We start from the raw sequence: 72,089 nt of genomic DNA, 5'->3' as shown, positions 1-72,089 counted from the left end.
CTTTTGATTCAATAAAATGCTTCTATACAGATATTTTTGAGTTGGATTTATCTAGCGAAATTTTAAGGAGCGCTTCAAATAACTTGATTACAGCCAAAAGGTTCACGTTATATTATTTTTGTGTTAAATTTTTTTCTATCCTCATTTTTTTTTAGTTAAAGGTATGTATTCATATTCTGTAATAATTATTTAGTAGTTACTCGCTTTTGATTCAATAAAATGCTTCGATACAGATATTTTTGAGTTGGATTTATCTAGCGAAATTTTAAGGAGCGCTTCAAATAACTTGATTACAGCCAAAAGGTTCACGTTATATTATTTTTGTGATTTTTTAATTGTTAAGAAGACACTTGTGTTTTATTTTAACTTACCGTTACTATTATATTGCATTCTATAACCTAGAAAACATTAATAGTTTACATTTGTCCCAGAATACGGGGAAGTGTAAACCAATGGACTTATATTCGATTTGTTTTATTACAAAAATAATACGCTTAATGTTATTTTCATAACTTACATATATGTATTATGATTTAATTACAGATCCTGTTTGTAAAAAAAGAAAATCGATTCATTTAAAATTTTAATCTACGCTTTACTTTTACGCTATGTAGAGAAATTATATGTCACATTTACCCCGGTTCACCTTAATTAAAATAATGTTTATATCACTGAATAGAAAACTTTTCTTGATATGAAATAGCATATAGAAAATGAATTTATTTCATAATTTTACCTCTCACTGTATGCTGATTGCTGATACCTTGGAACAGCTCGCTATATTATAAAAAGTATTTAAACCTATTATGTAAAGACATAGTTTAAATATCTATATTTTTTTTCAAAAAAGAAATTTTAAAATTTAGCAATTCCAGAGATCAGAAGTCAAATACCGATTATATCGTGACCGACAGAAATATGTAAACCACTCAAGTAATTAACGTAAGAACATTAAACTGCTAACATTGTAGTGAGATCATCTAGCATTTGACAAAATAACAAACTACCAATGTAAGCATAAAAAATTATTTTTTTATTCCGAGAAAAAATTGTTCTGTAAAATTCATAAGCTGAATGATGGTGATGATGGACACAAAGAATCGATCTTCAAATTGCATATATATTAATTCTTAGTCATAGGCAAATAAACAATTACATTAAAGTTAAAAAACATTTATTACTTTAATTAACTATAAACAACAAAAAACCATTTATATGCTAACATAACAGCAAAGAAACCAAAGACATCTTAGACATTTCTTTCTATTACCTATGTTAATATCTAGCTAAAGGTTAAATCTGTAGGAGTAGTTGACTTGGTTACATCAGACATGTCATTTTGGTAGTAATAACATATTTTGCAAAGGATTTACAAACATTGAAAAAGTGAATGACGTTTAATAATATTATTTACCGCATAGTAGGTGTTTAACCACAATGGAATGAAATCGGTAATACTTTAAAAAGATGATTAACACGTTTTTTAAAGAAACACGAATAACAGATACTTAAGCGCAAATAACTATTTCGATTTATTAGCAAATAAACCTTCAGCAGATCCATAGAATATAATATTTATTATATGAGCCGTTGAAAACCAGAGTGGTCTAAGTCAGAAATGTTGAAATTCGAGAAACAACGACTTAAAGTTAACATGTTGGCGTTAAATGGGAACATAAAAACTGACTTTGATCAGAATGATTTTCAATAAAAAAAGCTTAAACTTAAGTAATTCCAGCGGGACAATCAGCCAGCAGTCGAAATTTTTTATATTTTTTGTTAATATTTTGACTTAGACCACTCTGGCTTTCAATAGGTTCATTATTTTGGAGTAAAGCAAAAAAGTTAGACTTACAAACGATCGTGTATTTTTGTGTATTATATTATTACAAATTAAATTTTTATTCATAAAAAACATCGTCGTCTCCATTCGCTACCAAAATATCTTCCAGTGGACCTACTTCTGCAGTGTTGTTTCCATTTACGGATAAATTTTTGAAAAAGTCGTGATGAATGGGCGGTATAAACGCCAAAAGATCTTTCATATCCTTTTTTTTCTTAATCGTAACTGGTATTGGAGCTTCATACAGTTTTGAAAATTCAATATTTTGAAAATTGGCGATACGTCCTTTTCGTACAGGTTGCAAGTTTATGACATCAAAAGGAAACTCCTCATCTAATGTTTCTTTATAAAATATTTTATAGGGATCACTCTTTCTAAATTGTAGCCATTGAATTTTAAGCCACGATACTGGCGCGTTATCTTCATTTTTCTTTCTGCTGGTAACAGCTGCTTCCAGGTTTTGTGACGATACAAAATTATTTCCGTTCATCTTGCAAACACGATACGGTTTTTTTGTGCGGCACTTCTCAAACACACTGTACCAGTCGTCCGGCACATACTTCACTCTATTCTTTGCGTATTGTTCGATTACACCAAAATCACGATCATTCGGGAGAAAGGAATGTCCGGATACCATAAACTTATGGTCTACCATTTCCAAATTATCGGAATCTGCAATGAGTTTCAACCAAAACAAACACTGTTTAAAGTTCCTATTCTGCCCCCCACAGGCATCACTAAATGCAATGATGTGTCTTGCGTCCTTTGCATTTTCTAGAACATGCTTTCGAATACAAGATCCTATTTCTTGTGCTCCTCGAGAGGCTATAGTTTCATCCCAGGCATACAGGAACACCTTGTCTTCGTCGCTAAACTCGTGAATACCCAAATTGTACACATACATGTTTCTTTTATAGTAGGCTACAGAGCAAGTCAAAGTTGGAAACGGTAAGGCCTTTTCTAAATCAAACGTGAATGCACACACTCTCCCTTTTTCACGTATGCTTGTAATTTTAGCGTCTTTTGAAGCAGCTCTGGCCTTTTCACTGCGCCGTAAATGCAGCTCGTGTTGTGATTGAAGCACTTTCTTCGTATTCTCGTCCTTTTCCTGGGTCACCTGATTTTTGTATTTGTCACACTTAACACATGTATCTTTTAATGGTACGTGAAAGTGAAGATTGAAATCGCGATGGAAAATTTGTCTGTATAAACTTTCTGACACAGGATCTTCTACACATTTCTCTTTGTACAGGGTATACATTGTACGTACATTGAGCTCTGGATCTAAAAACTTTCTATTAGGATTATGAGCTCGTGTATAATGAGATTCATAAGAAGGAAAGCTGTTTATGTGATCGCGTACTAACTGTATATTTCCTTTAGGAGTTTTATTGCTAGGTGCGTGTTTGCCCCGTAAATCTTCACCAGAAAATGATATCTCCCCCTTTTTTAATTTTTAATGCACGCATTAACCTACCATTGCTTGTTGCAAAGGTTTCCAAAAAGTACATTTTGCACACTTTATGAGACTCTTTCGGGGTATTTAGGACATAAGTGTAGGATACTGCTTTTTTCTGCCTTTTACCATTTCTTGGACGGTGAGTGGCTGGTTTAGACAATTTTACAATACCAACTAGAAAAGCATTTTGTGCTGAAAAATTAGCTATGTTCCAGAAATTTGTAAAGATAGCTTTCCTTTCTTCCTGAGAAATTTTTTGAATGCATTTGCCCTTGCACGTACACTCCCTGTTATGAAATTCTTTCGCTTTTACCACCTTATTAGATGTAGACACATATTGTTCCCCACAGTTTCTTTTTTCTTTTCGAACATTCTTGATGTGTTTACTTGGCTCTCTATTTCGTTTTCTGCCGACGTGCTTGGTAGTTGATCCCAATTTTAACTTCGAACTTTCGTCAACTGAAACAAACGTGCAAATAAAATACTGCTATTCACACATTTGAGGTTATGAAAGGAAATAACAAAATAAACTTACCTCTATCAGAATCAGATTCTGTTGAATCGTCATTGTTTCCTGGCTTGTACTCGCCCAATTTTAACTTCGAACGTTTGTCAGCTGAAACAAACGTGCAAATAAAATACTGCTATTCACACATTTGAGGTTATAAAAGGAAATAAAAAAAATAAACTTACCGCTATCAGAATCAGATTCTGTTGAATCGTCATTGTTTTCTGGCTCGTACTCGCTATCACTAGCACTAAACGGTTCATTTACATATTCACTAGAACTCATTTTACTACAAGCAAACGTGACACTTATAAAAAATTCGTGACAGAATTTCTGGCAGAATGGTCCAAGTCAGACTTAGACCATTTTGCCTTAAAACGGCAACCTTCATAGCATTTGACATATATTACAGTAGTGTCATCTGTGAGTGAACGGATGCACTAATATTTTTCAAATTTTGTAGCAAAATAGAACACTGTTAAACAGAATTATATACCGAGAAAACGCGAAACATGAAATTCTTGACTTAGACCACTCTGGTTTTCAACGGCTCATATAGAACACGAAAATAAATGCCTGATATTTGAAAAAATGATTCCTTTTTTATAACTGGCAATGTAGGTCAAATACAAACACTTCCTTTTTTATACGTTGGGTCTATAATATGTATTTAATGGGTCTAATTTGGGGTAATATTTGTGATTTCAAAGACTAGCTAAATTGTCAAGTCTTTGGTGGCTTTCCTGAGAGAATTCGTTCATTTTACTTTCCATCTCATACATTTCTTTTGTCTCATTCTCGTTACATGTTGACTAGAAGTTCTCCTTTTTGTTCTTCCACTGTAACTACGCTTAAAATTTTTTCTCAAATATAGACTTTGAGTTGAGACTTGTCTCAATCATCGTCGCATCCATATATCTTTGTTGTGGCATTTTTTGCAAAAACTTAGTAAAATCTAATGTCCAAGCGGGATAGCGTTTGATGTTACATGGCAAGCTGCCTAAATTTTATTAATCTAACCTTTAGTGGGGTCAATAACAGTGTAAATTTAAAATCGCTTATTTCATTCATTCATGTTTGCTCAATATTTCCGCCATTTTTAACTTTTAGGCAAAAAAAGTCAAGACTGAAATTGTTGCAAATGAAAATCCCACCATTTCTCTTTTACAAATATTTTGTCCGGTAGATATTTTCCGAGTTAAGGGGGAAATGGTGAAAGAGGAGTCGAAAGCATAATTATTTAATTATCCCTTTATTAATAACATCACGACTTGAATGTCGTTAAAATCTTAACATATCACCAATAATTCCTCATTATTTTGGTTGGAATAATTAATAAAACACGAAAATATATTCTATTTAGTTTCGATATATCTCAGCTTAAATAAAATGAGTTTTTTGTCTCTTAGTTTTTCGTTGAAAGCCTGCTAAAGCAAGTCGTTTCTCTTGGTATCTAAACACGCTTCGATATTATGTTACTGCCAATTCTCCTTTTCTTAATATAAAAAGTTATCATTTTTATTTTTACGACCACAACTGGTCATAAATGTTTTTTTCATAGTACCAATCGCTTCGCTAATTCACAAGGAAACATTTTTAGTCTTCCTAGAACTGGGTCAATAATGTTTACTTGTTTTCGGAACTCATAAAAGGGCGATACATCTTTTAGTTTTATTGTTTTATTATTAGGAAGTATGCTTAAATATATAAAAAAGTGGCTTTTTACTGTTGGGCCGTATAATGTTTGTTAAAGACGGTTGAATTTGGCGGGTCCATATTTCCTATAAAATGTTGGATTGAAGCAGCATTAAAAGACTCCGTTTTCGGTCCCCGCACCTGACAGTAGATACATCTCGACCTCTCAAGATTTGTGTAAAAAGACACTACGTAAATTTTTATTTGAATATAGCAGAAAAATAAAAAGTTTTAGTTTTAGTTAGAGACGCTTGAATATAAATATCTTTTGTAACAGTACAACGTAAAATAAAGTACTCTTAAGTTCATCAAGCATTATTATTACCATTTCGACTTAAAACAATTTTTTGGCAAAGGATTATTTGATCCAAGTCTACATACTTAGCCAGTTCCAACGTCTGGACCACTACTTGTGTTGTAGCGGTCAAGAGACAAATGTGGAAAATGTCAAAAAAAAGGAGACAAATCACAACAAATGTACTACTACTACTAAGGATTTCCACAGTTTTCACTGTCTTCCTTCACTCAACCGTTTTCTCCAATTTTCCCTGTCATTCCAGTCTCCATCTCGCAGGGTTCTTTTCTCCATAGCCTCGTCGATTTCATCTCTGAATGACCTTCGGGGTCTTCCTCTCTTTCTTCTTCCAATCGGGCTCCATTCTGTGATTTTGTTTATCCAGCGTCCTCTGTCCGCTCTTCTGACGTGGCCGTACCAGGATAGTCTCTTCTCCTCTATATAGTCGATTATGTCTGATTGCACTCCCATTCTCCGCTTAATCTCTGCGTTTTCAATTCTGTCTCTTTTTGTAAGTCTACAGCTTCTCCTCAGGAACTCCATTTCTACTGCTCTTATTCTACCTCTATTTCTCTTGTTTATTGTCCAGTTTTCGGACCCATATGTCAGGATACTTCTTGTCAGGGTGTTATATATTCTCTTTTTTGTCTTTATCGTAATGTTCTTATCCCACAACACTGAGTTTAGTTGTCTTATACAGTTTCTTGTTTGTCTCAGTCTGTTGTTTATATCTTCTTCTGTTGTTCCCTGGTTCGATATTATGGTTCCTAAATACTTGAATTTATCTGTTCCATTTATTTGTCTTCCCTCGTCTATCTCTAGGTTTCTCATATCCTTGTTTTCTGTTGTTAGGTATTCGGTTTTCTCTAAGTTTATTTCCATTCCGTTGTTTTTATATTCTTCTTCTAGTTTTCTGAGCATAAAGCTGAGATCTTCTTCATCTTGTGCGATGACTACTTGATCGTCGGCAAAACTTAAGGTGTATAGGTATTCGTCTCTTACTGGTATGCCCATTCCTTCGCACTTTCTCCTCCATGGTTTAAGTGTCTTTTCCAAGAATATTTTAAACAGAGTAGGGGACGTAGCACAGCCTTGTAGAAGTCCTTTTGTCGTCTTAAATGGATTGTAGGCTTTATTTCCACATTTAATAGCTACTTTGTTTTCTTTGTATAGTGCTTTAACTGCTTTTATTAGTGTTTGTCGGATTCCGAGATCATTCATTGCTTCCCATAATTTGACTCTAGGTATTGAGTCATATGCTTTCTTTAGATCAACAAAGGCCAGATGGACCGGTCTACCTTTTGCCATTTTCTTCTCTATCAGTTGTTCTAATGTGTACGTATGATCTAGGCATGATTTTCCTACTGTGAACCCTGCTTGGTCTTCTCCAATTTTTCCTATTATTTCAGTTTCTAGTTTTTCTTTAATAATTTTCCCGTAAAGTCTACCTACCGACGATATTATACTAATTCCTCTGTAGTTTTCACATTTTTTCCTGTTTCCTTTCTTATGTATGGATGTGATGTATGCTTGTCTCCATTACGCAGGTATTTCTTCTCCATTTAGTCCTCTTTCGAACATTCTATGTAGCATGCGGAATAACTTTTCCGTTCCGTTTTTAATTAGTTCGTTTGGTATTCCTCCGGGTCCTTTGGCTTTTTTGTTCTTCAATGTGGATAAGCAAAATTGAATTATATTTTATATAACTTTAATTTTTTTGCCAAAATCAATATTTGAGATCGTAGGTTCGTTCCTGTTTATGGCTTGCTGCTGATGACGTCACCGTCTAGGTTTGGTTAGACTTAGGACATTAAATGTTATTGTAGCATAAAAAATCAAAATTTTATAAAATATACTTCCCTCCATTTTTGTTCATGTACATGTATGTCGTTAAGTTAATAATAAACGAGATAATTTAATATACAAATATACATAGTCCTTACTTTTTGTCTTAACTCGGAACTGCAGGAACAAATTTGCAAAGAATAAATTGTAGAAAATTGCAATTGCAACAATTTGAGTCCTTACGATTTTGTGAAAAAGCTGAAAATGCCCAAGATTTTGAATAAAAATATTCCTATAAAATCAATCCCTCTAAGGTCTTACGCACCTTTACGCATACATAAGACCGTAAATATTGATTTCAGCAAAAAATTAAGAATATCGAAGTTGTATTTGTGTTAGTGTTGTAAAATATAATTTTCTCCATTTTGGTTTCTCCCCCTTTCACTGTTTCCCCCATAACTTGAAAAATATTGACCCCGCCAAAAAATTTATAAAGAAGAAATTGTAAAACATCGGAATTAAAATTAAAGTTCATATCATTTTGTCGCAAGTTATAAAAAGGCAAAGATATTGAACAACACCAGTTCCTATATAACCAATCCTCACAAGGTTCTCAGCTGGCGCTTTTACCGCATACGTTCGACCTCAAATATTGATTTTAGCAAAAAATGAAAGAGATCAATATTGTATAAAAAAATATTGTTTTTTTTATATACATTCATGGCATAATGCCTACCAAAACAACAAAATGGAAGTCAGAATAGATGGACAACTTACAGAACCTATAGAAATAGGCGGTGGAATATGGCTCATTGAGCCCTATGCAATTCATTTTAATCATGGATGAAATTGTGGCCTGTTTGCGAAAAGCAAGGTAGTCTGGGCACACTTTAAACTGTTTTATTGATTTATTAACAATAAACTACATACTAAAAACAAGTAAGAAAACTGTAAGAGTTCTTTTCGTTGTTACCTCGTGGTGTGATCGTGTTCTGACAGTCATCAGCTGGCTCTGATCTCCTCTTCTTTTTTCCGTCGACGTTCCCTCACTTTGGTAGCACAGTCAACCCATGTGTGGCTGGAGGTTAACTGTCAATCGGCCACAAAATTATCAAAAGTGTTAACAACGGAAGAGGATACAAAATGAGAAACACAGAAGTAAAAATACTCCGTTGCCCAGACGACGCAATATTGATAGCCCAATATGAAGATAACTGCAAAATATGCATATGCAAAAACTGGTCCACAGATTTAATATAACAGCAAAAGAATCTAATATGATAATCTCATCCCAGAAACCTAAAACAATAGTAATCAGCAAAGAACCAACCAGATGTAAAATAGAAATTGATGGCATCAGTATTGAACAAGTAATGGAAATAAAATACCTTGGAATTACACTGTCCAGCGATGAAGACCTGGACAAAGAAGTGAGAGATCAAGTACAAAAAAGCAAATAGACTAACAGGATGCTTTAATAGTACTATATGGCGAAACACACACCAGTATAAGACCAGTAATGACAAAAGTAAAAGTTTGTCTCTGTACAAAACTGTAAGATTTTCTGTCTCTTTAGTTTTTTGTTACCGTATATGACCGTGTGCCATATATTTTCTTCTTTAGCACTACCCACTCTATCCTATTAGACATATTTAGTTATAAAATGCTTTAATAGTTTGATCTCACCTGTCGTTTGTTGGAACATAAATCTGTATTATATTTTTATTTGCATAAGTTGTTCTTAATTTCGGTAGACCTATACGATGGTTCGTGTCCCGTATGGGGTATAGTCCCCCATTGCTATATACGTTACTATAGACGATATGATTCAAAACTTCAGAAGAAAATGCAGTTTTAGACAGTATTATGCCAAAATATCCTATATATCCTATATTAAAATTTTGGGCTTTGACTGACTCGAATACATTTGATACATCGAAATTGGAGGTTTACATACCAAACCAGATGGACGGATTTTTTAAATTGGAATACAAACCGTGCTTGATGGTACTTTATAATAAACACAAATTATGTGGCTTTAATGTTTGCGACAGTATGCAAAAAGATTATACTGTTGCCAGAATTTCAAACCAGTGGCCACTGACAATGAACAAAATTGAAGCATTGGAAATGTGGGTTTATAAACGAATGCTGATACCTTGGACAGCATGGAAAACTAATGAAGAAGTACTAAGGAACGTCAACAAAGATAAAGAACTGCTAAAGACTGTTAAACATCGAAAAATGTCTTTTCAGGGACATATGGTGAGGGGAAATCGATATAAAATATTACAACTGCTCCTTAAAGGCAAAATAGAGGATCGTGGAGGTGTAGGAAGGAAACGGGTTTCTTGGTTGAGGAACATTCGAGAATGGACTTGGATATCAAATGCGGAACAAATATTCCATATTGCAGCAGATGGAGAAGCCTTTGCAATGGTGATCGCCAACGTCGGATAATTCTGATATGGCACGCGAAGAAGATAAAGAAAGAAGGCCACTGACAACGTTTTATTATAATTTAAATGTTCGTGGAATAAATGCACACATTATTTGAAAAGCAAATCATCAAAGTGAAAATACATGTTATTTACCCAGCAGAGACGACTTTATGTTTAACCTTGGTAGACACCTTTTAATCGAAAATGCAAAAACAAAATTTAAAGTGAGTTAGTTTCCTATCCTCCCAACGATGCAAGATAGACTCGCTGAAATATGAAATGTGACAACATTGCAAGAACCAGCAGCTAGATCAATATGGTGTCTGTGATATTTTCCCCAGAAGAAAAAATTTGAAGAACAACAGTCACTTGTAATACATGCCATATTCTCATTTGCAATGAACATACAGTACCAAATGCACAAAAATTGCCAGACAAGAGAGGAACTGAAATACGACTGGTCCTACGGAGAATGTATTAACTCTTTTTTTATGTAACTTAGATAATTATAAAAATATATCCACATCGTCATTAAAATATAATAATCTATAAAATTGATGTTTTTATAGCATTAAGTGATACTTTTAATAATGTCTTACAAAAGTAAAACCGATTTAAGACAGAAATAGTCATAAGTGACTTTTGAAAGAGATACATTTTGAAGAAGTTACTGATTTTATTTGCAGTTTTGGATTTTAGTTCAATTTTCCTCATCTGAATCTCCTTCGCTCTCAACTGAATCAACTTCGAGCTCGACTTTAGGAGGTGCATAACTCTTTGAATTATTATTTTTATCAAATTCATGGTACATTGTGGGTATTATACAATTTCGGTGGAAAATTGATGGTAGTGGAAAGCCTTCCTCTGCATTTTCAATGTAATTGTATGTCACAACTTTTAAAACCATCATCGGATTCATATTTAAACATTATAGAATTTTGGTGTTTATGCGAAATTTTGTCTTGAGATATTTCCGTAACAACATAAACTCTTCCTGTAATTTTAGCCATTATGGTTAATGTAACCCACTCCTGTCGCACATATACAACCGATTGCGCGTACATACTTTCACCCTCGTTCTGAGTGTGGCCTTTTTCCAGAAATCTGTGAACAATATCAAGGTGAAAATGTGCAGCAGTAAAAGCAAACATCAAAAACACAAAACGATTTCTATTTTGTCCTACACAGTTGTCTGAATACAATATTATCGTTTTAACACTATGTTTTGCATTATGATCTAAAAATTTCCAGATGCAAAGGGCAATTTCATTTGGACCTCTTTTAGCTACCTGCTTATGCCAGAGATAGCAGTAACCCTAATTATTTCCAACATCATAAACTGTAAAGTTAGATGTAGAGTATTAGCTTTTCTAGTAAAAATCACAAATGGGTAGCTAAAAACTTTTGAATGTCAAAGTAAGTCACACACAAGCTCTTATTATTTAATGGAAGCTGTTTGTCTATGTCTTTTAGGTTTCTGATAACTTCTTTGTTTTACATATGGGACTCGTATTTTTCGAGCAATATTGCTTTTTCATCATCTCCAGCCATATTAAAACAGAACAAACGGTACATTGGACCTTTTTTGGTTTAAACAAGCCAATATTGAACGGTTTATTAAAAATATCTATACCGACGTGACGTGGCAACTCTAGTAATGTTATTTTGTTATCACAATACTTGTTGTACAATTGGTACGTTTTCTAAATATTTAGCCCTTCTTTAAGGTACATCTTTGTCGTATTCTTACCCGTATAATGAAAAGGTACTACAGAAAACTAATTTATGTGACTTTTTACGTTGTCTTTAGTTCTGGTGATAGATTATGTAGTCTGTTAGTGTGTTCTCCACGTTTATCTTCCTCTATTGATCCACAATCTTTCAGTTTTCTTAATGCTGTAGTCATTCAAGTTTCTGAAAAGTTAAGGGTTTCCAAGAACATAGTTTTGCAAACACTTTTTTCTTCATTGCGGGTGTAAAAGTAATATTCTTGAGAGTAATTTCTTCGATATCATTGTTCTGCACTAATAGTTACTTGTTTTTTGGCAACCTGTCTCACATGACGAGCAATAAAATCCCACTTTCTCGTATGATTTTTGACTTTCAAAACTCATTGAAAAAAAGATCTCTATCTTCTCTAGCTATTTTGGTAGCACATTTTCGTCTACATGTGTTTGCACATCGTGCAACTACCTGACTTTCCTTAATTTTAATACCTTATCGATTTTCATGTTCAAGTCCCAGATTTAGACTAGCTTTAGATTTTTCATCCATCCACTCACCAACGTTCATAATTCTTTTTCTACTTACTCTCTCTATATTGCCTCTGTTTCTTCCCTTTCTATTTGCGGTTAAATTCTTATTAGGTTCAATACATTATTACTCCAAGAATGTATTCCTCTTTTGTCGTAATATAATCTGGGTCAGTATCAGAGTCTGCATAAAATAGTTTCTCATCGCTTTCCTACTCAATTATTTCTTTTTTATTCCCATTTACATCATCTTCTTCCAAACTTACTGAAATTAAACACAAAAGAGGTAAATACATAATATTTTTTCATGCAGAATTTAAACCTCGTTTGTCTTTTTGTATTGCAATACAAAAAGACTAATAATCCTCATTCGTCTTTTTGTATTTGATCTCTTATACAATACTTACAGCAATATGTTTACCTTTAAAAAATAAGTAGGTTTTTACTTTGTTGTTAATATTTTTAATACAGTTGATTATGAATTTACCTCAAAAGAAGATGAGAAATATCCGTTTCAGTGTTTTCATATACTTGCTCAGCTAATTCCAGTATTTCCAGTAAACACAATTCTGGAACACATTATGGCAGTTATTTTTCTTCTTCTAGTGCCATCTCTACTAATGAAGGTTGGCTATAACCATTGCAAATTCATCTCTATCTTCTTCTTTTCTTAAGAGCGTCTGTGTGTTTAACCCGGTCCAGTCGCAAATATTTTTCAGCCATGATATTTGTCATCTATCGCGACCCCCTTTTCCTTCGATTTTACCCTTCATTATCAGCTGCAACAACTCGTACTTATGTTTCTAAGTGTGTGTCCCAAATATGCTATCTTTCGCCTTTTAATGGTGGTCAACAGTTTTATGTCTCTTCCCATTCTGTGCAACACCATTTCGTTCGTAATATGATCGACCCATGGTATCTTCAAAATTCTCCTAAAAAGCCACATTTCAAAAGCTTCCAGTTTTCTCACAATAAAGTCAACATTAACAGTCCAGGGCTCGACACATAAAGAAGAATATATTGAATTTAACATTTTACCATCCGATATCGGATTTGCAGATTGAGTCTTTGGGTACTAAGAAATGTTCTCATGTTCAAAAAGGCTGCTCTTGGTTGCTCTGTTCTTGAGAGAATTTCTGATTTCGGATTCAGATCTTCCGTAATCCAGACTCCTAAGTATTTCATTTTGTTCACTTGCTTAATCCTTGTAATGACTTTGCTCCTCTTACTGATAACCATGGTTTTTGTTTTATTTATGTTTATTGTTAAATCACACTGTTCCCCAGTATCACAAATTGTGTTTAGTAACGTCTGCAGGTCTGTCTCACTTTCAGCGATAATGATTGTATTGTCAGCAAAACGGATGTTATTTATATTTTCACCATTTATCTTGATCCCTTCTGTACAGTTTTCAAGTGCTTGCGTAAATAACTCTTCGGAATATATATTAAATAGTAATGGTAAAAGTAGACAGCCCTGTCTCACTCCTCTACTTATCTGTTGCGCATCCGTGCTATTCCCATCTAATGTTACCACAGCATGTTGTTTCCAATAGAGATTTCTCACATGTTAATGGCAGTTTTAACAAAACTAAACTTTTGAACATAACCTTAAACTAGCGCCAAAAATCCTAGTAGTTAGAGAAAAGACTGGAGAGTTTTTGTGCTAGCAAATATGTATACGTAACATATCTTTTTAACATATAAGCATGCGCATCCTCTTGTACTTGGAAGGCACAAGGGGATCGTACCCGATTACCAAAATATCAACATCCATATTTGATAAGCACACGTGTCACGTGTTTTTTCACTTTTGTGGTTAAGTATATTTGTTTTGATTTTTATAAATAATATACGACCATCCAAAAAGGTGGAATTTAATCAAAAAGCGAAAGATTTTTACATTGTATATCAGACATGGTATCTAAATTAAAGCGGCCGTATAGTCGTGCAAGATGTGGAGAGAAGTGCATCTTCTATGTCTTCTTCTTGTTTATCATCAATGAAGGCACCTACATCTCCAAAATTGAAAATTTAAAAAAAAAATATTTGTTATTATTATAATTATTATTTAATTCTTCTTCTTCTTCTCTTTGGCTTTTATTCTTCTGAATAATCAGCCAGTACATTTGTTTTGTTAATTTTTGGGCCACTGTCGTGAGTCTGAGAATATCTCATGCCCTATTATCAATTATCATTGACATATAGACATTCTTTCTACATATCTACATTTTATTTATGTTTTCTATTTTCTTATAGTTGGTTTAAATGTTAATATTGGATAGGTTATTATTAAGGTTATAATTTTATATGGTTGATCTGTAGCAATCTGATAAGAATTTTGATAATTTTAGAGTTAATCTCGCATAGAAGCATTGGTGTGTTAATTGGGGATTTAATATTAATTTTGATCAGCTCCTGATAGACATCATAATCTTTTATTTTGTTTATTGGGCATTCCCAAAATATGTGTTCTAGTGTATCCATTTGCCCACATTCACAGTATGGGTTATCGCGAATGTTGATTTTATATAAATGTACTCCTGTCAGGCAATGACCACTCCTCATTCTAATAATGGTAGTAATATGCCGCCTATCTATGTATGGGATTGTGTCAAACCATGGTTTATTAGGAAAAAAAATTTGTATGTTGTTATACCACTTGCCTTTATATTGAAAAGAATTTAACCATTATATATATTTAATTTAACAATTATTTTGATGTATAGAACATATTTTATTTTTTAATAATGGCATGATATCCAAGTTACTTAATCGAATTTAGCAGGAATATTTAATTCAGCCCCAATCTTTGCCAGTTTGTCAGCTATTTCATTTCCCTTGATATCATTATGTCCAGGAATCCAACATAATCTAATATCTTTCCCATATTTATTTAAATAGTATAGTTTCTTTTTAACTTGCAAGACTCTGTAATCTTTTGTTGCAGTTATCATATTGTTATTAATGTTGTCTATAGCGCTCTTTGAGTCCGTAAATATTATAGCTTTATCAAAACTTTTTTCCTCACAAATCCTTAGACCCTTTTGAATAGCTATTATTTCTGCTGTACAGATATTAATAAGTGAAGGAATTTTTTCAGAAAAGGAATAATTTATACTAGGTATGTGTATTCCTATGCCCGTTTTGGCTTCCTCAAGGTTTTGATTTTTTTATTTTTTTGAAGCATCTGTAAATATTTGTATGTAATTATAGTAATACGAATTTACAAAATTGTAATATTCCCAAAGGTTATGGGAACTATTTTTTTTTAATAATGTTTTTATAATTGGTACATTATAAGTGTAGATATCATATTCATTTGAGTAGCAGGCTGGTATGTCACTTGTGTTCATTGATGGTAAAAACTTTTTAACTTCTGTTAGAGCGTCAATCAAATATGTTGGATTTTTTCCCTTCCAATATCCTTGTTGATAACCATGATATTTTTTTAAGTCTAGAAGCATATTTAATAATGAGTGATTTGGAGTTGTGCTAATCTTTGCTATGTATTTCGTGGCAATCCATTTAAATCTATGGTGTAGATCGATAGTTGCACTTTCTGCTAAAATGACATTAGTGGGAGTAGATTTCATCATCCCATGTGTTGTTCTCAAAGCTTGGAATTGTATTCGTTTTAATTTCATAAAATTTTGTTGAGAGAAGTTATTAATTATACTAGCGCCATAATCTAATTGTGATTGTATCAAGCCATTATATATTAATTTTAGTGTTCTTGGGTCTGATCCCCACCATACTCTACAAAGAGCACGTATTATATTAATGCCCTTTTGGGCTTTATTAATCATGTTATCTATTTGGTCTGACCAATTTAGATTGTGCTTAAATATTATACCTAAATATTTTTTCGACAGAACATTAGGGATTATATAGTCATTAATTTTTATATCTGGTGGATTACTAATAGGACGGTTCATTTTAAACCACAAAGTCTCGCATTTTGATGAGGATAGTTTAAGATTATGTGTATCAAACCATTTGGATAATTCATATAGGATAAAGTTTACCTGATTTGCTATATGGTTAAAATTACTACCTTTTGTTAAGATAATTAGATCATCTGCATATGACAGAAGTACACAATTTTCAGGCATTATTGTGTATATATTTTTAAGATAAATATTGAATAATATTGGGCTTAAAGGTGAGCCTTGTATTAGACCTTGTGTAGTATGCGATGGTCCAACCATTTCGTGATAATGATTCTTAACAGATAGAGTCCTATTGTTTAAGAATTGAAATATAAGGTTATTGATGTCTACTGGAATATGAAGATTATTAAGAAGTCTGTATAGTATGTAAATATTCACATGATCGAAAGCTGCTTTAATATCTAAGAAAGTAGCATTTACATATTGGTTTTGTGAGAAAGCCAATTGAATATAAGTATTTAAATAATTTAAATTATCGTTAACTCCCATACCTTTTCTAAATCCTACTTGAAATTGGCTAAATGTTTTTTGATTTTCCACGATCCAATCCAGCCTATTTTTAATCATTGATTTCAGTAGTTTTACTACACATGATGAAAGTCCCAGAGCTCTATAATTTTCTGCTCTTAAATTATAATTTTGAATTTTGTTGTTCTTAGGAATACTTATAATAATCTGAGTTTTCCACTTATTGGGAATCAGTTCACCTTCTTTAACCTTGTTGTATAAATTTAGTAGCCATATTAGCCCTATTTCAGGTAAATGTTTTAACATATTAAAGTTAATATTATCAAGGCCTGGTGATGTGTTTTTCTTTAAAAATAGACTATTTTTTAATTCCGTGAGATTGAATTCACTAGACAAGTGATCAATGTTGTTCTGAAGCTATTTTCTTGTGGCATTTTAAATTAATTACTATTTAACTGGGAATAAGCCACAATTAAAGGTTAAAATACGTTTATTGACGTTTCAATTTCCACTTCGGAAATCGTTCTCAAAATACAAACATTAGTTTGTATTTTGAGAACGATTTCCGAAGTGGAAATTGAAACTACTAACTACTACTAACTACTAACGTTAGTTAGTTAATTGAAACTACTAACTAATGTTTGTATTTTGAGAACGATTTCCGAAGTGGAAATTGAAACGTCAATAAACGTATTTTAACCTTTAATTGTGGCTTATTCCCAGTTAAATAGTAATTAAGTGATCAATGGTCTGTAATTCAAAATCCGGTTGAATATTAGTTACTGAAAGGTTAGTTAATATTTCATAACTTATTTTTTCATTGGGAAGTTTATTGTTTGAAGGTTGAGAGAATGCATTTTTAAATTTTCTTATAGTTTGCCAAATAGAGCTGATGTCTACGTTTCTATTAATACTCCCACAATATTCCATAAACTTTTGCTTCTTTATTGTTTTTAGAAGTCGTTTTGATTTAGCAATTATGTGTTTTGCATTGATATAATTATTAAGATTAAAATTATTTTTAAATTCCTTTAACGCTTCTTTTCTTTTATTTATTATTTCAGTGCATTCCTGGTCCCACCAAGGTACTCTTTTTTGATATTGCAGTTTTCTTATGCCTCTGCCTTGTTTATTTGGGATAGCAATTTCTACTGCTTGGTTAATTATACTTGTGAAGTGGTCATAGGATTGATTTTCTATATTTAAATGTTTTTCTATGTATTTACTATACTTGTTCCAATCAATTTCTCTAATGTTGTTTCTAAAATTTAAGTTTTTATTGGTTGTAATGCTTTTTCCTTCACTATAGTTAATTTTCATTAGAATAATTGTAGGAAAATGATCGCTACTACCACAATCTTTCAAGACATTCCATGTACATTGTATTGCTAGAGAGTCAGATACAAATGATAGATCTACAGGGCTGGATCCCTCTAGTGGGGTATGAATTCTAGTGCTTCTTCCATCATTTAAGTATATATAATTAAACTCGTCAAAGATTTTTAATAAAAGGTTACCATTTCTATTACTTACTTGACTACCCCAACATGGGTGATGTGCATTCAAGTCTCCCATAATGAGCACATTGTTCCAATTATTATATATATATTCAAAAAAATTATATGATAATTTATTTTTTGGGTTTGAGTAAATGTTTATAATTGTATATTTATCTATTTTGATAGCTATATATCTAAAGTTAGGGCTTTGCCATTTGGAGTCTAAATTAACCCTACTGTAAATTAGATTATTTTTAATGAGTGTGGCAATACCTCCTGCTCCATTTTCTATATCTTCCCTAATTACATCATAACCTTTGATTCTACATATTTGATGAGGTTTAAGTTTGGTTTCATTTAACATAATGATATCAGGAGAATGTTCTGTTATCAAGATATTCAGGTTGTAATTATTGGATTAAAAGCCATTCATGTTCCATTACATCAAACTAATGTTTTTAAGTGACTTGTTGGTATAACTCATAATTTGTTTTATTTTTTTAATAATATTTGTCCTGATCGTCTAGATCAGGAACTGATTTGTTGAGTTCTGAATATGTTAATATTAATTCTCTAATTTTAATTTGTTCTTCTTTATTCATATTTGTAAATTTTCTGTATAAATCATCTATTGTATTACAGTAATTTTGCGATGCACTAACAGGCGTTGATTTATTAAAATTATGTTTTAAATTGTTGTTATTAATACCAGATATAGATGGAGTGTCATTAATTTGAACTGTACTATTTAGTTGAGATAATCTACCATTTTGATTTATTAATTGCGATTCATGTATAGTTTTATCATATGAAATATTTCTTTTCTTTATTGTTCCCGTTGATTTGGCTGCAAAAACGTAACTCCTTTTAGAATTTATGCACTGGCTTGCAGTAGTTCTTCTTTGATTAATATGAATACTGTTGTTTTCTGTATTTTGTTTTGGTTTTATACTTGGGAAGTTAGCCGGATGGTATTGACTATCTTCTTTTCTATAGTCTTTACTTAAATAATTTTTTGGTGCTAGTTGTGCAGCTTCATAAAATGATAAGTTTTCATATGCCATTAACTTTTTAATTTCTGTTTGTCTGGTATATTCAGGACACTTTTTATTAACTGAGTTATGCTCAGGACTCTTACAATATATACACATCGTTAGGCATTTTGCCTCTAGATGTGACTCTAATTCACCCTCTTCCACCTGTTGTCCACAATTATGACATTTTGGTTTAGTTCTGCAAAGAGTCCTGGTATGACCATATATCAAACATTTATAACATTGTGTGACTCTCGACACATATGGAATAATGTTGAATTTAAGATAACTAATTTTTATTTCTCTTGGCAATATCTTACCATCAAAAGTTATAAGTATTGTGCCTGTAGGAGCATATTCAACCGAGTTATCATCTTTAATAATTTTCCTGTTTAGTCTTTTGATGTCTATAACATCGAAGGGTGAGATTAATGATTTTTTGATTTGATCTTCGGTTAGTGACGGGTTAACATCTCTGATGATGTCCTTACATGTTATTTGATTATATGGAATATATATTTTATATTTATCTTTAAGATGGATAGGGTTATTAATAAAATTGTTAGCCGCTTCGCTGTTTGCGAAAGAAACACCAATTTTATTTATACCTTTGACTTTAACCTCCAAGATATCTTTTAAATTTAAATTGAAGAGGTCATTTGCTATTTGTAAATGAATATACTTGCCTATTTTGAATTTTTTCTCGATTCCTTCTACTACAACTAAGTATGGCCCTACAGCATTATTCTTGTATCTGTTGTCGCTTTGATTAAATTTATTTTTTTTTTCTCATTATCAGACTTATCATTTATTATTTTCATTATTCGAAATATCCATATTATCGTTTTCATTATTGATCGCTTGGAGATCAGGTGGCTTTTTCTTGCCGCCATGCGGTGACATATCAGTAGCTGATCAAAATTTTACTAATATAGAAAAAAATATGTAATGGAAAAGACTTACCAATGCTCTAGAAGTTATTTTATATATAAAGAGTCATATAAAAGTAGATTAATTATCTCTATCTCTTAAGACTCTTGTCTGAAATTTCTGAACTAGTGAACAGCATGTTCACTAGTTGTGCAAATAATAGGTTTTTAATATATATATTTTCATCCCTTCTGTAGAAGCCTTTTATAGTTGTATACAATGGTTGTATTTACTCTTTGTTTTTCAATGTTTTTTTGTAACTTTGACAACATTGACCCTTATCTGCATCTAAAATGATAATAATAAAATTTAGTTAAAAATATATCAGTAACAACTACAAAATGGAACCCATATTTAACTTTTTCTTTGTTTACTAGTTTAATAAAAAATGGTAATAATCCTTGATATTGAGAACTGTTGCAGGACTTATAGAATTCTCTCAAATGATTATATAGGTTATTTGATCAGAGAGCGAATTAACTAGAAAAAAAATTACATTATTCGGAAGATTAGAGTAATTATCTGGCATAATAAACAATGTTTATGTACTTTGTAACAATATCTATTTTTATAATAATTTAATAACGATCCCATAAAATTTATGAAATGTTAATTATGTCGTCTAATCTATAAAAAGCGAAATCCTGTCTATACCGGAAAGTTTGTTCCCAACAAAGATAATTATCCTGTTTTATACATTTTGCAGTACATATCGCAAATAAAAGAATACAACCAAGAAAGTGCTATTTTAAGATAATAAAAATTGGTTTATTGAAACCTACAATCTGCAAATTTATTATAATTTAACCTACAAATCATTGGATTGTTTCGCAAATATTCAAGACCTTTGTTTGATAGAGGATTATAATTAAACTTCATAACACTTATTGCGAAACAAAAAGGCATCTATTTTAAAAGTACCCATATGAATAGCCTCGAAAAATGCCAACATTTAAATTCGATATAATGGAATCAGCACATTCTTGCATAATTTTTATCATTAGGAATCGAGATTCACAACGTGATCATTTTTTTATCATCCATTATAATAGTCAGACACGATTTGAAATAACACAATATTTAAACGTGCTCTCTCTGAGCTACGCTTGAACTATATTGAAGGCTAAGCAGTCGCAGCTTATTTTATACATTTATATAGAATATAATGCAGCTTATTTCTTTATCAATAAAATAAAATAGATGTGAAGGAAAATTGCAGTTTTTACCGTTTTTATTGTAAAATATTATCTCATAAAAGTAAAAATCTGCAAAATAAGCTCGTAATACTCATTTTCGAATTTCAGAATGAAAAAACGGTTTAATAATAATATTCATAATGTTCTCCATTGGAAACAATTTCCCCATTACTACTAAAAATGTTGATTGCATCGTATACGTTAATAACTTATCATTAAGCCTAAATTACTAAAACATTACATAATTATATAAGGATTCGACCGTTACTTGATGGAAGTTTATTTTATCAAGCAATAAAACACTGAAAACTTTTGTATTCAACACTTCAACAAACTTTTATTATAATAAATTACAACTACAGCTTTTTCAGCAGAGTGCCTTTCTCAAGTGATCTATTTTTGTTACATCATTTTTTTGTTGTTCTTTCTGTTGGTTGTATTTTTTTTTTTATGATATTGTTGTCCTGTTTTAGGCGTGACATCCCTTCAAAACATGGTTTGTGTTGTTTGGATGTCGGTATTGCGTCGCTGGATTATGTCTCACTGGTGGTATACATAGGTGGATGTAGTCCCGCGGAGGAGGTGGTGTCCAGGGTTGTCAGAGGTGAAAGGGTTTGAGCTATGGTCCTTTTAAAAAAATATTAGTAAAAAATATATAGTTATAAATTGTGAATAAATTTGATCAATAAATGTACAAATGTTGTGAATCGCGGAAAGGGTAGCTGTGGCTGTAACCTCACAATAGACAGGTATATTTGTGCAGTGGTATCAGAAAACCACAGAAAATCGATCCCTCTCTGTCCGTACCAAAGTTCGAAGTGAGCTATTTATTAGTTACGGCGGTAACAATGTGGTGTTGCCTCCAGGATATTAATGTATTCATCAGGGAGTTTGTTGCTGGCTAGAGTCAGCAATTACATGCCTTTTTGTCTCCTTTAATTAAGGAGAGCCTCTCATTGATGAACTGAATGTTCGATAGATGATGTATGATGGCGGAGGGGTAGTCGTGCCATTTGTAGTTTACTCTACGCAGGATTCCCCGTTGCAATCCCAGCAGTTGTTGTGTACCTATATGTGTGTATATATATTTGCTCTATATTCAATCACGGGCCTAATAAATATTTTGTGTGTATCAGTGTACGTGAGTGTGTCCGTCCAAATTTACCACAGAGAGCATTGAGTAAACCGACTCTTCTCCTCATCCTGTTTATTCTTATTATGCGTTAAACACTTGATAATCTTTAACTAAATAAGTTGAGGAGTGGAGAACTGTTTTCATCAAATTGGTCATGGAGAATTATATCTGTATTTTTTAGTTTGTTAATTTCCATAGATTCCAATAAAGATAGCTTAAGGCCTGTATTTTCAATGCGAGGAATTTGACATTAGTTATTAAAAGAATGATTATGATCTAGAAAGTGAAGTGCATAAGTAAAATTTGTTTTTTTATTATTATTAAAAGCCCGTTTTTGCTCTGCCATCCGTTTGTTAAAGATTCAAACAAACAGTTCATTCCTACTCAACTTATTTAGTTAAAAGCTATAAAGTGATCGTTACAATCTAAAGTTACAAAAGTAATCGGTATGAAGGCTAAAAAAAATAGATGCTTTGACTTCAGGAGAAAAAGGTGCTCTTGTAACCATTGTTTGCTGTATGAATGCAGCTGGTTTTTGTGCCTCTTCTATTAATTTTTCCGCACAAAAACATGAGTGAGCAATTCAAGAAAGATGCACCGCTGGAGACAATATTTGCGGTGCATCCTTCTGGTTGGAAAAAATTTAATCTTTTCACCCAATGGTTTCAACATAGACTGTTGTCGTCCTATAAAGTATAGCACATATATAGTAAAAAAATAAGATCACACAAGGGCAAGGCGAACCAATACAGAGAAAATAAAGAGAAATCAAACAAAAAACATGATCGGTTAAAGAATAGTGGATGGTGGATACATGGTTATAAATTGAAGAATTAGGCAAGAAATATGACATGTTCAATATGCAGAACGAAGTAGCTGGCCTGCATAATAAGAAAAACACTAATACTCTAGTAGAGAATTCTGGAAAAAGTATTATTGATAAACGAGAAGTACTTGAAACATGGAGTTATCATACTATTTAAAATCTGAAGTTCTTTATGTAAAATCAGCCAAAAACCAAAGAAAGCAACTGCACTAGACAACTTCCTAGCTGAGCTCTTAAGAATGATACAAGAGGACTACATCAGTGCTCTAGGTAAACTTTTTAATGACGTGGATAGTAGTGATGAAACACCTAAGGAATGGCTCAAATCTATTACTATAGAAATTTCGAAGCAGCAGCAACCAGAAAGATGCGACGAATACAGTTAAATTAGTCTAATGAGCCACACATTGCAAATTATTCTGGGCATTATTGTGCGACACTGTTATATAGCCTCTAGAGACTTCAGAAGTTATTGAATTGCGTAAACAGGACAGGAAGAGAAATGGGTATAAAAATGAATGTTTCATCCTCATCATCTTTGGCTCGATAATTCTCTGTGGATCCTGTCCTGCTGAAGATTCGTCGCCATTCTGTTCGGTTTCTGGCAACTCTGTCTTACCACCTAATTTACGGTCAGCCTCTACTTCTTCTTCCTATAGGTGTTACTGTCATTGGATTTTTAGCAATCATTCGTATTATGTGTCTGGCCTATTGTATTATGACTCGTGTGTTTTAATGAACGTTACGAGATCTGGTTCATTAAAGAGTTGGTATAATTCGAAATTATATTTTTTTCTCCATTTCCCTTAATCGTTTATAGTTTCAAATATTTTGCGGAGTATCTTACGTTCGATAATTTCCAGGAGTCGTTCATCTTTCTGCGTTAGAGTCCTTGTTTCCGCCCCGTATGTGATGACCGGCCTCAGCAGTGTTTTGTTTATAATAACCAATAAGTCCATAGTATGCCCTATTTGTAATATTTATTCGTCTTTTAATTTCTTCGTTTGTTTTATTGGTGCCAAGGTACGCGAAGCTGTCAACAAGTTCAAATACATGACTTCCAAATGATGTTTCCCAGCGTATGTTAAGATTTGTATCGATCTATTGTAAAAAGTATTGCCGGGTCTATTTCGTGTGTCTCGGACTGCTTTTTTCAAGTCAATGTTAAATACGAAGCAAGCCAGGGTATCCCTTTGTCTGAGTCCATCCCTTATCTCAAAGGATCAAGAATTTTTTCCCTGTATCCTAACGCTGGCTTTTAAGTTAGACATTGTCATTCTCGTTAATTAGATAAGTTTTCTAGTGTACCGAACTCACTCATTAATTGGTATAGTACTGTTCCCTTGACACTGTCGTATGCGGCCTTGAAGACGACGAATAGGTAATGGGTTTCAATGTTAAATTCTTATCTTTTCTCGAGGATGTCTTATTAAATAAATCTGGTCAAATGTTGATTTTTCTGGAGTAAATCCGGCCTGGTATTTTCCAACTATAGCAACAGTGTAAACATGTAGCCTTTCGTAGAGAATATTTGCTAGTATTTTGTAAGCATTTTTTATGTAACAGACATACCACGTCGTGAGACCATTCACAGGGTATGGTCTTATTTTGCCAAACCAGAATTAAAAGTTTATGCAGTGCTTGTAGCAGGGCGTCGACACCATTCTTGTAGAGTTCACTACAAATTTGATCAGTTCCAGATCCTGGTGCTTTATTATTTTTAAGCTTTTTAATGGCTTGGACAACCTTTTCAGTGGTAGGTGGTCTTTTGTTTGGGTTGAATAGATTCCAATCATTTCGATCTGCTACAGTGTTGCCTGCTTGTTCGATATAATGGCCGTTAAATTTTGCGTCAAAACATTCAACCCCCCTCGGTTCAATATTAAGGCCGTATCACTAAGGATATCTCCTTCTCCATCCTTACAGCTTCCCAATCTAGGCTTAAACTCTTTACTCATTTTGTTTACATTTCTGTAGAAATTTCGAGTTTCGTTTTGTTTTTTTAGCCATTCTATATTTTCTAACCGTTTTTCTTCAAATTGCCTATTTTTCTTCTATGTAATCTTACTTCTTCTCTTATCAGGGCCCAGTGTTCGTCCTTTACTCTTCTTGCGCATCCAGCTTGATTTTTCTTTAGGTATGCTTTATTTTTGTTATCTGTTGCTTCTTGACACTCCTCGTCAAACCATTCGTTTTATCTAACTGGTTTGGTTTTCCCCAATATTTTCGAGGCCTTTTCAGTTATTACGTTTCTAAAATTTGTCCACAATTTCCCCACATTTTCCCCGCTTCCAGGATCTCTATTTCTTTATCCATTCCTCTCTGGCAACGGTTTCAATGCGCATATTATCAACATGAATTTTGTCTTCTTTCATATGTTTATCCTTCTTTAGGTTTGATATCCCTAAAAATGAATGCTTGTAGACAAAATTTATGATATTTATTTTGACAACTTCACGACCATTCTTCTCTACACATACATTAACAAAACATCGAGAAAATTACTTATTTTAAGTATCTCGCTGCAGTACATACCAAGTAGATCGAAGTAGAAAGAATAAATGCAGAATTGAAACAGCTTTCATGACGTTTCTAAAAATGAAATTATTAAGGGGACCTAATATGACACTGAAATAAGAAGAAAAAGTTATGTCATAAATTAAAAAAAAAACAAACTTTTATATAAGTCAAAAAAATGCAACCTGTCCTGGTGGTATTTCTGTGTATGACAATAATAAGCTAAGTAGGTATACCTCATCGAATCTTTATTTTAATTTATTCGTAGAACTCCCCAAATTTCCATTAATAACAAACAAAAAATGTGACCTATAAGATATCTAAAAACTAATTTATATAAATGAATATTTATATACATTTAAAGCAGTATTAAATAAATATTTATACAATAATTACCCAATAATTACTGAATATACCTTGTACGTTTGTATATTAGGTTGCATATCTCCTAGTAGCTATTAGATCAACTTTATTTTGTACCTTTTCAGTCGATGAATAAATAAATTGGGGACTAGTTATGATTGGGGAAAATTCAAACCATAACAAAAGTCAAGTAGTATATCAGAAAATCATACACATTGATATTGTCTACCCCTTTATATTATACTTTAAGGTGACTAGGCTGAGAGCAGTTTGTTCTTATCAGTTTTTGAGTTTATAATGATTTTTTACTTTTAGCTAAGCCGAAATGAATTATCTGGTGTTGTGTATGGGTAATTTTTTGGTGAAAACTTTAAATAAGGTCCCTGTAGTATAAGTTATACCATTTCTTGCTCTTAATGTCCTATTCCTAATTTTGTCAGATAGTTATGCCTTGTTCTGTTAATTATGAATTGTAGAAATGTTGTTGCTACTTTTTAATTTCCAATTCGGTACGCAAATTACCGTCCAAGTAAATGAGTCTAATGATCAGCTTTGTGCATATATATTATCAAATAACGTAGATTTCATTGTTTTTTGTTTCAGGTTTAAGTACTGGGCAAAACTAGGCAATAATTAAGACAGTATCGTTTAAAATATGATCACGAAACTAACGTTAATATCCAGAACCATTACGGCCGTGAATAAAAACGCTCTAGCCTCAACTGCTGTTAAATGATCTTGCATCAGAAATTATATTTGTAATTTTAACTATAACATTTCTTTTGAATATATGATTCAAGTTTGGTTTGAAAGTTACTAGTTTTTAACTTAAAAACTGTTGACTTTTACTTTAATTATTCACTTTACTTAGAAAAAAAAAACAGAATAGTCAATACGAAACCAAGAAAATGGCAAACTGCAACACGTCAATTTCACGGATTTCACTTTTGCTTGCTTCTTTTTTGACTGAATAGGTAAATTTAATTTTATAAAGTTAATAATAATTGGACTCTATATATTTAGGAAATCAATTTGGTCATCATGTAAATAATATTTTGTTAAACAACAACTGTGTAATCTTTAAGAAGTCTATTAGGCTCTTGAGTCGGCTTAAACAGTTAGGAAGTTCTTTTAAACTGTGGATATATTTTTGGCAATGCGAGTGACCTGGTAGTGTTGACATTCTGTGAGGATGCGCTTGACTGTAATAGCAATATCGTTCCAGTGGTAGCATAACTGTTGGTCTGTGGAAGACATAAGATAACCGAGTGTCAAATGTGTGTCCTATCTTCAATCCTCGTATTGCTATATTTTCTTTTCTATTCACAGATGCTATGGATAAATAGCTGTTAACATTTAGTTGTATTTCTCTGAGCTTGGTGTCTTTGGTGATGCAAAGTTCCTGGAACTTGCCTTGAATATTGCTTTTATATTTTGTTTGAATTTTGATGTTATACTTTTTTAAAGCTGTATGTTGTAGATGGGTAAGTTGGATGTAGATGCTTCTTTTGCAGCGCTGTCAGCCATTTCATTTCCTTGGATGCCGATATGAGAAGGCAGCCATATTATTGTCATTGAAGTCCCTCGAGAAGTGTGGAGATGGATCGATTCTAGTATTTTTTGCACTAGGTGATGTTGATTGAAAATATTTTCTAACAAATGATTTGCGGATAAGGAATCGGTGCTTAGTGCTACACTTTGATGAGTGTCAAACTTGAGTGCTTTTAAAATACTGAAAAGTTCTCCTAAAAACATGCTACATTCGTTGGATATTCGGTATTGTCCTAATACTGTATCAACTGTAGTGATAGAACAGCCAACTTCATCTGCGTTTCGGGGTGCATCGGTATAAAGCACCTTATTAGAGTGGGATGTTTTCACGATATCCTTGAAAGCTTTTCGAAAAATGATATTATTTGTTTGTTGCTTAATAAATTTAGAGAGGGAAGTGTTTATAAAAGGAGGTCTTCTACACCATCGAGGATTCTGATTTTATAGTTGCTAGGGTTTGCAATAATTTTGTGTCTTGGCACAAGGGTTGTAGAATCTGTGGGATTAAACAGAGAATTTTATTGTTTTGTTTCTGTTATCTATAAATGGTTTCGTTTAATGTTTAAAAAATTTTAAAATCTAAGTACCTCTGTAAATCCTAAACTGGTTGATGTGATGGAATGCATCTTCAACTATATCAGTTTGTGAAGTTTCTTCAGACTCTTGTTGAATTATTTAAAATAGAATAATGACTGTTAGTATTTTTTAATAGTCGAACCTTCCAGTAGTCGCGTAGTTTTTCAAAACATGCATAGTCGCACCCTTAGATTAATGAAACCGGTAGATAGAACATCGTCTGTACGTTTCTCCTTAATGTCCACTCCTTTGTCCTGCCAATTAAAAAAATAAGCAGACAGATTATGTACTTCTCGCCGGCAATAAGCTGTTCCCTGATTTAAATTGTTTACGTTAAATTGTCATTTTGTGGATTAAGGTTTTGACTATGTTAGTGATTTTATTATATAAAAAGCCAGGGTGTATAGTTAAGAACTGTATTTATCATTTAACTATGTTGTGTGAAAGACAAAAAGTCAGTTAACCTATTTAGGTAAGTTTAAAATATTCTGTCAATCATTAGTAGCCATATTTATATCAAGAGGAACTGTTCGGAGCTGTATTTTAAAACCAGACTTTTATATTTTAAAAACTGTAATTTGTTTTGACTGGTGATATTTAATTTTGCTTATATCTTTTTCGTACGTCTACGATTTATTTGATAGTGAAATAAATAAAGGTAATTATCAATACTAAAGCCCCACTGCAAGTTAAAAAATATAGGAAAACATTTAAAATAATTTCTGTAGAAAATAAGAAAAATAATAATACATGGAACTTATTTTAAGTTGTGTTATAATGTATGTAATTATGATGACAATAACAGAATTTCTGCATTAAAAAACATTACATCCTTCTCCTACAGGTTTTTTTTTTTTAATTTTCGATGGGAAAGTTGCTATCAATAATTAGTTAATTTAACTCGTTTTAGTTTCCCTGCAACTAAAGAAATTCGAGAGGCATGGATATTGTTTTGCAATATAGAGGAAAAAGAACTACCTAAACGCCCTCGTATGTGTAATTTGCATTTTACTGAAGATTTGCTGGACAGAGAAAAATCGCCTTTAAAACTGTATCTAAAGAAAAATGCTGTACTACCTAAGGTACAATAAATAATTTTTAAATCCATATGCACGCAATATAACTTATTGAAATCCTCAAACTGTGGTACATATTTTTATAATCTACCAGTTTTAAAAAATACTGCGATGTTTGAAGAACATAATGTTGAAATATAATCTAATCCAAACCAACCAAAGCCAAAAAAAACAGGTACGTTTTAGGCTAGCCGGTCTAGCTAACTGACTCTAAAGTGAATTAACTTAATTTTGTAACATTTATTCTAATATAGCATTTTTGCAGAAACTCCTATTAAGCCCACAAGAAGTTAGTGGAAGTTCTGGCATTAGTACTGACTTTTCTGAATTAGACAGCCCATATTTAATACAAACACTAAGCACTACGTAACTACGTGGTAACTACACCAATACGTTGTTCAAACTACCACCAAGACGTTTGTATATTTGGGTCTCTCCGCAAGATCAAACAGGAAACATAAAAAGGAATCAAATTGATTACATAATGGTGAACAAGAGATTCCGTAATGGACGCTTATCGGTTAAAAGTTACCCCGGTGCTGACGTATCGTCCGATCATATTCCTGTTATTGGTATATTTAGGTTTAGATTTAAAAAGGTTACAAAACAGTATAGTAACAAAAAATGTGATATGGTTAAAAAATAAGGAAGCAAAGGAGACAGTCGCACATACTCTTTCTGAAAACTTAAGTAACATGGACGAAACATATGATCCAGAAGAATTACTCCAGAATATATGTGAAACTTTTAACAAAAATAAAGAGAAGAGGAAAAGTTGGATGAATGACAATATACTGCAACTCAAACAAAGAATAAAATCGAATACCTCGGTCACATCATGAGGAACAGCGAAAGATGTGGGTTGCTGTAATTAATTCTACAAGCAAAAGTACAAGGAAAACGTGGGCCAGGAAGGCAAAGGATTTTCTTGCTAAAGAGTCTACGTACGCGGTTCAACATAACCATAAATCCTTTCAGAGCAGCAGTTTGCAAAATACACATTGCCATGATGGTCGACAACATCTGAAACGTAAGAAGAAGAAGCAGTAAAACATTATCTTTGGTACTAGTTGAAAGCTTGGATGTTCCTTCTGGATAATGTCCAATAACACTTTCACTCGTCATCTTGGTGCTACAGCCCTTAGAGGGCCTCGACCTTCTCAAGCTTTCTACGCCATTCTATTCTGTCCCTCGCTTGCATTTTCCAGTTGCCGACTCCGATCTTCTCGGCATCTTGTGTTACCCCGTCCATCCACCTTAGCTTTGGTCTACCCCGTCTTCTCATTCCTACGGGTTGCGCTGTTAGAATCTTTTTTATCATGTTTGACTCAGGGGCCCGGGCTACATGTCCTGCCCACTGGAGGCGGTTTCGCTTAATTATAGTGGTAATATCTTTACCACCAAACGTATGCTTGTAGATATTCTGCAGTTCAAAGTTATATCTACGCCTCCATACTCCGTTCTCACAGACCGCTCCGAATATCTTGCGTAGCACCTTTCTTTCAAAAATGGGTAGAGCGGATTCATCTGTTTTCGTTAGCGTCCATGCCTCTGATCCATATGTGAGAACGGGGACTATCAGTGTTCTATACAGCCTTATACGAGTTTTTTGAGACAGACGTTTGATAGCTAAGTACTTTGATAGACCATGATAACACCTGTTTGCAATTATTATTCGCCTTTTTATTTCCTCAGATGTGTTATTATTGGGGTTAACCGATGTCCCTAGATATATGAACTCTTTGACTGCTTCGAAGTTTTGGTCATTGATGATTAAATTTGTGTCAACATTTCCAGCTCTCATGTTTGTGTTAGTCGCCATGAATTTGGTTTTATTTTGATTTATCTGTAACCCCATTCGTTCTGCTGCTGCTACTAGCTCGGTTAGGATTTCCGCAGTTCTCGCCCTAGTTCTTGTTATAATGTCCACGTCGTCTGCATATGCTAGAATTTGGACTGATCTATTAAATATTGTTCCCCTGCTATCTAAATTAGCGTCTCGTACAACTTTTTCTAAGGCGACATTAAAAAGCTGACACGCCAGCGCATCTCCCTGCCTTAACCCCCTATGTATTTGAAATGGGGTTGACGAGTCGTTTTGAATTTTAACTGCTGATAGCATCTTCGCCATTGTCACTTTTATCAAACATATGAGTTTTTTTGGAATTCCCAACTCATTCATAGCATTGTAAAGACTTGGTCTTAAGACACTGTCATATGCCGCTTTAAAATCGACAAAAATATGATACATATCTATGTTAAACTCTTGCGCTTTTTCGAGGATCTGTCGTAGTGTAAAGATCTGGTTAATGGTTGAACGTCCACGCCTGAATCCCGCCTGATATTCTCCTAGAAACATTTCAGTATAAGGCTTTAATCTCTCGTGCAAAATATTTGACAATATCTTGTATGCTGTATTTAGGAGAGTAATTCCGCGGTAATTATTGCATTCCAGTTGGTTTCCCTTTTTGTGTAACGGGCAAATTAAGCCTAAGCTCCATTCTTTAGGCATTTGCTCCTCAGACCAAATTCTACAAACAATTTCTCGCATCACCTTGGTGAGCTGCTCTCCACCGTGCTTAAATAACTCTGCTGGAATGCCATCGCTACCTGGGGACCTATGGTTCCTTAGTTTTTCTATAGATATTTTCACTTCATCTACCGAGGGGGGTTCCACGAGTTCCTCATTTCGATATTCCAGCTCTATATTGTTAGTAGGTTCCCCTTCCAGCAACTCTCGAAAGTGCTCTACCCATCGTAAAAGGATATCCTCTTTGTTGGTAAGTAAGTTACCTTCCTTATCATTACAATAGTTGATTCTTGGTTTGAATTCTTTTCTAATACTATTTATTTGATGATAGAACTTTCTTGTTTCTCCTTGACTCATATGGCTTTCGAGCCGTTCTAATATGTCATTTTCCGAGTCTCGTTTCTTTTTTCGGTGTATGCGTTTTTCCTCTCTCCTTAAGTTTTTGTATCTATCTATTGTTGTTCTAGTTTTTCATTGTTGCATGGTCCTAAATGCCTCGTTCTTCTCATCTGTTATTTTTTTGCAGTCTTGGTCGAACCAGTCGTTTCTTTCTTGGGTTCGGGATATTCCCAATGTGCTTTCGGCTGCTAATTTCAGAGCCTCCTTGCAGTTGTTCCTTTCACTCGGCTCGAATAATAAGATGATGCATCAGATGGAACATGTATTTTTATCCTGTTTATTTTGTGTTGATGGTATATATTGACAAAAGCTAGATCTACCTCTAATTACTAGTAGCATTTCGTCAATAGTTACAAATTAAGGGTAACTGTAACCATTTTGATAATTACTTACAAAATCATCGTAAAAAGTTCGTATAAATATCAGCTTATCTAGTCTTATCTTCTTTCTTCGCTAGAATTCATGTCGTTAAAACGTAAACATTTTAGGAGAAATCTAAATCGCTGTAAAGACATTCTCAGACAAAATGACTCTATACCTGACCGTTCGGTCTTCCACATATCTGCGATGTTAGATGCAGATTGCGACTGCAATGCACTGGATTATCTTTTCCTTAAGAGTATGTTCCAATAGGAATCACTTTTCTCACCATGAAAAAATCTAAGAACTTGTATGTACAGCCTACTGAGGAAGCATAGGTGTTGGTCCTTTATGGCCAACGTAGCAGTCAATGTGTTGACTGTAAAAAATTATAAAGTCTATTTTATATAAAAAAATTGATACTGAAATACCTTTTTTTGTTCAGAATTTTATCCTTAATATTTTTTATGAATAAAGTGACACACATCCACACCTTTTTTTAACAAACAATAGCATACTATTGGAAATTACTACACAATAATTTATTTATATATTTAAGTAGCTCATTTCTCACTTTGTCTATTATATAAAATAACGTACAAGGAGTCCGTAAATTAATGTATTCTTACAGTGTTAAAACATTTTATTGCTTTTATTAAAAATATCACATTCTAAATATTTTATATTACTCTTCACTGTTTATTAAAATACATACTAATACAAAAATCAAGGTCTCCTTGGTTTACCCGATCCATCATCGTCTTCTTCTGGATGCGCAGCATTCCACTCCAGCGATCTAAGAATTTCTATAGGTATTGGAGGAGCTACGGGAAGGTGGGCACCGTTAGGTTGGAATCCATTTTCATTTGCAATGTACGAAACTTGAATGGGAGAACCATCTGGAGCAGTGTACTGGAAGTTTCCTTGGGCTTCTTCTATGGGCTCTTGTGAGTTTGCGTTTTTGGTTTGACCTACTTCTTGCGCCGAAATGCCGTTATCTGATTGAAAACTACAAAAAAGTGTCCATATTATTATAGAAAATTGAGTAATAGTAGAAATTAACGTAAATAATAAAAAATGTGTATCTGTGTTTCTTTCATCGACTTCGAGAAGACATTTAATTTGCAATACGATACACTTTTCGATTGCCTGCGGACAGCAGGGCTATGTACTACTATACCAGTACGATATAAGACTGCTATTATACGTACAATTATTACACACAAATATATTACAATCAAGAAGCTTCTAGCTAGAGGTATAATTTCGAAAACGAGTGCAGATGGCAGACAGCAACTGAGGACGGCAATTGCAACTACTGCCCGGCACTTGAACAAACAAACTACTGCCGTTAGTGCCGCTGTGAAGCAAAACGAAGAAAGTTATTATTTTATTAATCTAGTGCCTAAATATTCCGGTTTATTCAACTGTAAAAATGCGAATTATAAAAGTTCACATCTCAAACAAAATTTTTGGAAGGAAATCGCCCAAAAAGTAAATAAAATCTTTCGATCAATGTTTCATAAAAGCCTTCTTTCAGTCTAGTTAAGTACAATGGTTGACTAGGATTTTTCCTGAAGCAATAATACAATAACAAATCGTTGTAATTTTCTTCTTGTTGCAGTAAAACCTACAGCATTTAGTAATCAATATTTTTTTATGTAACACCCAACCTTTTGCGGTTTTATGCCGCCACGTAACTGAAGTAGCTGCTGTTGACTTCGAAAGCAACGGCAACTGCAACTACCGTTTGCAGTTGCTGTCTGGTTTCTGCAGTCATCGTGGGAATCGTACCTTTATGAGAAAAGTTCTAGAGGAATGGGATTAAAAATAACTATAGAAGGCAGAAAAATCAGTTAGCAGAGCACACCAAAAAACCAAAAAAAAGATCGTACACAAATATTAATCTACCGCACATACATTAATTTAGATGTGGTAGACAGATTTGTATATTTGGGCTTCCTGAGAACCAACAATGGCGATTGCTTTTCATAAATCAAGCAAAGACTAGCATTGACCCGAACCGCAACAGATAAATTAATTAAATATGGAAAGAGCGAACAATAATAACAAGGAATACTAAGCTCAAGTTGGTTAAATGTTCAATGCCCTTACTTTTTCCATTTTTATATACGCAGCTGAAACATAGACTCTTAAAAAAATCAATAGGGATAAAATCGAGGTGTTCGAAATGCAGGTATAAAGAAGAATTCTGTCGATTCTAGAAAAGCTTCATATAAAAGACGGGCGATTAAAAAAAGTAAACCGGGCATACCTAATTTACTTCGGGCACATAACTAGAAGAACAAGGACCATGGAACTATTGGTAGTAGAACAAAAGGTAGAAGTTCAAAGATCAGATGCAAGATCTTCAACACGATGGACAGACCAAATGAAGACTCTGGTGGGAAAATCCCTACATAAAGCTATTCATATGGCATCAAATCACAGCCAATGGACAGAGCAAGCTAATAATATTTAGAGTATCACCACGCCCTCAGAAGAGGTCAAGAAATCTCAAGGGGAAGGAGATTTTATCCAAAATGAAGACAGTCGTACTGAAACACAACTCATAAAATATAGAGTAAGACAGGGTTATGTCTCGTCACAAGTCTTTTAATCTATACTCTGAAGAAATCTTTAGGGAGGCTTTGGATGACAGACACAAGGAAGTAAGACTCGGCGGAGAAATAATCAACAATACTAGACACTCCGACGATACAGCTGTTTTTGCAGAAAATTTACAAGATCTCCAGACATTAGCAAATCTAGTCAGTAGAGAAAGTTCCCGAAGAGATCTTAAAACTAACATTTCAAAGACAAAGTGAATGGCATTTGGAAAGATGAATACAGTTCAAGATCTGCTTTCTTTTAATGGGGTAGAGATCAAAAGTATAACACATTTTAAATACCTTGGCAGATTGTGGACTTGTGGTGTTATCGACTGATACTAAATATATCGTTGGTTTCGTATACTTACGAAAATAAGTTCTTATACTGGTGTATTCAGAATGTCTGCTCATAAATATCATAAAGAAGAGAAAAACAGAATACTTCGGCTTTATATTCAGAGAACATCAATACTCTCCTTCGCCTTATAATACAAGGAAAAGTGAAGGGAAAGGGATTGGTCGAAAGAAACTTTTATTCAATATTAGGCAATGGTGTTGTTCCACTGTAGAATAATTATTAAGATTTCATAAAATTTCGGAAAATTGTAAAATTTTGACGGCCTGAATAGGGCCGAATATTCTGAATAGGGATACGGCACCTCAGGAAGCTTTGTAAATTTGAATTTAAAACAATTTCCGGTGCTCCTCCTTCTCCTCTATCCTTTATACTTCGTAAGGATGACGTTATGGTATTTGACGAATGGTTGCTATCCATTCTTCTCTCTCCTGGGCGCGGTGTGCTGCCTCAGACAGAGAGTAACCAGTAGCGCACTTTATTTGGACTGACCATCGGAGTGGCGATCTTCCTCGGGTTCTTTTACCATCTACCTTGACTTCAACCACCAACCTCTCCGTGTCCAAAGTACCTCAATATAATTTGGTTGATTATTGTGGTAAGCCTAGTATTGATGTCGAGTTCTGTCAATATAGAGACATTTGTGCGATGTGCTGTCCAAGGTATGAGCATCATTATACGATATACCCACATTCCAAAGGCCATTATGTGTCGTGAGTCGGACTTTTTAATGGTCCAAGTTTCTGACGCATAGGTAGCGATGGGAAAGATAAGCGTAACCGTACTAAGCGCAGTTTCGTGTTCCTGGTTATGTCCGTATCTTTCCAGATTTTAGTAAGTTTGACCGTTGCTGATCTGGCCATTGTAAGGCGTCGACGTATCTCTTCTTTGCATCCACCATTGTTTGTTTTAACAGAACCTAAGTAATTGACTACGCGACGCTACGTTTCGTATTTTCGGCTGGTTATTTCTAATTCGATCGGTTAGCATTACCTTGGTCTTGATTACCTAGCATTACCTTGATGATGCTAGTACTAAAGTGTCCTCAGCGTAGCGGAGATTGCTGATTTTTCGGCCTCCGACTGATATTCCTCCTTGTCATCCGTCGAATATAGTGCGCATGATGTTTTCGCTATATATATTGAATAACGTGGGAGAGATAATACATCATTGACGGAGTTAAAATTATCGGAGTATATCTTGTTGACTCTAACGTTTGCTGTGTTGTTGATATACAGTTGTTTCAGTAGGTATAATAAATGTTAGTTGGTAGTCACTTCTCTCAGTATTCCCCATATTTTATGCCACTTTACATTATCGAACGCTTTCGAATAGTCGACGAAGCACAAATATGTTTCTAGATTAAATTCTCTAGATTTTTTTATAATTTGTCTGAGATTGAGAATTTGTTCTCGGGTGCCTCTTCCAGGGACAAATCCACATTGTTCTTGTTCGATCTGTTGTAGAAGTAATAATTTTACTCTCTCGTTAATTATTATAGTTAACAGAACTTTACTTACGTGGGAGATCAATGTTATAGTGCGGTAGTTATTACAGTCAGTTGGTGAGCCTTTCTTATAAATGGGTATGAAAGTGAGCTTACACCAATCATCTGGCCATTGTTCTGTCTTCCAGATTTCCTTACACAGTTTGAACATTACTTCAATTCCTATATCTCCCGGTAAGTATTCTTTCATTTTGTCAACATAAAGAACTACTTTTTTCTAATTTTTTACCTGTTACTATTTTCTTGGCATAAAAAATTATCGGTCTTGCATCTTCTTCTTGTAGTGTCTGCCCGTTTCGAATGTTGGCGACCATCATGGCAATCTGTATTCTTCGTGTTGAATCACTTAGGTAGAGTTTTCAGTGAGAAAATTCTTCGCCTTCCTGGTCCCCGTTTTCCTTCTACTTTTCCTTGTAGAATTAATTGCAGCAACCCATATCTTTTGCTCTTCCTCATGATTTGGCCGAGTTATTCGATTTGGCCGTTTTTTTTTGTGGTTAATAACTCTTCTCCTTTTTGAATCCTTAATAAAACGGCCTGGTTAGTAACGTGGTCGGTATCGGATACCTTCAGGATTTAACAATAAGGCCAGTTTTCTAAAGCCTCAATTTTCTTGCGGGTAGCGTCTGTAAGAGTCCTCGACTCAACTCCGTACAACAGTAGAGGAAAGATATGATACTCCGTATTTATCCGATCAGTACTCCGTAGTGATAAATCATGGCATTTGAACAGCTTAGCCATTTTTTTAAAATGCAGTTCTTGCTTTCTCTGTTCTACATTCTATTTCTAGAGATTGATTCGTATTCTTAGAGATCATGATACATGTTGTTTTTGTAATGTTCAGTGAAAATCCATATCTGTGACTCACTTCTGTGATTCTGTTCATTAACTCCTGAAGTGCTTCATAAATATCAGCGAATACCACCGTGTCATCTGCGTATCTGATGTTATTAATACATTCTCCGTTAATTCGAATTCCGGCTTTAACATCCTCTACTACTTTTTGAAAGATTTTCTCAGAGTATATGTTAAACAGCAAGAGATAGTGTACATCCATGTCGGACCCCACGTTTGATTTTGATATCACCTCATTCTCCTGAATCTGTACGGATAGACAATGTTTGATTCCAGTAAAGATTGATAATAAATCTTATATCACAGCTGTGTATTCCAATATTTGTTAATATCTCCATCAGCTTGTCGTGATTGACTGTATCAAATGCTTTATGGTAATCAATGAAGCATGCATAAATATCGCAATTCACATCTCTACATCATTGAAATAGCACTTGTATGATAAAGAGAGCCTCTCTCGTATCCACTGCTTTTTGAAAACCAAACTATACGGCTGATTTTTTTTTCGCATACACCATATATCCCCTTGATGTATGATTTTTAGAAATAAATTAAAAATGTGGCTTATTAATCTGAAGGTCCGAAAATCATTGCAGGATACGGATTTTGTTTTCTTAGTTAAAGCAATAAACGTTGACTTTAGCCATAACCTCGTATTACTCCGTTTAAATATTAAATGTCATTGATTATTTTTGTTAGTCGTTGAGTACTGTCGGTGTTAAATAGCTTTATAAGTTCAGCATATGCATTTGCTATCTTTTAGTCGTGATATTTCTTTTTCCGCTTCATCTGGTGTGATTGGTATTTCTTTTTCCACTTCATCTGGTGTGATTGGTAAGTGATCATTACATATGTAGGACAGAGGTTGTTCGGGCCTATTATCATCAAATAGTTCTTGGATGTATTTGGTCCATATGCATATTTCTTGATTTTTATCTGGCATTATACACGTAAACTATTTTCAATTTGACTAATAAATTCTTTCCCCGTGATGGATGATGTTGCCTTGAAATCCTTTTTGTTTTCGTCCCAGCTTTTCTGTATGTTTCTTTGATTTGCACCGTCATATTTAACAATTCGTATTTCACTTGTTGATTTCATTTTAATTCAATTCATTATTAATGTTAATATTTGCGGTTTCTCATTTTCTTTTTCTTCCATAGTAACTGATTTGTAGGTTATTACTTCAGATATTAATTTAATTGTCTTTTTGATTTCGACATTTTCAGTAAGTTCAATGCCTATTATACGTATATCTACATAAAAATTTAAAACATTTACTATAGAAGCACGTTGTGTATTTTCTACTAGCATTCTACAATTTTCTAAATAAGGCATTGTTGACTACATCGAAACTGCACTTAATGTGGTGGTAAAATGTAAGTAAAATGAACAAATCGAAAAAAGTGTAAAGTATATTAATTTAAATTATATTACCTCCATTTATAAGATCCATCAGTGTTAACATCAGCGTCTCCACTAATAATTCTAGCATTTCCATCAGGACTGCTACCTGATGATAAAGGAATTGGCGGTCTACCTCTTCCTTGGCTTAGCACAAATGGAATTCCAACAGTTAGTAAAATCTAAAAAAGTAGAAGTAGAATGTATAAAAAATCGTATCCCTTTTTTTACTTTTATGAATATTAGTTATGTGCCTCTATATGAGTAAAATAAACTAAGTGTTTAGTTTCTGATAGTATTGTTTTAGTCAGCTATTTTAGTCAGTTTTAGTCAATTTACTTAGCTATTAGATTGCAAGCTATGGATATACCAGTTATTGTAACCTATTTTTTAAGATGTTATAATTTATTGTATTTTGACACACAATATGTTAAAACACAAAAGAAAAAAACGAAACCACCTAAATGAGGAACTTAAATATATAGAAAACCTCAACAGAGAGAAAAAATTCAAAGCATTCTGTAAGTTAACATCAACAGAAAATAATTCAAGGCAACCACAAGACAATACAGAATTCAGAATGGCGACCTATTAACAACATGGAAAGATGTATTGAATAGATGGGTGGAATACTTTAACCAGACACTTAATATAGAGGAAGAAAAAGAAAACCTGGAAAACAAAAGAGATCAGGTAAAGAGACGAGAGGGAAGAGGAAGGGGGATAATCTCCCAGCTGAACTATACAAAGAAGGTGACCATGATACCATAATGGCATTACAGCAGCTTATAAAAGCAATATGTACACAGAAATCCCTTCCCAATGATTGGAATATTAAAATACTTTGCACCATACACAAAAAAGGAGATATCTTTAAATGCTCTAACCACAGAGGCATTACGCTTCTAAATGCAGCGTATAAAATATTTTGCACAGTACTATGTCACTGTATGGCACCATATGCCGAACGGATAGTAGGAAAATACCAGGCTAGTTTCAGATGTGGTAAATCGATAGTTTATCAGATTGCAACCCAGAAACAAATTTTGAAAAAAAAACATTGGAATATGGCACTAATACTCATCACATATTTATAGATTACAAAGCAGCCTACGACTCTGTGAATAGAAGAGAAATGTTCAAAGCAATAAAAGGGCTAGGAATACCAAATTAGTTGGCAATTTTAACAAAACTAACTCTTAAAAACGTTGAATGTAGAATATGAGTTCAGGGGGAATTGTCTGAACCTTTTAAAAACAAATAACGGGCTGCGCTAGGAAGGCCTTCTCTCCAGAATACTGTTCAATTTGGCTCTGGAAAAAGTAATACGTATGTCACAAATCACAACCATTGGTTCAATATATACTAAATCAGTGCAAAAATTGGCCGATGCTGATGATAGCAATATTGTTGGAAGAACGAAAAACGCTGTACAAGAGTCGTAGCATTAGAAGATTCAGCTACAAAAATGAGTTCAAAAATAAACACCAACTAAAGGAAGTATATGAAAATAAGCACCTAACCACAAATCCTATGACCACTTGTTATAGAAAACGACGTCATCGAAGGAGTGAACGAATTTGTATACCTATTTTATGAGTAATAATGAAGTTATTAACAATATACACTGATAACACCTATTTCCAATTAAACTTCTTTATGATCTCAATTATCTCTATTATTAGAAGATATATATTCCTGGAAGAATTTAAGGAAAATATTGTGTACAAATACGATCAAACCCCAAAGTATTGGCAACTAAAGCCTGCTACTAAAAGAAGTCAACAAAAAGACATTAACATTAGCGGGTTAATAGAAAATCGGAAACATATATCATCTACAATTATATATAATACATATTCTGCAATACACAATACATAAACATATAGTACACCAACACATAATATACAATCGCATAATATCATCATCATTCTGGCTTTACAACCCTGCGTGGGTCTTAGCCTCCTCAAAAATTTCTCTCCAGTCGTCCTTATCCATCGCCTTTCTCCGCCAAGCACGTATTCCCATATTTCTCATGTCTTCATCGATGTTATCAAGGAACCTTGTTCTGGGTCTTTCTCTTCTCCTCTGACCAATGGGTCTATCAAGAAGCGTTTTTCTAGCTGGGTCATTTTGCTCCATTCGCATTACATGTCCTATCCACCTTAGACGTCCTATCTTAATATGTTTTACGATATCAGGTTCCTGGTATATTCTATAAAGTTCGAAGTTGTATTGTCTTCTTCACACACCATTGTCATTCATTGGTCCATAGATTCGCCTTAGTGCTTTTCTTTCGAAACCACAATTATTTTTTGTTAGAGTCCAGGTGTCTGAACCATATGTTAGGACTGGGCGTATTATTGTTTTGTAGAGTTTTATTTTTGTATTTCTTGATACAATTGTGGATTTAAGGAGGAGATTGAGCCCAAAATAGCATCTGTTGGCCGTGCAAATTCTGCGGTTTAACTCTGCGGTAGTATTGTTTTCAGTGTTAAGTAGCGTTTCCAGGTAAACAAATTCGTTCACTGCTTCGACGACGTCGTTTTCTATAACGAATGGTTGTAGGATTTGTAATTGCGGGCTTATTTTTATATACTTCGTTTTGTTGGTGTTTATTATTAAACCCATTTTTGTAGCTGATTCTTTTAATGCTACATACGCCTCTCGTACAGCGTTTTCCGTTCTCCCAATAATATTGATATCATCAGCATAGGCCAACTTTTGCACTGATTTATTGTATATTGAACTAGTGATTTTGATTTGTGACATACGGATTACTTTTTTCAGAGCCAGATTGAACAGTATACATGAGGGAGAGTCTCCCTGGCATAGCCCAATATTTGTTTTAAAAGTTTCAGACAGTTCCCTTAAGTTCGTACTCTACATTCAACTATTTTAATAGTAAGTTTTGTTAAATTTACCAACTGATTTGGTATTCCTAGCTCTTTCATTGCTTTGAACATTTCTCTTCTATTCACAAAGTCGTATGCTGCTTTGTAGTTTATAAGTATGTGATGAGTTTCAATGCCATATTCCAGTGTTTTTTCCAAAATTTGTTTCAAGGTTGCAATCTTATGCATTCAAAGATATCTCCTTTTTTGTGTATGGTGCAAAGTATTCCAATATTCCAATCATTGGGAAGAGATTTCTGTGTATATCATAATATACAAACAAATAATACAAAAACATACAAAATATCCGAGATATAACAAAATAATTTGATATTCTGAGACCACAAACAAAACCCTCAGATTTTTTCAACTAAAAGCCTGGCTATTGCCTACAAGATCAAGGTCAAGTTAGTCACCCGTCAGTTTTAAAATCATATCTCAACTAACAACATTTTGATTATATTTTTCGCACAATTTTTAAAATAATATTTTTTTTGAAAACAATTTCCGAAGTGGAAATCAAAACGTCAAACGCAGTTAAAAATGTAATTTTGATTATAACCAATTGTGGCTTGACCCCATATAAACATAATATTTAACTTAGATATGCACAAGAAAATAGTTTTAGAACCTTTTTAAACAAATATGTCGTTAACATTTTTGATAAAAAAAGATATAAGGGTCGAAATATAGCCTGGTTCAGGAAACTTTAGTTGCAATAATGAGGACAAAAGTTTCTTTCTTTATCGTATTTGGGAAATTCAAAGAATGCATGATAAAGATTTGCAAACATTTTATTATTACATGAACGGTTAGTTGAGTATTATTTAAATTTTATATGCAGTGACACCTCTTAGATGACATTGTATTGGCCAAAGTTAAAGATTAAAGAGGTTAGGTAGCAAAGAACATGCAGTATTTAAAAACATAAGACTGTTGTGGCATACCTGATGTCAGTAAAACAATAAGAGGATCAGAAGAAAAATTCCTGTGCTTCCTTCAACAAGCATAAACACATATACGCTACATAGCATACGGTACCAGAAAAAGAAGAAGAATAAATGGTATTTAAAGTATTATATATTATATTTTAAACAAATTCTTGTAATACGAGTATATTGTAAAAATCTACTCAAACTTTTCCTGACTTATATAATTATGACTGTTTTATCGCAAGAATGATCATTAAAGAATGTTAAAAAAATACTCTTTAAAAATAAATAAATTATTCATTGTCTTATAGGTTATAATTAATTATCCATTTGTTACTCTACAATATTTCAACTTTCACAAAATAAATGTTAATACCAAATAACAATAAAGTAGCTAAAAAAATTTGTGACAAAAAATTTTGTTATATTTAAAAAAAACTAAAACATTTGTATAATCGTAAAACCTTTTCGACTTACCAAAAGTTTCATCTTATTGTTGAACTGTACACGAACGACTCTAGTGTCTGAGAAAAGTACAATGGCATTTATAGGACTTGCACAACGAGAAAGAGGAATTACCATCCTTAAAGTTCTTTCGAGATGTAAATCTTTATAATTAACGGTCAGCTATACTGATGATCATTATGTCTTGTAAAACGAGCGAAGATGTAATAAATATAAGAAAAAAATAATATAGAAGATATTGATATAATCAATGATATTATTTATATCGATATCATTTTATTGTCAATTAATCACAATCGTTTAATATAACTTTTTGCTTATGCTCAACTAAATATTGTTATGAAAAAATATTATTTAGGTACTGTTTTCAAAATAAAAATATTGCATTAAAATTCTAAAAATTAATGTTACTGTTTTTTAAATGGATGCCTATTTTGTTATATAAATTTAATGGCCTCTTTCTTTTAGCTCTGATTTATATAATGGTACAGCATGTTCTGAAAATGTTTAGAAAATATTTATAAATGTTTTTATTTTATATTTTGGTAAAAATAATTGGTGTTTGTGTATAAAATACATTAATGTATTGAAATTTATTTTACCACGATATAATAGGGTGCAATAATCAAAATATAGTTAACGTAACATTGACACATCTTGTTTCTATATATATATATATATATATATATATATAATATACCATTTGCCTATTTGCTATATATAGACCAGAAAAGTAACGAATTTTCGTAGATATACTTTCATTCTAATTTAAATAAAATTGTTAAGGGCCGGTTGTTCGAACGCTAATCAAAACTTGATTGTAATCAAATATTTAATTAAAATCAACTACGTTACAATTTGAGGTTATGTTGATTTTTTTATTTTATTCAATTTTATTATTTGCGTTTTAATTTAAAATAAACCATAATTAAACTCTTTCTGATGTTAATTTCATGTTTTTATTTACAAATCAATACTAATAATAAAGCAATTTTTAATAATTTTGACAGCTGTTGTGACTTATTTGCTTGTAATTAAATATTTGACTACGATCAAGTTTTGATTAGGATTCGAACAACCAGAAGTTTTGATTAGCGTTCGAACAATCGGCCCTAAATCTTACAAATTAGGAAATTAAATATTTCAAAAATAAAGACAGATATGTATAGGACTCACTTATATACATGGATTAGAAGCTTAGTAAATGTTTCACACGATAGACTAATAACATAGTATGTTTTATTTAAAATAAGTACTTTATTACAACTGGAATTTGTTAATATAACAATCTTATTTATATATTTTGAACACAACGTAAAAAATAAACATCTGTTACGAACATATGACAAATCTGTCATAAACATCTGTTATTAATATATGAAAAATACTCTATTATTAAGACCCAAGACAAAATTTGTCTCCAATTCTTGGATTCGTAGACATTTCATTTTTTCCAAAACCTTTTTTAAGGAGGAATTCCTTAAAGAATTCCTCCTTATCACCTATATAAACACAACATATTATCGTCATCGCAGTTTGGATTTCATGAAGGTTAATCGACAAATGACGCAATAATAGAACTCACCAATGAAATATGTATACCATCGAATTGACAATAGCCAACCTTCTGCTTGTATGTTTCTAGACCTGGCAAAAGCATTCGATACTGTAAGGTATCCAAAACTACTAGAAGTTCTTGAAAATAGTGGAATAAGTGGCATTGCTCATAATTGTCTGCTCCAAGTCTTACTTGGACAACAGACAGCAAATTGTTCGGATAAATAATATTAACAGCAATAAACTTCACTTAGGATGCGGTGTGCCCTAAGGTACAGTATTAGGACCACTAATTTTCAATATCCATGTCAACGATCTTATAAACTCAATACTGAGGGGAAGATAGTAAGTTTTGTCGATTACACTGCAATTTTGTATAGCGCAGACAATTGGGAACATTAAGAATAAAATTAAACTAGATATGGTTAATCTAATAAAATGATCTAATTATAAAGGTTTAACAATCAATTATGAAAAAACATTTTTTGTTCTGTTTTGCAGTTACAAAGTAACACTACCTTCTTATACTTCTAAAACAATTAATAACACGAAGAAAAATATAATTATAAAATCAAGTAACACTATAAAATATCTTGCAATAAAAATTGACTCTCATTTAAGATGGGATGTCCAGATAGATGAAGTAACAAAGTGTTTGAGAGCTTTAGTTCCAAAATTTAAATTTATTAAATCTAAAATAGATTTAAAATATTTAAAAATATTATACTCTGCACTAGTTGAGTCTAGAATTAGATATGGAATTCTTGGATGGGGGTGTACAAAAAACTTATTTAAAGAAAGTCGACATATTACAAAAAAAATATTAAAAATTATAATTAATAAAAAAATGACATACTTCTCTCATTTCTTATTCTGTGATACTAACGTAATGGATACGAGGCAACTTTATATTATGTGTTCTCTGCTACTGTGCCCATACAATCATGCATATTCTGCGTACCTTACCTCATCACTACGAGACTCGCACTAAAACCAATCAACATGTTCAATTGGGAAATATCAGGAAATCCATAGGACAAAGATATGCTATGTATATTGCTCCAAAAATATTTAATCACTTGCCCAACATACACAAAATATATATTAATATTCTTAATTTACTAAATATGGTAGAATCTATATATACATTTTTCGATTTTAGTAATTAATAATGATCAAAATTTAAAAAAAGAAGAATATTTGTGTGATTGAAGAGTAATTTGTTATATTCGTTCATATAAATATAAAAAAAATTAAATACATATAATATACATATCATACAATGTTTGTAGATTATTGAAATAAATAAACATCCAGATTTAGCCATACGGCTCACACTCCCTCTAAGGGGAAAATTTACTCATCCCAGATACCTACGCTATCAAAAGGATTGAGCTCTTTCCGTGTTATCGAGCCCTAGGTGACTTGGTATGTTGGAGTATCTCCCAAAAATTTTCGTACACATCTGGACGTCGCGAGGAGTACAGCTTTCTGTATGGCCGTATAGAGATGTTCATTTAGACCCAGCTGTTTTATGTTCTCTAGGAGATTTTTGGGAATAACACCAGTAGTAGATAGAATAAGTGTTGTTTTCCTAGTAAGTTTATTAACTAGTATGAGATACGGTTTATTATGCGCCACTGGTTGGTCTGTGAGCACAGTGCGGCCCAGTATAGCTTGTCATTTTCAAGCATTCTGTCAGAGACGTATTGATAATAAGGAAGATGCTCGGTTTGGAGAAGTCCCAGTTTGCCAGCTAGTTATTGGTGGATAATCTTTCCTAATGAGTCATGGCATTCGTTATAATCAGTACCGACAAATGCCTGGCAGCAACCGGTAAGATGTTGGATGGTTTCTTGGGCTTGACATCCATATCGGCATTTGTCATTTTGGACTTGAGGATCTTTAATAATATATTTCAGGTAATTTTTTGTTGGAATAACCTGATCCTGAATGTCAAGTAGGAAACCTTCAGTCTCGGGAAACATCTTTCCTGATGTCAACCAATAGTTCGACGCTGTATTGTCGACATATACTTGGCTGATCTCATTGAGATGTCGCCCATGCAGAGGTTTACTCATCCAGGTGCGCATTTTTTCTTGCTTAGTCAGATGGTTTATGCGCATTTCTTGTTCACTCAGTTTAAGTGGCGTTGTATCATCCACTGCGCAGATTGCTCGATGTAAAGTAGATGTCTCAGCCTGAACCTGAAAATAAGTTCTTAAATTAGCAATTTGTTTATCCAATTGCTCACCTATATCCATAAGTCCTCTTCCTCCTTGATACCGTGGCAATGTTGTTCTCTCGACTGCACTGCGTGGATGATATTTTTGCGCCTTTGTGAAAAGTGTTCTTACTTTCCGCCGAAGACCCTCTATATCCGTTTTTGACCACTTTATAATACCAAATGAGTAGCTTAGCGCGGAACAGGCGTACGTATTTAATGCCTTAAACAAATATTTACTATTAAGATATGACCGATTTAGTTGTCTTACTCTTCGCACGAATTCCGAAGTTAGTTCAGTTTTCATTTGTTTATGGTCAATTTTCCGCGCTTGTGTTACTCCGAGATATTTGTAAATATCATTTTCACCCATTGCCTCGATGTTTTGGCCATCTTGCATATCGAAACCTCCGGGCTGAACCTTTCCTCTGACTATATTTAGTATACGACACTTGTCTATAGAAAATGTCACACTGAGAGTGCAGTACGGGTAAGATACGGCAATGCTTTTCTTATGGAGAATAAACCCGCAGGGTTGTCGGTTTTCTCCAGCTGTTGATTGCTCATTGTCTCACAGGACCGGCTTGGATAAAATGCATCTGCCGGCAGTACGAGTAAAATATTTTATATCATGTATACGTATACAGTAGAATAAAAAGGCATTGATAAGTTATTGACAACGAAAACTATGAATTTTGCATATAAAACGTCAACATGAGATATACAATTGAATCATATTCATAAGAGTAACATTTGAACACCTCTTTACAAGAACAACATACAATAACTGTAGTTTTAATGTTTTACATAAAATAGAAAAAACCTACATAATTTCTAGGAAAGAATTTGGAAACTTGGAAATGATATTATTTATAGATATTATATATAATATTCAAATTTCCAATTCTTTCATAGAAATTAGATTTTTTCTATTGTATGTAAAATATTAAAAATACAGTTATGTTGTTTCTATAAATAGGTCTTCATTTCTTTTGTAAAACTTCTGCTACAAATTACTATCATTAACATAATCACCTAAATATGGCCATAAACTTGTTTGTCATAATAATTAGTATTTGATAAACTCCAAGCTTTCCCTATTTCACCCCCTACCCATCCTAAGGATGGGTAGGGGGTGAAAGTGCTTTTGGAAAACGAAACTACACTTCAAAATTTAGTCGTCCGAGTTTCAACAGAGAGCATGGGGTCCCATAAGTTTAAATCTGGTGAATTATTTAACGGTTGCGCTAAACTCGTAGTGTTGTATTTTTTACAAAATAGGGAACAACTTAATGTAAGTGCTGCTGTAAGACGTACTTCGTTGATGACTGGTGTTAGCGAAAGAAGCATTTACAATTTCAAAAAAGAAAAAGAACAGAGTGGAACGTTGAAATCGCAAAAAAAAACGTAAAAAACGAGTGTGTCAATCAAATTCTAGAATATTCACATATGACGAGGGTGTAAGAAGTATTCTACGGAGAATTGTTCTTTGTGAATTTTTCATGACCAATTTGCCGCCATTCTTAAAGCATATACATAACTTCATACAAGGTAATGAGAATATACAGCCGTTGTCTCTTTCTACTTTATACAGACTTCTGAAAGATATTGGATTTGTTTATAAGAAACGTGGCCGAAGAAGCATCATGGTGGAGCGAGAGGATATTATTCATTGGCGCCATAATTATTTGAGAACTATACGACGTTTGCGAAAGACCATTGCAATATCATATATTTGGACGAATGGGTTAATGTTGGCCAATCTATAAATTACGAATGGTGCGATACTACGATACAAAACAGTCGTGATGCTTTTCTTAAAGGTTTAAGTACTGGCTTAAAAGCACCTAATAAACGAGGCCCACGATATGTTTTATTGCATGCAGGTTTTTCAGGAGGTTTCCTTCCTGGCACACAGCGTGTTTTTCTGGCAAAGAAAAATGATGGCGACTATCACGATGAAATGGATGCCGCATATTTTGAGTCGTGGTTTAAGGAGATATTAATATCAAATTTACCAAATAATGGTCGCAGGAATGTCATTGTAATGGACAATGCATCGTACCACTCCCGTAAAGAGAGATTCCCTAACAATTCCTGGAATAAAGCTGCAATCAAGGAATGGCTAGTGGAAAAAGACATTTTTTTCGAGGAGTGTTATTTGAAATCCGAGCTATTAGAAGCAGCGCGTGCTTTTAAAGATCAATACGATAAGTATCATCTTGATGAGTATGCTTCACAACATAATGTTTATATTTTAAGGCTTCCTCCATATCACTGCGAATTGAATCCTATAGAAATGGTGTGGAACCAAGTTAAGCGATATGTAGGTACCCATGATACCACTTTTAAAAACGACGAGGTACGCCAGTTGATCGACGACGGTTTCGCACGCGTCACAGAGCAAAATTGGCGCAATTATGTCACTCATGTTGTTGAGAAAACGGAAACTGAGATGTGGACTGCGGACAACCTGCAAGATGACGTAGACCAATTGATAATACACGCGAACACAGGGGAGAGTAGCGAAAGCGAATCCGACATCTCGGATGTAGAGGACGACTTTAGTATAATTAATTAAATATCTGTGAGTAACCTCGATTATTTTACACTGTATAACCAATAAAATTCATTTACCAGTCCAATCAGAATATGGGCTTTTCGGATATTGGGCTGGGTGCACGGAAATCGAGTTCCCGGAGGTTCCACCCTGTATTTTTATAGCTATCAAGAAATGTAATTTAAAATATATTTGTTAGTTTAATAAAGTATAAATATAATATAATGTTAAATAACTTACACTATAAACCTTATACCTGCTCATCTGGTCAAGTGTGTGCAAGGAAAACCATTATCCCATATGGAATAACACAAGGTTTCGCTGAAAACTACCAGGTTGCTATGCCAAGGAACTAGGTAAACTTATGTTGTGTGTAAAAAATGCGAGACTGCATTATGTTTTAACAAGGATAAAAACGGCACTTCAGATTTCCACAAAAAAAAATTTCATAGTAGCTGTTAAAATTTCGCAGTGATTCAAGTGCGCAACTTGTTTTTTTAATAACATCGCCGGGATTAAAAAATGTGCAAAGCTTTTTCGATATTCCCGTTCCTGATAATTTTTCACATATTTACAAAAGAAAAAGTTTTTCTTGGATATTGGGCTGGGTGCAAGGAAATCGAGTTACCGGAGGTTCCACCCGGTATATTTATAGCTATCAAGAAATGTAATTTAAAATAAATTTGTTAGTTTAATAAAGTATACAATTTTATAATAAAATTCTCGCTAAAAACTTAAGGTCTTTTTATTCAAATTCATGCCTCTTATTTGGCTACTTGAAGGCAATTATTTTATCAATATATTATTTTATAATAAATAACAGAGCCCGGCGTAGAGATCTGGGTACGGTTCTGTGACTACCACTTGGACCTGTTTGTATCGCCAAGCACAAAGCGTGAAATCCGGCAATTGTGCATTCCTATATTAGCCGTACTGCACTCTCGGTGTGACATTTTCTATAGTCCAACATGCATACTAATATCATTTGAGAAATTTTCTACAGTTTTTAGCATCTAATCTAAGTGGTTTCGAGTGGAAGCTATTAATTTCAAGTTATCCATATACAACAAATAATTAAGCTTCGCAACAACAGTATTGTTATATCCAGATTTAGCCATACGGCTCACACTCCCTCTAAGTTGAAAATTCACTCATCCCTGATACCGGTATTAAAAGAATTGAGCTCTGGTGGGACTCTTTCCGTGTTATCGAGTCCTAGGTGACTTGGTTTGCTGGAGTATCTCCCAAAAAAAAATTTTCGCACACATCTGGACGTCGCGAGGAGTACAGCTTTCTGCATGGCCTTATAAATATGTTCATTTAGATCCAGCTGTTTTATGTTCGTTAGGAGGTTTTTGGGAATAACACCAGTAGTAGATAGAATAATAGGTACTGTCTGGGTACTTTCCATTCTCCATTGTCTCCTGATTTGTATTTCTAGATCTCTGTACTTGGCGATCTTTTCGTTGTATTTAACACGTAAATTATTGGTGTTGGGTATCGCCACATCAATAAGTGTTATTTGCCTAGTAAGTTTATTAACTAGTATGAGATCCGGTCTATTATGCACCACTGGTTGGTCTGTAAGCACAGTGCGGTCCCAGTATAGTTTGTAGTTGGCATTTTCAAGCATTCTGTCAGGGACGTATTGATAATAAGGAAGATGGTCAGTTTGGAGAAGTCCCAGTTTGTCAGCTAGTTCTTGGTGGATAATCTTTCCTACTGAGTCATGTCGTTCTTTATAATCAGTACCGACAAATGCCTGGCAGCCACCGGTAAGATGTTGGATGGTTTCTTGGGCTTGGCATCCATATCGGCATTTATCATTTTGGACTTGAGGATCTTTAACAATATTGAGTATTGTTATATTATTATAATATTATTATTATTTTTTTTTTTGGTGTAAAATTGTATGATGTTTAAGTTTACTTGGAATTTTGATTAAAAATCTTACCCTTGTAGAAAAAAGTTATGTTGAATAATATTTGATACGAACTGGCGTCCTATGACAGTCAGATATAAACATAAATTCATGAGATGTATCAGCTTCCAAAACATATTCTTATAAAATTTTATTATGTTACTAGTACTTTCGACAAAATCGTAAAAAATGTGTAATTTTTTTTCTCCAACGCTCTTTATGTTGAAAACGGATGGGGTTACAAAAAATTTTTTATATATAAATAGCTTTTCTGGTGCTACCATAATCACAATTTTTAAATCCTAACCAGTGTATTACAACTTTTAATTAAAATTTAAAACTGATTGCTATATATCAAGGAATTATTGCGATAATTTGATATTGGATCTTAACAATTACCTCCCGGTAATAGATACTTTCATTGTACTAATTTATATAAGAGTGCTCAATGGTACTTGTGAAGAACATATAAATATGGGTGTACAAAATGTCAAAGTCAGTAACTCTAAGTGATTGAAGCAAGATGAGGACTGCCGTAAGTTATTTGCAATTATTATTAGCTATAGGCGAGAAGTGGGTTAGAAGTATTGTGAGAAATTTCGAGAGGGTTGGGCATCACGACGGGATAAAAGGTGAATTCCGATTAAAATAAAAATGTTTAGGATACATTTATTTAAATACTATTATATTAATTTGTATACTGTCGTTTTGTCATTATGAATATTGTATTTAGTTTTAAATAAACCCCTTTAAATAAAAAGTATAAAGCAAATTTTGGCATTTTGGCTGCTAATTCGGAAACTATTTGCAAAATATGAATTTTAAAAACGGATTCCCTTCTTGAAGGTAAAACATAAAAGTGAAGATTTTATTTTGTCATTATCGTAATTATCAGCTCTATATACTTCCATCTTTAGAACATTTTCCTAATGATTATACTATTATTTTCAAAACTCAGACACTTTTTTTTAAACGTTTAGAGCTCTTTTTGTTTTCATATTATACTGTCTTAGTATTTATATTCTTTACAATGCAATTCAATTTTTTAATTTAGTGGTAGACTACGAGCAATTCTAAGTATCACAATTTAGATTCGAACGATCTACAATCAGTTAAATTTCAAAGTTTTGAGCAAGTTCCGTTTTTTAATTTTTTGCTACTTATTTACTTTCGAAATTGGTATTCGATTTTTAGTTTTTGTAGATAAATGATTGGCATTTTATATGGTCGGATTTTTTTGAGAAAATGGTTGTGTTTTGTTATACGTCTTTTAAGACTTCTATCGGTCTGTCCTACGTACACATTCATACGTGTTCGTTTTTAAGCCTTATGATAATTTTTTTTTTTATTTTAAAATTATTGTTAAATTTACATATTAAAATCAGAATAAAATTTAGTACAAAAAGCTGCATGGCACTTAGTAAAAGTATTAGATTTTTGTTGATTCCTTCATACTTATACTTAATTAATGTTATTAGTGTTCTAATTTTTTAATCCTTTATAATCTACCTTTAGAAATTCATATTTTGTAAAATATCCTAATTGTTTTACACTAGACGATAAAATCTAACCTTTTTTTGTTTTGAAGCTTTTATCTTGTGCAACTTAATACAATTTAATATTTTTACTGGAAATTGACCACAATTTTAATTTAAAATACATCTATTAGGACGTTTTAATGTCCACTTCGGAAAGTGTTCTTAAAATCACATAACACAAATTTTGCTTTTGTTACTAGATTATCATTCTCTTTACTTTTATACCTAGGCGGGGTCGGCTTCCTTAAGTTTTCCGCAAGTTTCTATTTTGTTTCATATAAATATCAATCCCCTTTACCAGCATATCATGTCTAAGCGTCATCCAAAGTCTTCTTTGGTTCTTCTTTCCTATTCGTCCCAGGAATCTGCAGATTCTTTGCAATTTAGCAATTCTTTGTATTAGGTGATTGTCTTGACGTTGAACATAACCAAACCATCTTTATCTCTGCTCGGCTACTGAACTGCCCAATATTTAATTCTGTCCATCATATTTGGTCTGTATGGCTGTTTTATAGAATTTTCTCTTTAGATTTATTGAAATTTTTCTGCTCGCTTTATTTCACTTCATCCATTCAACCTTAATTCTACCGCTTGCATCTCCATCAATTTGATTTGCCTTGTATATAAAGCTGAATAGAGTATTGGATATTTCAGTTTATTCACGTAGCCATTTATCAATTACTCTCTCCCAAAGCTTCATGGTGTGACCAATTAACTTTGTAGCCCTGTAGTTTATAAATGGATTGCCTCCATTTGCCTCACTTCCATAATTCTATTAAATAAACCTGTTATTTAACTTGTTCTGTTCTTGTCTCACCTAATGCTGTCTATACTTTCCTAGGAATATTTGATTATCTGTTAGAACAAATTTGGACCAACTGGTTTTTCTTTCTGTATTTTTTAAAGTACTTGAATCAGTTCCTTGTATGATATTTTGTTATTTATTGCTGTTACTGTCTCTGCTAACCGACCTGGTTTTCTGTTAAATTCTTTATTTAATAAACTGCCAAAGTAGGTACTGTTTTCATTTTGTTTTTGATATCCTTTTTGTGCGCTAGTATTTTAATATTTTCATTTCGGATACATATTACTTGATTAAAATATTTATATTTATATATATATATATATATATATATATATATATATATATATATATATATATATATATATATATATATATATATATATATAATATATTACAGGATCCAACTTGTAAATACAATGCATTTTGGAGATGACTATCATCGTATTCCCGTTCTCCTCCGCCAATCCTCCCGGTCCAAGGCATGCTCCTCGTCCAAACCTCTCGATTCCATCGCTCTACTAATTCCTTCATTCCATGAGCGTTGAGGTCTACCTCTTTTTCTTCTTCCAGGGGGCTTCCATCTGTGAAGTTTTTGGGGCCAAAGTTCGTCAGGTATTCTCAATAGGTGTCCAAACCATTTTAAACCTCTTCTTTCTATTCCGTCAATGACCGTTTCAGTAGCATTCATGTTATTTCTTATAGATTCGTTGGTCTTCCTTTCCAGTCTTGATGTTCTAGCACTTCTTCTCAAATAATCCATTTCAACTGCCAACAATCGTCTCTTTAGGTCTGCATTAATGGTCCGTACTTCAGAGATACAACAAAGAACTGATTCAACCATGGTTTTCCCTATTCTTTTTTTGTTTCTTTTGTAAATGTTGCGATCCCACCATAAGGAGTTTAGACATCCTACAATTTTACGTCCCTGATTAATTCGGTGTTTAATTTCGGTTTCTTTCAAGCAGTTCTTATCAATGAGTGCACCTAAGTATTTAAATTTTTCCACTTGTTTGATTTCCACGTCGTCGTCTATCAACACTTCAAACCTTGGATCTGAATTGATAACTAAATATTCTGTGTTCTTCATGCTGACTTGTAACCCCCATTTTACGTATCCTCCGTATAGACGCTTTATCATAAATTCTAGATCATAAGAATCTTGAGCTAGGACAACTTAATCATCCGCAAAGTTCAGGGAGAACGATTAAAAACGATTAAAATATTTTAGCTTTTGTAACTAAACACTACTTTCGCTTTCTGTTTTTGACCTATTTTATTGCCATTATTTATATAATTTTCTCTTCTTATTTATTTTTTTCTTAAACTATGTTTGACCACCACCAGTTCTTTTCCTTCTCACACTTCTTTCCTGACGTTTTTTTAAGTATTTTAATAGCAGTATCTCTATTAATACTAGACATTTTCCTCCAAATTGTATTATGGCTTCCTTTTATATTTCAACACATTTATTTTACTATTATTACCCTAAATAGATCTTCTTTTTCATCTTTTAATGTCTACTGCTTACCTTTTTGTGCTGATCTACTATATTTTTTTGTTTATTTTTTTTAACTTTTAAGTTCAATGTCCAGCATAATTATTAACTTACATATGTTGATGACTTACTATGAGAAACTATTACCTTGCATTCTTACATTAATGTATATCTTATATTCTGGTCATGGAATAATTTATTTAAATATTTTAAAATTTCTATATCTATTCTTTTTGCTAATTCAAGCATATCATCTCCAGCTGCATAACTAGTCTTCCTTGTATTGCTTCCTATAATCTCTTGTATTTGCCTACATGTGCGTTAAAATCAGCTCATGTTATAATTTTTTCCCTGAAGAAAAACCACTCAGTATGTATGTAATTGATCATAGAAAGCTTGAAAAGCATGAACAAAATTGTAAATTGTATATGTTTTTATATAAAAAAAATGATTGCTGCGTTAACAGTAAATATTGTTAACCTTATTTTGTCAAAAGTTTTGCATATAGCTAATTTTATGAAGGCCTAAGTATGTTATTTTTTGACTGGTATGACTGCCAGTGGTGCACAAAAGGCTTCCACTAGCTAAATACACAATTAGAAATAACTACATATCATAAATAGACAAGCGAAAAGCTCGGGTTTGTTCGGAAAAATATTTCCATGAGATTTTTTTGCATAATCACTTTTATAAGTTACCCCAAAATAAGGTTCAAAAAGTCTCCCTGGCGAAAAATTGTTACAATTTTTTGTAAAATTGTAACAATCAATTTTTTCGACTCGAAACAATTTTTATTTTATTTTTTAGACCATTCTGAACAAAATAGGTATCTTGTGGTTTTTCTGTAAACTTGATCATTTTCAACTAATTTAAAACTAGGAAAAACGAAAAATTACGATTTTTAAGGCTCAAAACCACATTATTTATGTAGTAAGTAAAAACATTATTTCTAATTTCACCTAGGACATTAGTTCAAGTTCAAACCTTGTTCTATCATCCCCCGATAAATATTTTGAGCCTATTGTATTTAAAAATTTTTGTTTCATTCGTTAGTTAAACGCTTATGACAGGAAGGACGCTCGGGCTGCGGCATTTATAAGAGAGAGAAACAAGATCTAGCGCATACATTTTTGCTGGTTTAATTTCTCATTGTACAAATGAGCGTCCTCAGAGAGCAGCATAATCCAGCCAGAGGACCCCTGGGCCAGGAAATGGATGTTGCCTGATAGGTATAATCATCCGATAACACCAGTGGTTTATAAAAATGCATTATACAGGGTGTTTCAAAAAAAGGCAACCCCTTCTCTAGGGTAGGTAAAAACCTGAAAAATAATTGGTTTGCTTAGTAAAAAATTTTTGTAACGCCATCCGTTTTCAAGATACAGGGCGTTGAAGAAAAAAAAATTTTTTACGATTTTGCCGAAACTACTGGCAACATTGTAATGAAATTTTATACGAATATGTTTTGGAAGCTGATATATCCCATGAATTTGTTTTTATATCTGATTCTCATAGAGGGCGCTAGTTACACGGATCGTACTAAGTATTAGTCGATATAACTTTTTTAAGAGTATAATTATTAATCAAAATTTCAAGTAAACTTTAACAACATTCAATTTTACACGAAAAAGGTACTCTTGGTAAAACTCGATACTCGATACTCGATACTCGTGTATATCAACATCACTAATGTACGAATATATAATGCGATAACGTTCGGCTGCATAACTTGTACTTTTCCTGAGCCTATAGCGCTTCACAAACTTAGAGGCTAGCCATTGAAGACAGCTGCAGAATTATCATTCCACCGCACTAAAAAAATTTTTGAATCTCTATCAAAAACTCGTTCCTTTTTACCGATACTTTTACTATTTTAGGTAGACAATGATTTGTTATATTTTTAAGGATTGTGTACCATTAGCAAAAACTTTTAGATTTTAGAAGTATAAATAGATCTTCTGGAAAAAAATTGAATTAAATTGAAAAAATTAATTATTAGTCAAATTAAAAAATGTTTACATAAAAGACAGTATATTGTTACCAAAATGGTAAAACAAAGGAATGAAAAACGAATAGATACTTTCGAAACTGCTGCAAAAAACAATTCGACGGATGTCATTCCAAACCATTCACAAATGTTTCGCAACCAAGAAATTCTTCTACGTACCATATTTCTTTGTCCGGCGAATTTTCCTTAGACCATATTTCTTTGTCCGGCGATTATAAGTTGTAGGAACTTATATCTTACGCCCCGCTAGACGTAGCCACGAAACTTAAGTGTGCTCTTCTTTAGTAAATATAATTTCAGGTTCAATATTCAGTCATTCCAGCAATGCCTGATATGTGACTCTATCACCCAGGAGATTTTGAGAACGTACCTGTAGACCGTCACTTCAAAGACATACGAACATCTTTCGAAAATCAAGAGTTTATTCCTCTGGTATTGATCCAAAATACGTTTGTGGTATTTATATATATATAATATATATATATATATATATATATATATATATATATATATTTATATATATTATATGTATAATAATCCTGTACATTTTGCAGCTGTTCATTTGTTATTGTTTTTATTATATGAGATCCACTATTTCAGGATGTCTTTTATCCTTAAATATGGAGTTTATATGTCAGCTTTTTATTGAACAACTTTCCCAGGAAATATTTTTTTGCTAATAATACCAGAGGCTTGTTATGTTATTAATGGTGTTACTTTTTTATTCGTGTTTATGCTAGCATTGTTCTTAACTAATTATTCATTACTTTGTTAAGACTAGATCTCACCATTTTTAGTATAGCCTTATTACATCTTTCGATAACTACCATTAAAATATTTTTACAGTGTACCTATGCGAATAAGTAATTCTAAATTAAATTAGGAAAGATATGTGCCATTTATTTGGATAAATTGCTTACAGTTCTTAATACCCGTATCACTTTTCAGATAATAATATTAATAATATATGTATCCTCTGCATTGGCTGCTCAAGGTCCAATTCGAGAAAAAGACATTATACCAATAATAAGTCAAGATCGACAATTTAGTTTTGATGGAACATTTCGCTCATCATATAAAACTGGAAATGGTATAACTGTAGAAGAGGAAGGCTTCTTAAAAAATGCTGGTAAGTAAATCTAAAACTATTAAAATAGGAATAAGCCACAATTAAAGGTTAAATGAATTCTTCTTCTCATTGCGCCGTCTCCTTTCGAAGGTTGGCGATCCAAATGGCAATTGTAGTTTTGGAAACTGCTGCGCGAAAGATCTCTGCGGATGAGCGGTCGAACCATCTCCTCAGGTCTTTCAGCCACGAGTTCTGGCGTCTTCCTACTGATCTTTTGCCCTGTACTTTTCCTTCCAGTATAACTTGAAGTAATTCATATCTTTCGCCTCTCAGCACATGACCCAAGTATTGCATTTTCCTCTCTTTGATTATTCGATGAATTACATTGGCGTTTTAATTTCTACTTCGGAAATCGTTCTCAAAAGACAAATATTAGTAAATTAAACAAATTTGGTTTTTTTGTTACTTGGTGAAAAATTCTTCTAATAATTTAATTTTATCTGACTTAGATATACATTATACATTTTAAAGTAGACTGGGACGACTTTACTTGTAAGATAGTTCATTCGATTACATGAAATCAACTTTAACTTGAGAATATCCCTCTGAAAAAATCATAGCATGTAATTCGTCTTTCAGAAAGACAAACACATGCCATGATGACAGTAAAAATCTTTTGTTAGTGATTTCATAGTAAATTATGCGGAAAAAACCAAGAAAAAACCTCATAATACTATCCCGACAGTTTATTTTCAATAAATACCAAATTCTGATTTTATATGGTTTTTTTTAAACCATAAATGATGTATCCTATATATGTTACCGACTAACTAATACGGGTATTTTTCTTTTAATAAGTTCCTCTTTTAATATGGGTAACCAGATCCTACTACATTCTGCCGAGGAATTTGCGACACAATTGGTCTCATTTAGCATAATTGGAATCGCTTCTTTGATTTTTCTCTTTTTATCATCCGTTTATTTTAGTCCTAAAAAGAAAAATCAAAGAAGCGGCTCAAATTATGCTAAATGAGACCAATTGTGTCGCAAATTCCTCGGCAGAATGTAGTAGGATCTGGTTACCCATATTGAAAGAGGAAGTTATTAAAAAAAGGAAAATACCCGTATTAGTTAGTCGGTAACATATAGAGGATACATCATTTATGTTTTTTTAGTAACAAGCATATAAAATCAGAATTTGGTATTTATTGAAAGTAAACTAAATGCACCACCAAATACTTACCATGTCGGGATAGTATGATGAGGTTTTTTTCCTGGTTTTTCCCTCATAATTTGCTATGGAATCACTAACAGGAGATTTTTACTGTCACCATAGCATTTGCTTGTCTTTTTAAAGACAAATTACATGCTATGATTTTTTCTGACGGATATTCTCAAGTTACAGTTGATTTCATGTAATCGAATGAACTATCTTACAAGTAAAGTCGTCCCAGGAACGCAACTCAACAATATTGGCAATATCACTTTAAAGTCGTCTACTTTAAAATGTATAATGTATGTCTGAATTGTCAATATAAATGAGTCAGATAAAATTAAATTTTTCACCAAGTAACAAAAAAACAAAATTTGTTTAATTTACTAATGTTTGTATTTTGAGAACGATTTCCGAAGTTGAAACGCCAATGTAATTAATTTACCCTTTAATTGTGGCTTATTCCCATTTAAATAGTAATTACTTTAACATGCCACAAGAAAATAGCTTCAGAACAATATTTTTAATATTATTTTTCCACTGGCCTACTGGCATAAACGATTAAGTTTGATAAAAGTTTTGTGCTGACTTTTTCGTAAGTTTTGTAATGAAACTTAAATATTAATTAATATTATTAGGTAGAAATTATTTGCTTATGGCATGTTAAAGTAATTAATGGTATTTTGAGAACCATTTCCGAAGTGGAAATTGAAACGTCAATAAACGTACTTTAACCTTTAATTGTGGCTGATTCCTATTTAAATAGTAATTATTTGGTAAAACGAGAGAATAAACAATTGCGTCTAGATTGGTGACATTTTCTTTATTGCTGCATCTAACTTATTTCAAGCAACAAACAAGTATTGTAATATTAATAACAATAACTGTCTACTTTTTTGTTATCAATCTACTGATAAAAAGCAATTAATACTGCCAAAAAGCGCTAGGGTTTTGGCAAAAAAAATATAGATAACACATTTTACAATATAATTTGTATGCGGATATCCCAGAAGAAATATAAACAATAATTTTGATAACTCCGTTGCTATTGACTACAAAAACAATAAAATGATGAGTAATAAATTTACAGTTAATAACACCGAATGCCTATGCACATAGACAAATCAAAAAGGGAACACTGGCAGAGCTTCTTTTAATTGCATTTAAAACACGTGTAATGTTTTTAAGACAGAATGGCCGTGTACTATTGCCTGCGGTAATGACATTTTGCATAATATTATCTTTTCTAATGTTTACTACACTTAACCCTATTTTATTTGATTTACTTGTGGCCCATATCAAGAAAAATGTTGTGTTGTAATACCAATCCGATGATTATTTAAAAGTTAATATTACAATTTTAATTTTCATAATCTTCTAAATGATTATCAGCCTCTGATGATGTTTAACATCATCATTAACAAATTTATGGATCTTAGCCCGCCCTTAGACCTTTTATGTCCTTTTTTTTTTTCTTTTACACTTCATAGTTTCACTCGAGTAGTCTTTTTCTTCAAGTTCCGTTTCTATCGAAGATTGCAAATCATATTAGCAATTATAATTTTGTTAATTATAATTAACGCCTGAATAGTTCACAATACGCAGAATACTCGAGTAGTACTATACATACATACATAACATACTAAGTATTATTTTATTTTATGTAGAGCTTTTAATAAAGGGTTGCTACCTTATTTTGTGATTTATGTAATTATGGTGTCTGAAGCGGGTGATTGTTATTTTTTAATCTATTGCACGCTGAGTATGCAATAGATAAAAAATTGTATTGCACACTAGTTGTCCCATGCTTTTAACGCATCTCCTTATTTAGTCAGTATGTAAGAATTTGCATGTTCCTGTTCTAGGTTTAAATTAATTTCTGCTTTAACTTATTGATTAATAGAATTCTCTAGTAGCAGCTGACTTATTTTTTTTTCTCTCGATATTTCCTATAATGTAAGAGAGGAATAAATATTTTAAGTAATGGAGTACAAACATAATATCTTATAATCTTATAAATAATACTAGGACTCTCAGAGATCTATTTACTATACTATTTTTTTTGCTTTCTAGGCAACAAAGACACTGAGTCAGAGCAAGTACAAGGCGCCTTCCAATACACAGCACCAGATGGCTCCCCAATCCAGGTAACTTATGTAGCAGACGAAAATGGATTCAGGGCTCAAGGACCTCATCTTCCAGTACCTCCAGTTGACGATAAAACACCACCACCCATACCATTGGCTATCTTAAAATCACTTGAATATAATGCGGCACATCCAGAAGAAAATGATGAAGGACAAGGAAAGAATATTGCACCACCACGTCCACCACGAAGATTCTAGTTGTTTTATTTAAATTATTTTGGTGCAATTTTCTGCATAAATTAAGAAATAAATATTATCTGAATGTTGTTAAATAAATAATTCTTAACAAAAATTTTTAAGTTTTATTTACATATATATGGCAGAATTTTGTAGAAGCTCTTATAGTTTTCAGGTTGTTTTTTAAATAAATATGACGTTGTTGAATCTAACAATCAATTGAAGATGATGACTGGTCGACTAAAACCAAACTTGTGAGTAACACTGTAAACTATTGGGCAATTTCACAATTCCAGCGGAATCATTATTTCATTTGTTTTAGGACTAAATTGCTTTATTAGAGTTTTATTTATCCATTATGATGTCTTTATAGGTAAATTTATTATTCCTTAAATTTATTACTTCCACAGGTTTCAATAATGTATTTGTATATGATTAAAAAACAATTAATTGTTATCAGAATTAAATTTTATACTAATTTGTTTTAACGTTCCGCTCACATTCCGGAAATTGTTATCAAACAAATTTATAAATTAACAAATTATGTTAACATATAAATAGTTACCAAATGGCGATTTGTGTTTGACATTTGCCAATTTGTCCAAAGTGAAAATCAAAACTTCTAAACAAATGAAAAATGCAATTATCATTAAAACAATTTGACTTAAATCCCATACAATTACAATATTTAACTTTAACATGCTACAAGAAAACCGTTTCTGAACCCCTTTCCCTGGGTTTGGATTATTATTATAGGAATGTTCGTAAGTGGCTTCCTACAATTAATGCTTATCCTAAATTAATTTCAAGCCCAATTAAGTCCACACATATCGTTGAAAAATGATTCGTGTTACCTAAAAACTGTTATGTCATTTTACGTATTTACCATCTCATAGTCACAACAATCAGCTAATTTCTACTATCGAAATATCTATATATTTTATGATATATATGTATATGGTGTTATGACTCATTAAATATCGGGTAAATGTCCAATTCTTTACTTATACCCTTCTCTCTTAAATACTTTGCCACAGAATCTTTTCATCTTTTCCTATGTTTCTTTTAGCTATCTGTTCCTCATTCTAACAGCTCTATCCTTCGGCCCACATAGTTTTTATTTCAACGTCTAACGTGACCAAACCATTGAAATCTTTGTTCTTAGATCTTTTTGGAGACTGTAGTCACCCCGGCTCTTTCCCTAATCAAATCATATTGCTGATTCTGTCCATTGTAGTCTTAGCATCGAGCAAAAAGACAAAAGAGGGAATCTAATCGTTATGAAAAGGCGACCAAAAAAGTGGCCTCTGATGGCGGACATATCCGGAAATGCGAATGCGCCAAATTTAAATTTTCCGACACTTATTAACAGTAGCTATAAAATAGTTTTCAGAATGTGTCTTAGACGAGAAAATTTTAATTAAATATTAACGATAACAATCTAAAATGTGAAACAATTGTTAAAAAACTTCAATATAAATAAGATTTCATGTGACAGTTGGGACAAATAATAACATAACCCAACTAAATTTGATTTCTTAAACAAGGAAAGACTCTCTTTCCTTGTTTAATTTGGCCTCTCAAGATGGCACTTCCTGTCTAACAATATTTTTGCCCCCACTACCTTTACATTCCCTCTTTTGTCTTTTTGCTCGATGAGTCTTAGCCAACATTAACCGTAACATTTCCATTTCAGCTACCTCCATCTTTTTTCCTAGAACTTTGTTTCAGCCACAATTCACCACCTTATACCAACGCAGGCTTTACCACACTCTTGTATGTCTTTCCTTTTAGCTATTCGCTGATTTTCTTATCACTGAGTACATCCGCTCATCCGCTCCCAGTTAAACCAACCAGCCTATAGCCTACTAGCAATTTCTCGGTGTTTGTCACCTTGCAATCAGTGTTTAACTTACCGTTATTATAATATTGGCAGGTAAAGGACCCCTTGTGTAAAAGTGGTATCAGTTAAATTGGCTGAAACTTGGCAGATAGGTAGCTTTGGTCATGCTGATCAAAAGTTAGTATTGCGTCAAGACTCAGAAATTAACTGTTGTTGAATAACAGTGGTTCAAAGTGTCGCTCTATAGTCGTTTGGACTAAATATTGTGAATGTTAGGAAAATTATCTTCACCCGTAAATTCCATCCAGTTTCTTGGTGGAATAAAAAATGTCAACAAGCCACACAACAATCCAAAAAACCGTTTTATAAATTCAAACGACAGAAAAATGAACAAAAACTTTTTGTAACAAAGCAAACAGCAATTCTTGGAAAACATAAGTTTTAACCATTGACACTTCTATTCCAATGACAACAACAAGAATATCTGGCACAAAATCACACAAGTCAATAAATTTGTTTATAATACAAGGGCAAAATAATATAATATATATGTAAATCTCAAAAGAAAATATTAAATATACTGGCATTAGTTTATAAAAAAAAATCAAGCGATGCAAACTATTCATCAAATTTCTTAACACTCTCGCCGCCAAGTGTAACATTATTGTGCACTCTGTATTGACAAACGTGTAACATTAATGTACACTTACAGCGTTTCACGTTAACAAAATAATATAGTTTTGGCGCACGACGAAATAATTTAAAATATCATTGGCGGCGAGAGTGTTAAATAATAAAAGAAATTAAGAAAAATATACCATAAAATGTGGTATATTTACCATAAATAAACTATTTGATTAAACATACATATATCTATGTTTCGTGGACCTAAAGAACGTAGGCGTAAAATTTCGGGCCAATGCTTTTTAAATGCAATCATTTTTTTCAAATCCTGAGAAAACTAACAAATATTTTTGAAAAATTTAAACGCAGAATGAAAGATTACATTATTACCGAGGGCCGAAAGTCCCTTAGAATAAACAAAAAGTTTTTTGAATAAGGTATTTGAAATTAAAAATCACACTAAATTTTCTCTTTTTTTTCACCCCTGTAACTTATTAAAATAAACATTATGGCAGTTTTTAGGGACTATCGGCCCTCAGTAATAATGTATTCTTTTATTCTGCGTTTAAATTTTTCAAAAATACTTAAAAAGCATTGGCCCGAAATTTTGCGCCTACGCTCTTAAGAAGATATTTCAAGGCATTACCGGATTAATTAAAGGACGTTATCCACTTACTGTACGCAAGAGAGATATCTCTAGAACGATGGAAAATATCTACCAAAAGAACACAATAAAAGTAAAAGTAAAAGAAGAACTAACTGACCCTATCAGAGCTAGCAATGGGATAAGACATGGAGATTTCCTGAGTCCTATTGTTTAATCGTACTATGGATAAAATAATAAAAAAAAGTTAAAACTAAAAAAGGATACCAAATGGGAGAAAAGCAGCTTAAAATAATCTGCTATGCAGACGACGCAATACTAGTCTCTCAAAGTGTAGATGATATAAAACATATGCTGCACCAATTTAATATAAGCGCCAGAACATTTAACATGTTAGTTTCCCCAAAACGGACAAAATGGTTACAACAGCAAACTTATTTAGATCTAAATTAAAGCTGGAAGGTCAAATAATAGAACAAGTGATGGAGTTTAAATATCTAGGCATTACAATATCTAGCTACAGAAAGCTTGAAACTGAAGTGGAAGATCAAGTGAATAGAGAAAACAATATGGAGAAATAAAAATATCGGGGCAGAAATAAAAGGCAAAATTTACAAAATAGTCATCAGACCAATAATGACATACGCGGCAGAAACATGATCTGACACAGAAAGGACAAAAATGGTGTTAGAAACAGCAGAGATGAAAACACTTAGAAAAATTGATGACAAGACACTATAGGACAGAGCTAGAAGTACACATATACGACGCACATGCAAGGTGGAGAACATCAAGAACAGGATAAGAAATAGAAAAGTAGAATAAAACGATAATATAAGCCGAATTTACAACAAATACAATAGTAAAAACAGCAAGAGATGGTCCCCCAATAGAAAGACGATCAGTAGAAAGACCACGAAAACGATGGAACGACAATTTATTGGAGGCACAATAAAAAACAGACAGAGTCATGGCTACATAAAAAGAAGAAGAAGAAGAATATACAATATATTACATTATATGTTTCAATCAAAGAAATCAATTAAATCATAACAGAGTGGCTTCTAAAAATATCGTTCTACTGTAGACAATCTTGTTGATGTAGAATGGGAAATACATGAGGCTTTCGCAAATAAACAACACTGTATCGGAATATTTTTCGACATTACTAAAGCCTACGTTTCATTATAGAAATGTTCAATTTTAAAAACGATTAGTTAACGATGGAAAATTAGAGGTAACATACTCAAATACATATCAAACTTTTGAAAAAATAGACAGTTTCAAGTCAGAGTAGACAGTGTATATTCCTCAACAAGAAATCAAGAAAATGGTATACTACAGAGTTCAAACCTTAGTACTACTGTTTCTTGTAGCTATAAACTCTATTACCGCAATCAATAAATATCCTGTAAAAGCTAGGCTGTATGCAGATGATTTAGTTATATTTTGTAGATGAAAGAAACTTCCAATCAATACTGGGTCCATTTGATAACTACGGCCGTTTCTCCGGTTTGTATCGGAGATTTTCTGGAGAGCAGCGCTGTGTTGTTTAGAATCTTTCTTTAGGATGAGTTGCTGTGAACATTTATCTTTTGAAGTTGAACGTTGTTGATCAATATTAGTGCGAATATCCGTGATTGCCTCCGCCAATAATTGTATTTGGTTAAGCTTCTGACCAATAATAATTAGTCAAATTGATAATCATGCTTAACCTAATAGTTGTCGCCATTTCTCCGGTTTCCATCGGAGATTTTCTTAAGCGAATTCGACTTTTGGTTGCATCTTCTATTTACATATGTATCAGCAGCGTTGTGTTGTTTAAGATCTTTTTATATTCTTTGCACATACTTGATAATAACAAAGAAAACAAATATACCAACAAACGTACATTTGGGAAATGTACCGATAGAAAGGGTTGATAATTACAAATACGTAGGAACCTGGATTTCAGACAATAATGATCAAACAACCGAAATAAGAGCCAGGATAGAAATAGCAAGAAATGCGTTTGTAAAAATGAAAACAATTCTCTACAACAATGACCTTAAATTGGAACTGGAGGTAAGAGCACTGAGATACTACGTGTTTTTGATACTGCAATATGGACTTGAAAGCTGGACAAAAGCAAGAACACATAAATAAATTACAGTCCTTTGAAATGTGGTATTACAGGAGGATGCTTAGAATAGCATGGACACATAAGAAAACTAACAGGGAAGTATTGCGAGAAATGGACAAATAATGCGAAATAATAAACACAATAAAAATATTACAATATCTGGGACACGTAATGAGGAGACAGCGATATGAACTGCTAAGGCTGATAATACAGGGAAATATAAGAGGAGAAAGTAGTATAGGAAGAAGTAGAGTGTCATAGTTAAAAAATTTAAGGGATTTTTTTAAATGCAGTTCTATAGAACTCTTCAGAGCAGCAGTTGATAGAGTAAAGATAGTGATGATGATATCCAACCTCCGATCGGGAGACGGCACTTAAGGTTAAGTCACGAAGGTGTAGGGTTGGATAGTCGCTCTGCACTAGTAACTAATGAGTTGGTCTAAACATTAATCTCTTAAAGGAAAAAGTTGTTGATCAATATCGGTGAGCATCTGCGTGATGACAGGTATAATTGTATTAAATTGAGCTTCCGACATGGCTCCATTTGGTGATTATGCTGAACCTGATAGCTGCGTCCGTTTCTAAGGTTTCTATCGAAGATTTACTGGAGCACATTTGGCTTTTGGTTGCATCTTCTATATAATTATGTATCATTAGCGCTGAGTTGTATAGGATTGTTTAATATTCTTTGGTTAGAAGGTTGAGTCGACGAAAGTGTAGTGGTGGAAAGTCGCTTAGCACTAGTTGCCAATAAGTTGATATGGACATCAATATTTTAACAAGTGAGCGTTGTTGATCCATATTGGTGCGAAGTATTTAGTTACAGAATAAACAAGAGCTAAGATTAGACGATCTTGATTTGGAATACCCTGTTTATTCGATTAACCCGGCGTCACATACGTGGATTTTTCTGTCATTAGTACATATGTGGGGTGTGACAAACCCCAATTTCTAAGAAAATCAGAATTTTTTCTGGCAGTTTTTTTATATGTTTTCTAATTTCATGGTCTGAAGTGATCATCTAAGGACTATTTAAGTAAAAAAGAAATAATCAGAACACCTTTATTCAAAAGAAATTAAAAATAAACTAATAATAGGCAATTCTCCATAAGCAAAAACCACAACTTAACTGAACAATCTTACCAAAAAATATAAACACCATATGATCAAAAATACAATAGTAAATGAAAATTTAATAGTAAGATAATACAAGAAAAAACTCTGCCCGGTTGTACAGTGAAAGAAAAAAAATTAATCGCTATTTAAATTCATGCAATTTTGACAACTTATGACAGCATGCTCCAGGCACAGTAATGATTCACAGTTTGAACAGAAATATTTAGTTTTCCGATCTCGGCTTCTTGGGCATACTGAACATCTTCCCATGAGTTTTGGAATCTTGGCAGGTGGCACTGCAGGGGCATCTTGGCTAAAATGTGCAATGTTTTGACGAATACTCCTTGGTGTTCTTGGATTATTTTTTCTTTCAGATATGTGGTCCTGGATCAATTCAAAGCCCAACATTTTGATAAACAATCTTCTGGCAAGTTTGAAATCTTGATTGTTTTCTCTGTATATAACCAAAGCATTTATGGCGGCTGTATTCAAGAGAGAAAACACGATCGTAAGAGGCCATCTCCGTGAGTTTCTAGATACCTTATATGATGCAGACAGTTCATCCACTACATCTACTCCACTTTTAGTAAAGTTGTAGAAGCTTATTATTTCTAATAAATTTTTATCGCCAGTTGCTTCATCAATAGCTCCATCATTGTGCATGGTGGACAACAGTAGGACGTTTTTATTTTTTTTCGGCACATACGATAAAAGTGTAATATCTTTCTGAAAGCCAAATAAGGATGTCATTTGTTGTCTGTTCTGGACTGTCAAAAATTGTGCTGGGATGCATCGTTTGTTCTATCTCAGCGTGCCTACTGACGTAAGTTTATGCTCGTTCAGCAATTTTATCATTAATTCATAACTAGTGTACCAGTTGTCAAAGGTCACATTTCGGTTGGAACCAGAAATAGGTTGTATTAGTCTCTCTACTATATCTATTGGGGAATTACTAACACTGTAGGGACCTTCTGGCTGTTTTCCTGCATACACTTCCAAATTTAAAACGTAGTACGAACGGGCATCAACTAGGGCTTGCACTTTGATCCCATACTTTGCAGGCTTGTTGGGCATGTACTGTTTGCAAGCACATCTTCCACGAAAAGACTCCAACTTCTCATCTATCGTCACATATTGAGAAAGAGTGTAGGCCTGCTTACAATTTTCAATAAATTTGTCCAGAATTCCACGAACTGGAGCTAATTTGTCAATCGCCAATCTGTCTTTACGATTCTAGATGTTATCGAACCGAAGACAGACCATCAGGAATTGAAAACGATTTATAGACATCGTATTGCGGAATATATCGACACCAGTCCCATCTGTTTGCCATAAGTCTCTTAAATTCTGACGATTAGAATGAAACATACCTGCTAAATAAAGAAGTCCGATAAATACTTTAATTTCACATTCATTGGTTGGTTTCACCATGCACTTATTTTGATATGCAATTGATTTTTGTTGAATTTTGAGATTGGTCTAGCGTACTATGTCTTCGATCATTTGTTGGTCAAAAAACAATTGCCAACAAACTAAAGCACGGTTAGCATTTTTTGCATAATGCTTCACACCTGGCAAATGAGTAATAATGTTCTCTGATCTTGGTCGAACCCGTTTATTATTTGAAGCAAGTTTGTTCCATTGTGTTCCGTCTTTTCCGAGATACATTTCTTCGTTTCTTGGAGGTCCGTCAGTGCTTTTATTTTCCGTCTCATTCTGAAGTTCTGTTTTTGATGTCTTCATGTCTGAATCTCCGTCAGAAACTACATCTTCTATTGCGATATCCTGCTCTGAGTCGGTGTTGTGGTCGCTTTCAGAGATATGGTCAATATCGTCATCGCTTCCCGATTCGATGGCATCGTCATCAATTTCAGCCCATAGAGCTTCAAGCTTTTTCTGTTCCGCTTCGTATCACATGATATTTTAGCTAAAAAATTAAACAATTGAATATGCAGATTCAAATAAGTCAAAAATAAAAACTTACTTATAATGTTAAAATTGCAAACGCGAGTACATAGGTGGGGTTTGACACACCGCAGAGCGTTTCAGGCGCGTGTAACTTCACTCACTGCCCACAATGTCCTGAGGTAACATTTTTGGGAAGCTATTGAGGTGGACGTGCGCATAAGTCTGCGTTTGATTTATTTTAAGAGCGATATTTGGGAGCTGTGGCAGAGAACAACCGAACACGGTTATTGTGTGTTCGGTTATTCTATGGCTGTGGTTTGTGAAACCCCACATATGTAGTGCCGGGTTAAAATAGCTTTAAACCGGTACAATTTTGTATCTCCTCTTTCTAATTATCAGCACGTGGTGCATAAAACTATATTAATCTTAGTTTCCTCTTTAGTTAGGTATTCCCATGAATTGCTGCAATATAATTATTTCGGATATCGAAATAAAGCGCGTTACTGATTTTATTACCTTTTCTCTAAATATAATCACGGCGATTTCTTAAATTCGTTTGAAAATCTTGTAATTTGATTTCGCCACATTATAAAACTGATTCAGGAGACAGATGACTTTGGAAACGTTTTAAAATATTGTAAAATCTCGAAAATATTTACTAATTTTATATCTTTATATGCTCATCATACCCATTATTATCGTGTCCTACATACTGGTAGACTACTAAAAACTCTAAAATGTTGGTAATTTAATTACTAAAATCAGTAAATTTATGGGCAACTACATTTTAGATTTTGCAATTCGACATAAAGTTATAAAATAAACATGTACTTAAAATAAATTTCATTTATTTACTATTGAGTATGAAATATATTTTAAACCTAACGGCACATACATACCATAAGTTCATAAATAAACTGTTCATTCCAATAAATAAACTTTAATGTTTCGTAAAAATCACCAAAACTATTGCGTGATATTTTGTTACAAAACATTTTTATGGATTTTTTCTTGTTTCAGTTTTTAGCATATTATAGTTGAATGAATTGGTATAATAAAACATTGATCTCAAATACATAATCCGTTTGATTATTTCTGTAGCACTTATTATTTTTTTAATATCGTAGAAAAATATAGGAGAGAGTTGCCCAAAATGGGGACGCTGTAGTGTATTTTTAGTGATTTAGTGTATATCTTGTTGTTAAGTGTCACGTCTACAGAAATAGAACAGAAAATAGTCGTCTTCTTTATCTGTTTTTATACATGCGTTATGGGTCCAATCAGCATCCTGAGCTTTAAATACACCCATCTTTCTCCTTAGAAGCAGAGAAAATCTAATTGCAAAATATGCAAGCCTCATTACTGTTCCCTTCTTTAGGTGAAAAAGACTCGTTTTGGTTTTCGAACTTCATTTTCTTTAATGTGGACCCACGTCATTATTTGG

General features: G+C 32.9%; 2 protein-coding genes across 3 annotated transcripts; one reads left to right on the top strand and one right to left on the bottom strand.

Moving 5' to 3' along the window:
* Positions 1–33,282: 33,282 nt before the first annotated feature.
* Positions 33,283–46,258, bottom strand: LOC140446751 (endocuticle structural glycoprotein SgAbd-1-like). Of its 2 annotated transcripts, none has more exons than XM_072539343.1 (3): positions 46,128–46,258; positions 39,457–39,605; positions 33,283–33,699 (listed from the first exon to the last, which is right to left on the bottom strand). In XM_072539343.1, exons 1-3 carry the CDS (start codon positions 46,134–46,136, stop codon positions 33,417–33,419), a joined length of 441 nt encoding a protein of 146 aa, XP_072395444.1. In that variant the 5' UTR covers positions 46,137–46,258; the 3' UTR covers positions 33,283–33,416. The 2 variants fall into 2 exon arrangements, with proteins under 2 accessions (XP_072395444.1, XP_072395443.1); XM_072539342.1 differs by lacking the exon at positions 46,128–46,258 and adding an exon at positions 43,727–43,866.
* A 6,038-nt stretch (positions 46,259–52,296) lies between these two features.
* Positions 52,297–62,527, top strand: LOC140446750 (endocuticle structural glycoprotein SgAbd-2-like). The gene is made up of 3 exons (XM_072539341.1): positions 52,297–52,511; positions 58,771–58,951; positions 62,178–62,527. The coding sequence occupies exons 1-3, from the start codon at positions 52,500–52,502 to the stop codon at positions 62,447–62,449; spliced, it is 465 nt and encodes a 154-aa protein (XP_072395442.1). The 5' UTR covers positions 52,297–52,499; the 3' UTR covers positions 62,450–62,527.
* The last annotated feature ends 9,562 nt before the right edge of the window (positions 62,528–72,089 follow it).

Source organism: Diabrotica undecimpunctata, chromosome 7 (assembly GCF_040954645.1).
Source record: "Diabrotica undecimpunctata isolate CICGRU chromosome 7, icDiaUnde3, whole genome shotgun sequence".
Lineage (NCBI taxonomy): Eukaryota > Metazoa > Arthropoda > Insecta > Coleoptera > Chrysomelidae > Diabrotica > Diabrotica undecimpunctata.
This window is presented reverse-complemented; position numbering and strand designations above follow the sequence as displayed.

Coding starts and splice junctions, on each gene's coding strand:
- LOC140446751 (XM_072539342.1), bottom strand. CDS start 43,831: ATGGTAATTCCTCTTTCTCGTTGTGCAAGTCCTATAAATGCCATTGTA. Junction 39,606..43,726: donor ACAATAAGATGAAACTTTTG/GTAAGTCGAAAA, acceptor CTACTTTTTTAG/ATTTTACTAACTGTTGGAAT. Junction 33,700..39,456: donor GATGGATCTTATAAATGGAG/GTAATATAATTT, acceptor ACTTTTTTGTAG/TTTTCAATCAGATAACGGCA.
- LOC140446750 (XM_072539341.1), top strand. Junction 58,952..62,177: donor AGGCTTCTTAAAAAATGCTG/GTAAGTAAATCT, acceptor TTTGCTTTCTAG/GCAACAAAGACACTGAGTCA.